The sequence below is a fragment of the Thermobia domestica genome, chromosome 7 (genome assembly GCF_964235325.1).
Source record: "Thermobia domestica chromosome 7, izTheDome1.hap1.1, whole genome shotgun sequence".
In the NCBI taxonomy this organism is placed as follows: domain Eukaryota; kingdom Metazoa; phylum Arthropoda; class Insecta; order Zygentoma; family Lepismatidae; genus Thermobia; species Thermobia domestica.
Window position 1 is genome coordinate 26,896,498 of NC_137460.1, and position 72,089 is coordinate 26,968,586.

Sequence of the window (72,089 nt, forward strand, 5' to 3'; positions counted from 1 at the left end):
ATCAGTATCCATATCTCCTTTGGCTATTAAGGCATAATCGTGGAACGCTAAACTCAAGCAAACAAACAAACAATACTTACTCCCCCTCCACTCTTTATTCTACATGATATCTGGTCCCGGGTTCGATCCCAGTCCTCGCCAAGTGGACTTTGTGGTGAACAAACACCGTGTGCGTGGGATTCCTCGGGGTTCTCCCGTTTCCTTCCACTTTCTTCATTCCACCATTTCATTCATTCCTCATCATCACTGTCTCCTCTAGCCTAACCGGCATAAACGTGGGACGTAAAACTGAAAGATTTCATTTCACTTTTCTACATGACATCTCTCCATTTGTCGATACAGCCCCCTTAGTACTATGAAACTCTCTTCTTCCATGGTGAAATGGAAAAAGATTATGTAATTGCCGCTACTTCACAAGAATATAAACCAAAAAAGTCAGTAGAAAACACATAAAATTTACTTTTTGAGGCTCGTTTTGGCGCCCCTCTGACTCTGGCGCCCCGGGCATTTCCCCCTAGTTGCCCGGCCCTTTGTCCACCCGTGAAAGTACGGACGCATAACTAAGGCTGCGGAAGAGAGGTTAACCTTCATGTTATGCCACTGGTTTGACGTGTTTGAAATGTTCAGTAACTGATCGGATAGTGAAATAATTTCGACGGTTACTGATATTTAAAGTTTAGCTAAGACAAAGTTACCTAACCAAATACATTTTATATCGCGATGTCACCATTTGATTTTTCCCCACATAAAAAAAGAGAAAAACAATAGTAATAAAAACCCTTACTCATATTGGGCTCGAACTAACAACCTAATTCGTACAGACTAGTTGCTCTGACTAACTGAGTTTCGATTTCTTACGCGAAAGAAGTCTGTTATATTACGAGGCATGCTTTTCATTATGATCGAGCTGTTAATTTATTCTTTCGATTGGTAATTTCCACTGTTTGCTTTATCTATATAAATAAATGTATAGATTCATATATTAAGAGTCTTTGGGTAATGTGTCTAATAATTTCGCGCGACAAATATACTTGCTTGAATGTATTGTATGGTATGATTTGCCCTGATGATTTGTCACCAAAGGGTAGCTATAAACGAAAGTTCAGCATGAATTTCTGTGGAGTTCTGTTCAGTATCACGGTTCTCTGCCAAGCACGTTGTTCTTAGGAGGAATATTTTTACAAACCTAACCTTTTGATAGAGCGCAATGGTAGAGAACCAAAGGGAAGAAATTCTTGCCCTTGTTAAGGTGGGGTACCAGCATGTGCAATAGAAATGTCGCGTCTGCTTGAAGTGTTACTTTATCGAAAATAACTCGTTTTCCTATATATATTCGAAGTTTCTGAAAGTTTCAAAATGAGGAAACGTCACTGACAAATAAGGACGCATTTAGGCGTGGATTCAGGGTGTCCGGACCCCTCTGAAATCCCAACTTTTCTGTAAATTTAACCTAATTTTGGGGGTTATTTTTAAAAATTTTATTATAATTTATCCTAATATTGAAGTCGGGCCCCCCAAATAGCTTTGGACCGCTCCCTAAATAAATTCCTGCATACGTGCCTGCTGACAATATATTTACAATATATTCGTTAAATAATAAAGTAAAATAACTAAATTAGGAGCAAAAACTTCAACATGGGCTAACGTTTGTCCACTGCCAATAATGTTAGATGGGATATTAATAGCAAAAACTATCAATGCTGAACCTTGGAACTTCATCCCGAACAGCAAGCATATTTTCGAAATACTTAATCGTTAAATCACTTTTTGAATATTATTTTTAATCTTTTTTAACGAAAGAAGTGTTATAATTTTTTTTTTTAAATAATAAAAGTAACTCTCCTTAGGCAGGGTTTCAACCCACGCCAAAACCAATTTTCCTTACTAGCATATTCCCCCAACTCACTCGGCTACGAGAGCCGATAGCATGTGGCGTTTATTTAGGTCATGACTCGTGATGTCACCAACATGATCACGATATGGACGCCATTATTTTTCCTACATTGCAGAGTCCCCCGAGATTTGATCATTGTCTACTCGGACTGAAATTATCATTTGGAACAAACACTTTAATATTAAGCCAAAAATTCCCTTAAAATAGACAAAAGTTTCAGTTTTAAGAATTTTAATATTTTTGGCTTTTCCCATAAGGGGGTCATAGCCTTTACACCGAAGAGCCCCCCGAGATTTGATCACTGATCACTCGGGCTGAAATTCTAATTTGCAACCAGGACTTTAATATGAAGCCAAAAATTAAACTTTTACATCTATTTGAACTAAGTGGGTTCCGGTTCACCCCACTATTATGTTTAGTTTAGTTAAGTGGTAATTTGTGACAGCTTCACATCATCAAAAGAATCTTTCACTTCATCGTCCCCCCAGGAATCCGTGCTGGGTCCGTCACTAGAATCAATAGACACTTTTCCTATTCTTTTTGTCACCCTTGGTTGTGTACGGGCTCCCTCGAACAAATAAAGAAGCGGTAATATTACAATAAAGGTGCACTATATATTAGGTATTACTTTAGTTACCTATCCCTAACCGCACAGGGCCATCTTCGGAAGAATAAAAAATGCTACGTGATATTCCAATCATGAAGGTAGAGAGAATGCTATAAATATATTTCTTATTCATTTTATCTGCCCTGCTTATCAGAAATTACTTTCTGTTGGGAGGGTACTGAAATGAGAGGGGCAAAATAAAACGTCGTACCGCCTCCCACATGGCTACTCAAATTATTACTAAAGAAAGCATTTTAAACTAAGATGTTTAAGGTTACTACATTATGTAAGGATGACTTATTATTATTATATGAATGTCTTTGGACCACCGAAATTGTGTAAGACAAACCATGGTATGTAGAGATTTAAGATGGGTGGTCATAGGGGAGGAAAAACCAGGATTTTTCTCTATCTGACTCTCTAACGTAAAGATCAGTATATGTGCTGAAGATAAGAAGCATCATCAATTTACAATAGCTTGCTTTTACGTAGAATATTAGTTACTTTAGTTCTTCTCCTTCGGACTACTTACCTCATGTGGTAAATTCAGAACAATTTCAGGGGGGCGCGGTGGCTTAGTAGTAGAGCGTTCACCTCCGGTGCTTGGGGTTCCTGCTTCGATCCCAGCTCGCGCCGTGTGGACTTTGTGGTGGACAAACACTGTGCTCCTGGGTTTCTCGGGGTTCTCCCGTTTTCTCCCACTTTCTTCATTCCACCATTTCACTCATCTCTCATCATCACCGTTTCCTTTGGCCTAACCGGCGTAACCGTGTGACGTAAAACTTAATGATTTCATTTTCATTTTTTCAAAACAATTTCAATTCAAAACAAATACATTGTAAAACTTTTCCGTAATTAAACATCTAGTTAAAATTAAACATTTAATAAGGAAATCTGTTATTAAAATGTCCAAAAAAGTAGATAGAAGACTATTTAGTGATAAACATTGTGAAACTTTATAAAATTCTCGAAATTAGAATTAACATTTACTGGAAAACATTCGTTATGCACCAGCGAGCATATTGTGAGCAGTGAGCACAGGGAAAATAATTACGAAACTGTTTGCAAACAAAAATTAGGGACACTAATGCAAGTGCAACAACGACATTTTTTTCTGTTTTTTTTTGTATAGTCATGAGTTTTACACATATGTTACAATTTGATTCTTTCCCACATAAAAAATAAATAAAATAACCATAGTAATAAAAATAACCATACTACATCTATGGGGTTGGAACCAGCTATCTGCGGCATACAGACTCGTTGTTTTAACTGACTGACGTGCTTGTTTTCTTGCGTGAACTGAACCTGTTCTACGGTAAAGACGATTTTTCATTACGATCGTGCTACCAATTCGTCCTTTTCCATAGGTAATTTCAACTATTTGCTCTATCTATACGTAAATACTTGGAATAGATTCATATATTTGGAGTTTGCAGAAAATGCATGTAATAAGACATATTAGAAATGTTTCGTTAAAAGTTTCGTTTGTAGATTTTATCCACATTTCTCTTAATGACATAGATCGCTGCTTCGTGTTGAACTGCAGAATTCCCTCGCGTTCTTGAAAATTTCCCACTTTAGCAGAGTTGGTAATTCTCGTAATTTCGGTCGATTTAATGTTTTTGCTTCTAATTTATTTATTTTAAGCTAATATCTAACACAAATATTAAAAACGGGTTTGTTATTAACCTGTCCTGCTGGGGAAACCTTCCGAAATTTCGAACATATAAAGAAAACGGATATATTTTCAAACTACTTCAAAATAAAGAGACGCGTCATTTATTTTGCTCATAGTAGTACGTCACCTTATTATACCAGGAAAGACGAATAGAAATATTCGCATTATATCGCATAGTTTGACTCCAGCACAAGCCCAGCGACGTGTGGATGCGTGTCGTTAGCTGCTACAAAACTCTTGTGATGATCGTTTTTTACCGGTACCACCTAATTGTGACCTCACATGTAAAAGGGATTTTCTACCGCAATCTAAACATGAAAAACAAGTGATTATACCCTGATAAGCTATCAGAAGCAGTAGCCAAACGTGCAAAGTTTGAGCACAAGGTAGTGTCGTGAGTATGGCGGAACTGTAAAGGAGTAATCTATAATGAATTTGTTCCAAATGGTCGTGGAATTACAGCTGAGCTTTGCTCTGAACATTTCCAACCAAATAATAAGGTACTTTATCACAGAAACATCCAACTTTGTTCAAGTGTAGATGAGTTCAGCTGTAGTGCTCCATCACATGTGGCACTATCAACGCTATTAAAAATACAGGAACTTTATGGTGCGGAACTTTTACCTCACTCAGCTTAAAATCTCGATCTTGCTTTTAGCGACTATCACCTTTTCAGGTTCATGTCTCACTTCCTGCATGGTAGAACGTTTAGAAATCAAGAGGATGTGGAACCCGAGGTCCAGGAGTTCTTTTTCTCCAAACCAAAAGCCTGGTATTATACTTTGAGACAAAGTTCGGATGTTCGGAAGCTAAACACCAATGAACATAATGGACCTTCTTTTGAAGATTAATGGACTTTGTATGTATTTCTCAATAAAGAATGTGCTATGCGTGTTTGTTCTAAAATGAATATAAGAAAGATATTTAACTAGGACTCGATTTTGATTTTAAAAATGGAAAAGCAATGGGGAACTTACAGGCTATCGAGGGAGGAGACCAAAAGGTAAATTGAAATTAGATGAATCCATTGCTATCAGACACGATGGAACTAAAGAAATAATGTTTTTATTGAGACATGTGTTGTAATGGGAAACCACTTTTTGTACCTCTTCATCACAGAAGGATGCCGTCTGTTATGATAGCCGAGTCTGCATCGATTCTTTCCCATCTTCATCGAAATGTTTGCCACCAAGGAAATTTCTTTTAATGAAGAAACAGATGGAAGTCGCTTGATGCCAGATTAGGGGTGGTCGAATTGTTCCTAATCAAATGATGCGGGGTTTGTTTGTTTATTTGTGCCCTCGCTATTTTCGTGAACCAATACAATTCTACGCGAGTGCTTTTCACGCATTTTGTTCTGTATTACATGATGCAGTTTGCATAACATCCCATAGTACGTGTCCTTGATTATTTCATTCATGGGTAAGAATTCAACGACCAAAACGTCTTGTCTGCTCCGCGTATATAATCTTACGGGTGATCATTGTTTGCAAGAATTTTTGTTTCAGTTGGGAATGTAGAGTGCTTCCACTCCATGGATTGCAGCTTTGAATCAGGAATGATATATGACACCTCCATGTTTCGTCAACTGAAACGGCATGTGTTGAAAACCAATAACCACCTTCCTAAGCATATCGTTTGAAAAAAAGTCAAAGCAGTGCTGAATCGTTTGATTCTGTGTTCCGAAAAAAAAGAGCATCGATTGTGCGAACAATTTCAAAAATTCTAAGGTGCTTTGCCACAATTGTGAAAAAAGACTGACCGAAAATTATGAAGAATCAAGGGTAAAGAACGTTAATGAGAACTATCTGAACTCATGATTTTTTTTCCCCTCGACTATACATACCAAATTATCCGTGGTCACAGACTGTCGATCACTCTGCGGTTCATGCTGTATACTATCACAACCTTAATTAAACTTCCTGACAGACTCTCTCACCATCCCCTGTACCTATCATATTTCGCCATGCACCTCAGAAAGTTGACGATGAACATCTGCCACTGTGACGTTTAGTATTTTCAAACCTCACAGTCAGTGTATCGTTCTATAGTCTTGACCATTTTCTCACATTTTCAAACACAAGAAGCAAACACGTGAGTGTCTTTAAAGCAACATCTGATTTGCCAGTAGATGGAAGTCACTGCACATACTCCGAATCACAAACGCAGCGCCAAAGCGGAAATATTTTGAAACGGTAGTGTTAAAACGTGCCTCGTACATTTAATATAAGCTATTAGAATTCGTTAATCTTCATTTTATTAAATTGTATAGTTTATTTTATTCACATCTTCTATACTTATGTAAGCTTCTCAACTGTAGTGTACAGGAGGGCGGCGGTGGCTCAGTGGTAGAGCGTTCACCTCTAGTGCGTGAGGTCCCTAGCTCGCGCCAAATGGACTTTGTGGTGGACAAACACGGTATGCGTGGGTTTTCTCGGAGTTCTTCCGTTTCCTCCCACTTTCTTCATTCTACCATTGCATTCATTTCACATCATTACTGTCTCCTTTAGTCTAGCCGGCATAATCGTGACACGTAAAACTGAAACTGTTGATAGTGTGCACAGTGGTGTAACTAAAGTTTTGGGGGCCACCCCGCATGGAGTGGGGCCCCTTCTCTACGTCCCACTTCACGATTTGGGGGCCCCCTAATGGCTTGGGCTGCCCCCGCAATGCGGGAGCTGCGGAGCCCTTATTTACGCCTCTGAGTGTACAGGCCACTTCAATTTTTTTGAGCTAATGTCCAATAGAAGAGGACCACCCTGCCTTCAGGATCACTCATAATCCGCGGACCACAGTTTGAGAAACGCTGATCTAGAGTGTGAAAATGTTAACACTCTTTACCTCCAATGTCTTTTCTCTTGGATGTAGCTGGCAACATTTATCGCATAATCTCCGAGTCATTGTGCATATGCATCTTAACAATGCATGTAGCTATTACCTTGTTCACCTACGTCCTTCATTCGCATAATTCATCATTGTCTTTTCGCCATGGATCACGTGGCTTTTCGTTTCCAATGATTACACAGAGACAGTGGGCATAAGAAAGAAAAAAAAAACCTTGATGTTCTTTCTGCTGATTTAATAGACATAACGTTTCATTACCTTTCGCATAATGAGAGTCTTTTGTCTGTTCATTTACCTCGTAATGAAGGTGACATCTCTTGCTTTATTTTTTCTTATCAACAGTGGAAAAATTAAATATTGAAGGATTAAATATTGAAGAACTTTTAAGGATTTCTTGCAACAAAATATAGTTATTTGTCACATTCAGATTGAGAATATCCCAGCATAAATATAGTAGAATTACAAACTAAACCAACTTTCCTTACGAGCAGTAAAACTGTCAAACGTTCGTTAGGGCCAAGTGCAGACTACCGATGAGTCAAATTTGTCCACTATTAGAAAAGGTTAGCCACGTGGTATAGTCATTAGGAGGTCCACAGAAGACTGGCTTGCTTTTTCCTTTAATAGTGTCACCAGTAGGTTGTGTGGTTCAAGGGGAAAAAGTGGGTTTTGTTTTGGTGCGAACTATATTATACAATTTACATGTCTTTGACAATCCTCATCTCTTAAAAAGAAATCTTCGTACATTAACGGATTTCCATTTCGCACCTAACCCCCTGGGATGAAGTATAGAACAGTGTTTTACAACCTTTTTTGTCTGGCGATACTCTTCACTCCACACCCAAGACATACGTACTTAGGTTAGGTTAGCATTAAGCACTGTTGCTGCTGCGTTGACTGGTACAGTCCGTCTCAAAATTAATGTTCACTTTCCATTAAAGGCTTCATAGTAGAAATTAAATATGTCGAATAAAGTCTAGACTTTGTAGGCCTTCTGGCTGGAATAACATTTATTTTTATGCTCTAAAATTTCGCGACATATTCCATGTTGCTGTATGACACACCACAGTGTATCGACACATCTGTTGTGAAAACCTGTTGCAGTATTAAGGGTCTTCACTACAGCGAAATTAAACTACCGCTAATTTTAGAGTTTTTCTGTAATATCTTCAAAACAAATAAAAAATATTCGAAAAGCAGAAACGTGGTGAACTAGACAATACGATTTTTCACGTCATAACTTTACCACAACTCATCTATCTGCTTTTGGTGTGCCGCTATTACAGAACCCGCAAAAAATGCTAAATCTATCAACAGTTGCAAATCGAAAGCAGATAGATGAGTTGTTATTAAGGTATCACATGGAAAATAATAATGTCTACTTCACTACGTTTTTGCTTTTCAAGTATTTTTATTTGTTTTGAAGATATTACAGAAAACAATTAAAATTAGCGGTAGTTTAATTTTGCTGTAGTAAAGACCCTTCAATATTCTGCCTGTCGGGAGATCCTGGAAGTAATAGGAGAGTTTTTTTTTCCCTCATTGACTTCGGGTCTGGAAATATTTCTTCCACATTTTCCTGATCTTCAGGTTTCTCTTTTAACTCTTAATATTTTGTTCTACATTTTAAATAATTAGCTAATTGTGTTCTTCATCCTATTCCTCACTTTCCTTCCATTTTTCTTTCCATAGTATCATGAAGAAGGCAATTTATTCGCAAGTTGTATTTAATTCAATTGGACTCCCTGTGAAAAGTACTAGTTAAAAGAGTCCTCTTCTCTCCTATTCGGTTCAAAACATCTGCGTTTGCTACTTTCACCGTCCATTTTATTTTCTTCATATTCCTCCAACACCACATTTTGAAGATCTTTAAATATTTTTTTTTTCTCTAACATTCGAAATACACAAATCTCCGATCAATACAATTCAAAATTGAAATGAAGTCTTTCAGTTTTAACTTCCCGCGATTAGCGATGCGCACGAGACAAGATTTGTGGCTGTCTCGTCTCGAAAATGTGCTGTAAAAGTGATGTCTCGACTCGAAAAATGTATATTTCACTATTGGAAGAGCCGTGTCTCGACTTGAATTTTGTCAGGAAAATCCTGTCTCGACTTGTCTCGTGCACATCCCTATTCTCGATTATATCTCTTAGGCTAAGGGAGACGGATGATTAAGGGAAGTGAATGATAATGGAAGAAATGCTGGAATGAGAAAGTGGGAGGAAACGGAAGTATCCCCGAGAAAATCCATAGACATGATGTCGTCCACCACAAATTTATTTCGTCGGGCATCGAACCAGGGACCCCACATACTAGAGGTAAGCGCCATCGTGAGCCATCATGACCTCTCTTCCGAGCCTCCTTCCTTCAGTTAAAATTATCAGATAATTCTTGAACAAATTTCGGTCGATATGAGTGTAATTTTAAAATATGTTTCATGTGTTTGCGCAAAGTTGACCGGAATATACCAAATTCCGTGGGACCATTTGCAAGTTGACTTTATTCGTTATCTTTCCACTGACCCCACTACTTCTCTGCATTGCTCCTCTCTTCTTAATGCTCTGTCACCTAGTAGTTTAGCCTTAACACTACCGGTAGAAACCAGTTTATATTCCCAACACAAAATTGTTCTATTTGGAGACAGCTCTCGTCCGAATCGTAGCTGGAAATCCATAAGCACCTGCTCCAACGATTTTCCATTTCTGGGCCTCTCGTGATCTCAAATGCTTGTGACGCTGCGTTCTTCAATGGTATAATCACCTGTTTTAGCCATTGATTATTCCTAAAATAAGAAAGAAAAATACATTGTAATCCCGTCACATACAGTATATTTATAGTTTTTATAACTACATTTATTTTATACTTAAGGGGGGTGACGGAACTTTCCGCCTGCCCTGTAGTTTATCATCCAATGGTTATGCACCAAGTCTAAAAGTGACAGTGACAATATGGATGGTAACGATTAAACGAATAATGTGGGAGGAAACGGAAGAACTCCAAGAAAATCCACGAATACGGCGTTTGGCCACATGACTCGGGCCCTTATTGAACAAGAAATCCATTCACCAGAAGTGTAAAGTCTACCACTAAGCCAGCGCTGCCCACAACAATATTTCTGATTATTTGGTTGGTAGAAAATGGAATTTTTGGTTTTCTATATTATTTTGTATTAGTTATGTGAAAATATTTATTTATTTATTTATTTATTTATTTATTTATTTATTTATTCATTCATTTATCGACACAACAGGCATTACTGGCCAATTACAGTGTCTACATATAATAGAGTACATAATTTTAAAATTGATACAATTAAAATTGATTAATACATAATTACATACAAAATCTTGAATTAAAATAATAGTTTACTTGATTTTTTTAAAACAAAATACGCAGTATTAGGGGTCTATTCTTTAGTACAACTTTTCAGAACTATTAAATATATCTACATCTTTACAATCCTTACCGAACTTATTGTATGTAGCACAAATCCTACATGTAGCTGACATATGCAGTGCATTTGTACCTGCCTTCCTGCAGTAGAACAGGCCACTATTTCCCTTGCGTGTTTTGAAGGTTGCAACCTGTATCATTATCTTTGTAAGATTATTTTGAAATATAATATTTAAGCTTTTATATTAATAATAATATAATTTTAATTTAACACACTGGAAAGTTTTAATTTTGTTTAAAATATCTTCATCACCTTTGTCCGATTTGTTCTACAGGGTGGCCCATAATTCTGTGTATACTGCTTCAAAGACTACTGTAAAGAAAGTAGCAACACAACTTCAACATAAAATTGAGCATATTCTCATGCCTTTCCCAACAAGAATTTTAATCTCTCTTCTCCACGGAGACGTCCATGCAGACGACGAACAACGTTGTCACAAGCAACTTCACAGACCCGTACTGATATCCTGTTGAACTCTTCTATAATAATTTCCCGTAGTGCGGCCAAACTGTGTATGTGATGTTGATGCACTTTATCATTTGAAATACCCCCATAATAAAAAAAGTCAGGTGGTTTCAAATCTGGAGATAGAACTGGCCACTCCACAGAATACAAACGCACACAACGTATACGCTGTTCCAGAGACAACCATACCGTCATCCTGTCTAGCATACACTAACAGTTCTAAAGCCTGTGACAAACATCTTGGCAATTCAGCTAAACGAATAAAACGCAAGCTCTGGCGCGATGTTGCCGAGTGGTAAGGGGTGTGACTATGGCTAAGCAGACGAACTACAGCGTGATGGGGTGGCAGAGGATAGATGTGGATCTGTACAAAATAAACGTGGCAATACCGCTGGACTCTCATTTGCTAGCAGCATTTAAAGGGAATTTGGAGCGCCGCCTTCAAATACCAAGATGTTTGTCACGCCGTTTAGGTCCAATGACCGTTATCTCCACTCTCAGGCTATACAGTGTTGCCATATCGAAAGTTTTTGTCCAGAATTACAAACACTACAAGCAGTCAAACATCATATACATAATTAAGGGCTACCCTGTATATACTTTATGCAATGGAAGTGAAATATATATACATTACATAAAGATATAATCAGTAATGTAATGCTAGAATTTTTGGTGGGAATACGCTAGACCATTTTTTTAAAAAAAGATAGCGTATTCTCACCTTTCTGCGCTAGTTCTTTCTTAAATATAAGGTAAGTATGCGCGAGACTATAAAAATACTAGGTTTGTATGCTGTATAGGTCTCATTACATCCCTCGATATAATAAATCTCACAGATTCATACGACTATGTACTCTAATGTCATGTTATACTCCATTAAATAAAGATGAATATTGTCAAGGGAACGAGAGCGATTCCAACGTTCTGTCAGTAATCAAAAGATTGACGAATTTGTACCCATTAGCAAAAACACGTTTTAGTTCTTTTTTTTTTTTTTTTTTTTTTTGTATCTGCTGAATATGACTTCAACAGGATATGACAAAGATAATTAAAAACGCATTTAAGTAATTCTAAGGATGTTAAGAGTGCTTTAAAAGACATCTAACAGATAATGAAGGGCGCCATGTTTGATCTTTATGTGTTGTACAGCTGTATAGAAGAAAATCACTTCTTGTTTTTTTTTTAAAGAATTAAAAAAAGAGAATTTTTCTTTAATTGTAACTGAAACTAATATATCACTTTTTTTGGGGGGCAAGTGGTTCACATTTAAAAAAAAAGAAAGTAAGAATGAAAATAATAGACGACAAAAAATGGTTGACGTGTGTGCATTGCAATAAAAATTATATTCGAGAAAACCACAGACATATTTGTACTTTGCCCTTACGGTAGAAGGTAAGAGCAAAACCAGAAACATGGCTGCTGGGTCGTAAATTAACTGCATGTGGACATTTCAGGTGGGAGAGAATTAGGCGGCAGATGAAGGCGATGACTTCACAGGTGGTCGGTCCACCCTCCAAATACAAATCTTTCTACAGATACTTTTCCTAATGTACTTTTTGGTGGTGCCAAATTGTAGCACTCCTTTATTTCTTTATTTTTTTTTTTCATAGTCTATGTCAACTCCCAAACAAACGTCATCCATTTTTTACTTTCTTTTTTTCATTTTTTTTCTGTCTTCATCCATCCATAAGTTTCTGTATTCTATCCCTGTATTTTGTGTGGATGAATTCTTCTGTGAAAGAAAAACTGTCCGCAAAAGAAGGTAATCGCCAAGGGAAACCAGTGCTGCTTCATCAAGACAACAGCAGCGGCTTTTGCAGACATGTTTATTGTTTTACTTTTTTTTTCAGCCTTGTGACTATCACGTCAACACGGGAGGTCCCGTAAGTGATCTCTGGTAAAATATATATATATATATATATATATATATATATATATATATATTTCTTCAAGTGGAGGACACACTCAATACAACCAACTACTTTTCTTTTATACCACTGTGTTGTCAATTGATAAATGTTACCATTTGTTGTTGATTGGCTGAATTGATAGCCCGGACTTTTTTTAAGTACCTAATACATTTTAATCTATACCACAGTATAAAAATACAAGTGACCCACACATAATTGTCCAAGCCATAGTACTATGGGTAGAAACATGAAATTTGGAGGGTTTTTTTTTTTTTTTTTTTGTCACGAAAGTAAAATATAAGAAAGGATTTCTTGAAATAAGTATCCCAATGAGATTAAAGGGGAATTCATTTTTTTTTTCTTTTTCAAGGATAGTGTATCTCATGAATACCTGAAGTTAGAAAGATAAAACATGTCATATAAACTTGGACTGCTTCGATGCAAAGTGACTTAACTAAAAAAAAAAAAAAAAAGCGTTAATTTACTCCTAGGCCTATAGATGACTCTTTTACAAAAATGATGTTTATGCATATTTAGTATTAGGGCAAAAAAGATAATAGTCCGGTACCTTATGATAACAAATATTGTGGCCAAACTAGTGTAAACTTGTTTTCTTTATGCCATTAAAAATATAATAAGTGAGGAAGCCATAGTTTATGGAAGTGTACTTTTAATTTTTGCGAAATGAATAAGTATTAAGGAAACACAAAGTTTAAAAGGAACAAAAATATTTTAGTTTATGGAAATAATTATCGTAGTAAGTTTTGGTTGTTATTAAAATAGTTTTAAACGAACTGGGACTGCAATATTTAATTGTGTGTTGCACTTTTTAAACTATGAAACTATGTAAACAGTAAACTATGAAACTATAATCTACATAGTTGTGGGTTTTGATTTCCAAAATAACAGAAATAGAATATCAATTAATTCATAAGATATTGAGTTTTAAATTTCGCTCCTGGAATATTTCAATTTTGGAGCTAGGCCACATGGCAACTTCTATTGTCTTGTTTTAATTACCATTAACGGTGTTATCAATAGGTGCACCGGACATCAAATTCCTGTGTGCTAAGAGTGTGTTGATTTGAATCATTTATTTGAAAAATTGTAATTTAATGACAAATAACGTTCGCCGCCCATTTGCAATTTGTGGTCAATCAAGATGTCGATTTGCCTGAATTATTGATAAATATATTAACAATAAAATTAGATATAAAATGAAATTGAGTTATGATTAGGAATAGCGAATGTTTCGAAATTGAGAAAATATCAATTGGGAAAGGATTAGGATTTAGATTTCTGGGCTTTCGGCATCTAAGACCATTTAGCCCGTTACATACATGAGGGATGACGTCACTCGGCGAGCACACAATCCGGGGAGAGGGAAGGAAGCGGCCTATGACCTATAAGTTAGGTACCACCTTGGCATTTGCCTGGTGTGAACGTGAAAAACCCAGGAAAAGTCATTCAGGATGGCTGACCTGAGAAAGCTTTTTACACTTTTTGGAACGAGTATCCCCACCGGGAATCGAATTCGGGACCGCTCACACCGAAGGTGAGAGCATTAATGACTACGTTGCGCGGGGCCACAAAATCGAGAAAGGAGTTCTAGTAGTGAGAGAGGGTCAGTTGCCGAGATGGTCAGGCCAGAAAAGTTGGAGAAAAGTGAAAAATTTGTAAGAAAAAATAAAATGAAAAGGATATAGTTATGTGTACGTGTGTTAGTGAATAAATGAGAACATGCATGTGCACACAGCAAAAAATGAGATGCTGAAACAAAACAAAATGACTGCATCTTCTTGGTGTTACTTGTGTGTCAATTCAACACCAAGCACATCACCTTCAGAGCATATCAGAAATACCTCGTTACTGCCTGTGAATATTTCCATTGCTTTTTATTGTTTGTATACGAAAAGATTTGTGAAATATACTTCGCATTTATGACAAGTAACTAATAATGTTCTATGTTTTGTGTCACCGGTCACAATAATATTGTTGTAAACCTGCGAATCGTCTCACAACAGTTACATAGGCAACAGTTCAGTCATCTTCTGTTCATACGTTCTAAGACACAAGAATAACAGATAAAGAAAATAGATGGAAGCACTGCTTTCTTGGTATAAGTGCCAAATATATTTCGCAAAGCTTTGCTCATATTAAACGATAAATATCAATGCAAATATTCCCAGGTAGTCACGAGTTAAATCTAATATGCTCGGAAGGCGATGTGGTTGGTGCTGAATTAACACACAAATAACACGCTAAAGTGGTAGTCATTTTGTGTTGTTTCAAGACCTCATTTTTTACAGTGTAGTGTTAAAGTGTGAGATATTTCGCTTAACCCCTTTTCTCCAAGCAGCACCACACAAACCTAATGTTTACACTTCCGCTCTCACTGCCGACCTCTACTTGGCATCCAAGCGGTCCACTTCTCATTAAAATTAATTGAATTCGTCTGTATAGGTTACTGATGTTCACCATTCCTTTTTAGCATCGAGTAGGCTGTATGAGACGTAGACTTAATATCTATATTTTAAGGTTTATTCCGAATCACCGTAATGCATTGGATATTTAGTGCTCTCCCACCGGAATCGAACTTGAAACCACGTGCATTAAACGTATATATGCTAGCCACTAGATCCGTGGGGAGAGCTCATTTAAATTTGTATTCCCGTATTTTTGAAAAAAATCACTTTAAAGGAAAAGGAGGGAAATTCCTGTAAGGTTTTCTCGACATTCAAATCGACAATGTCTGATGTAGCACGTGAAAATGACTGAACCATTTGAAATAATTTTTAGAACATAGTCAGCACTTAGATCAAGCCGGGTTTTAATAATGTTACTCTCATTAAAATATGTATCCTAAGACAAAGAGGATGTAAAGTTTATGCTAAAAAAAGAGTGTCTTACGAACTCCTTAAATTAGTTAGATGAATCAATCCATTCTAAGTGATCAAGCATGTGTTGCTCGACCATGTCCAAAAATCCTAATTCTTTTAATGAACATTTATACTATATCAGAGTACTTCAAAACTACGATCATTGGATTTTAAGAACATCTCGCAGCGACGCAGTGGCAGCCGCCAGTTAACGTTTTCTCGACTTCAGGCGTTTATGTTGTTTTGAATATCTTAGCATGTATTTGTCCTAGGAAATTGAAAATTGCTGGGCGCCTCCAACTTGTGCAGAGCTAAAACTTTGATCTCTTAACATTTTTGCCTAAAACCACTTGAAAAAGGTGAAATCAGGGCCTGCAGTAGTAACATTTTTGGACATTGAAGACATGTTTGGGAAGAGAAACAACTGACGTAGAGGTCTGAATTTGTGTGTGCACGTAGTACGCACTCATAAGTTTATACACAAAAATTTGCAGACTTGTAGCTGCTCCCAAAGGCCTGAAAAAAAAAAAAAATGTAAAATTGGGGAGTTATGCCAATTCGGCATATTTCACTGTCTAATATCTCCAATGAGCCTGGATAAAAAAAAAATCTGAAATTTTGGGAATAGTTACTCTTTTAGTATATCATAACACACTCAACAGCATGTTTTGTGTTTTTGAGCAGAAGGGGGGCAAACTATAAAGGCATGACGTCATACTCTAGGAGGTGTTTTGTTCACAAATTCAACTGGAAACTCGTTGTTGTGAAGTAAAATAGAATGAATGGTTAGTCCAGTCACTGTATAAACACTGATTGAGGAATGTAGATCAAACAAAAGGATAACAGTCTCCTACATGAGTTGACACTTAAAAAAAACAAGAATAATCATGATTGAATATCATTGATATAACAAACAGCAAGAGCAATGAGTACTTGCGGACTTTTTGCCAAATGTGCATTTTTGACTTTTCTTGCATTCTGCTGATAGCGGTATTCTTCAACAGTGTTGCTGTGGGGGATAAGACAGTGAGTCAGAACTAGAAGAAAGAAACGAGCTTGAGAGCATTGACTGGACTAACCATTCATCCTACAGGTCTGCAAATTTTTGCGTATAAACTTATGAGCCCGTAGTACATAAAATTCTACTTCTAAAGAGATGAAATATCAATTTCTTTTTAAAAAAAAGCAATTTCCAATTTTGTATTCATAAAATGAACAACTTGAGGAAACGTTTCTATCGTATAAAATTCATTTTTGAGCAGTTAGCACTTTAGTCCGCTTGGGATTTTACCAATATACTTTGATGGAAATGTGGTATATCCTAACTGCAGAAAGATGTTTAAATTTTCGAAAAATAAAGGATGGCTGCAGCACCTGAAATACATTTTTGAACGCAGCACTTCAGTCATGCTGGGTTTTTCTATTTTTCACTTTGATTCAAACACACATTTCATGTGAGGAGAGGGTTTAAATATACCTTTCGAATGTGTTCCATAAACCTATTATTTCTGTGCAACAAACGGGCATTTCAGCTAATTTTAAATAAGTTGTTGAAACAAACACAATAATCTCTCATTGCAATTTTAGCTTATATAAATTATTTCAATGGTGTTCTGTTTTAAAGATGCATAGATTTGTAAAATTTACAAAATAAATATGGAAGGTAATTTCACTAGAGCAAGAAATTAGAAATAATTATATGTAAGAATCTAATATCTGATACCCCTATTAATGTTCTAAAAGTTAATATGCCCTGAGTAGGTTAGATAGACTTCTCACTTTTTAGTGGCCACCTAGCACAGGTTGGTTCGTGATTTTACACTATATTCGTTTACGCAAATACCCACTTTCACTAACGTGTCTGCTCTCTACTCAGGCGGGCTCATCAACTTCGCTCTGCTCTGATTCGGTTAGATAAACTTGCTGCTTATAATCGGACACCTAGCACAGATTGGTTGGTATTGTAGTCTTTATTACCGTATTTCTTCGAATGTAGCACCTTTTTGTCAGCTTTTAGACGTCCAAAATTCAGGTGCGCCTTAGATTCGATGGCGTCTTGGATTCGATGTAGGCCTATATACTGCAATATACATATTTATTCATTGCACGTAGGTTAAAACATAGAATCTGCTGCAGTCTTTAATCCTGGTAGTTACAACTAATTTGGTTAAAATTTGTTGTATTACAGCAATGACAGACTGCACAAAGATGGTAATCGCTCACGAACAACGAATATTTCGTTTTACTGATAAGAAAATGCTTATCGAAATAGGAATGTATTTGTACATTATTTCTGCGCCTTACCTTGTTAGATACAAAGCTTTTTTAAAAATGAGTTTAAATGAGGTGAAATTTCAGGTGCACCTTAGATTCGATGGCGCCTTATATTCAAAGAAATACGGTATATATTTCTTCATATTGGATTTCAATTTGTAAAGCAGTTGGAGTCAGTTTGTTAGTGAATGAAATTCAAAGTAAGAAAATTATTACTAAAAATATATATATATTTTAGATATACGTGCTAGTAAAGTTATTTTTCGCCTTATCAAAGAATTCAATTGAAGGTTTTGTAAGATCTCCTGGAATAACTCCAGAAAGAAAAGATCACCATGTCTCACTACTTCTCATTCCATTGCCATGCATATTTTCGTTTGTCATTTATTTTTATGGCTGTTGGCAACGTTATCTTCGTCGTCTTCTTCTTTTAGTTTATGTAACGCAAGCCTTTGTTGGCAAAGATTATATTCGCCACACGCAAAAAAGCAATACGTTATTAAGTAGGGTTTCTTTTTAGAGATTTTATTTTGTCTGCAAGATTAAAGCGACTGTACAAACAATAATATTTGCAAGAGTTAATTGCTTGGATCTGCATTCTGCAATAAAAAGGAGCTTTAACAAGTTACATATGCTATCCAGCCTTTGTTTGTCCTTACGTCTACAACTTATCACAATATAGTTTATAGAAAAATAATACTAATACTTTTTCTTAATTCATAAATTATTTTTTGACATCTATAATCACATTTACTCATTGAGGAAGTTGACTATAATCAAATGTTATGTTCAGTAAGTTAATTCGCATAATAAAAGAAACCGGTTTTCGAAGTATTTTTGGTGTTTTCTGTAATTTCACTCTGGATACATGTAGGCCGGTAGGCAGTCCAAAAATGTAGGGGGGGGGGCGGAGGAAGTTAGGAGGGGCCCGATCCAACTATATTATAGTTCATCACCATATTATAATTCATTTGCAAGCCTACCATGAAAATCTTAGGGGGCCTACCATGAAAATATTCCAAAACATTTTGTTTAAACTTGCATTGCTTATGGACATGTTGCTGTATATATCATACACCACTGCAGTATTCTCAGGATAAAACAATAAAATTTGATACGCCGAGATTGTGCTATTTTGCATCTTGATTTTTTGAAAGTGATTTAATTCTGTGTTAAATCGTTGAGACTACTTTTCATGCAAGGAGATCAATATGGCTTCTCATAGACAGTATTTGGTAGATTTATTTCAGAAAATTTTCCTCGACTGACAAAATTTTCCCTAGTTTGTTGTGTGTCCAATTTTTATGAAAGAAGTTATAAGATTAATTTAGCTCTATTAAGGATACTGCCAACCACATTTACTTTATTCATTTGGTTTATGCTTCTATTTTTAAAAAAATCCTTCATTTTTGTTCACAAAAAATACACACAAATTCACCAAGCCAACAAGGTGCAACTTATGCTACTTGGAATACACACAGAGAGACACAAACTATTGCTATTTTTATTTGTTTATTTCTGAAGAATAAAGAAAAATTTAAGTGTACATTGGTCACTCAGTCAGCGCTAGAATTTCTCTGGATTTTCACAGTTTATTGAAAAATTCCCTTTTTCGTTAAATTTACCTAGAAAATTTCCCGAAGTTAGGGGAGGGTCAATCCATCTGAAGTGATCCAAAGATAGCGAAAATGGTTGTTCGATCCTCTCCGAAATTTATAGAAATTGGAGTGTGATGAACCTTGTGTATGAGAAGGTCACGTTGTCGTATGTATGTACAAGTGTACGAAAACTACAGTTGCTCAGGACATACGTATCAGACGAACACCAAACCAAAACGAAAGTTTAGAGGAGAGACTGAGGTACACGGAGAGTATATACAGGGCTGCAAACCAATACATGAAATTACTAGAAAAAGTACAAAAAATTACACTTTTGAAGGGGCTGTATTTTGGAATGGCTTAAAGTGGAGTGGGGGTGCATTTGAAGTGCTGAATACTATTGCATGTAAAGAGTCTGCAGAAATATCTACACCTATGATACTATTGGTACCATAGATTTATGGGGGTCTGAAAGTTGAAGTTTCTGATTTTGAAGCCAGGCCTAATATATCAGGAGGGCAAAGTGCTAAAATTGCAACTTAGGACAAACTATTGGGGAAAAAAATCATGACATATTATATGGAGAAAAAAGTGAGGACATGATAAAGACGCGAAGAAAGCACGCGGGTAACAATGGTCTTAGCCCGGAAAAATTTAAATCTTCTGATATGTTTCATGTTAGATCTCAAAAACTACGCATGGTTCAGCAAGTAAATCCGTTTTTGCTTGTGTTCAGTTGTGCAAAAGCTTGCGAGTGGCGTTTGTTCCGTCTCTATAGCTCCATGATCATTGTCACGTGTATATGGTAAAGGTGTTAGTTCCCCGTTGCATCCACGACACTCATCGTCGAACTGGACTGTGGTATTAAGGCACTTAATGTATCAGCGAAGTATCATTGAAATCCAATCCGTTAAGGAAGTTAATGTGTTCACAAGGTTGCGTTACATCTATCTATCCTATCCTGCTGAAAATGACGTATTTGAGGAAAACATCTAAAATGATTGTTCTTTTCCTTCTCTTCTATAGCATTACAGCAATAGCTTTTAGTAGCTGTAATTACAAGTTCTAAGAATTATACAATTTAAACAGTGTTGCAAACTTAAGCAATGTTCATTTTTCCGGAACGCTTTGAGATATCGAAGTGCTGTGAACGGCAAAATAATTTACACATCCATTACAAACCATACAAGTAACTAGATATTATACTTACCTGTGCATTTTTTTTTTCAAAATATTGCCTTTCAAAAAAGTTAAAATTTTCAAGCACTGATAACTTGTTCCTATTCATCATTCGAAACAAGTGATACTATGACCATGATGTTATTGACCTTCTCAACACAAGGTTCGTCATACTCATTTTTTATTTATTTATTTATTTTACAATTTTCGGAGATGGTAGAGCAACCACCTCTGGCCCACTTCGTATGGATTGACCCGCAAGTTTCCCTCACATTATGAACACTGCTTATAGAGGTTACATCAATATCCATTCCGTCATATTGTTTTTTTAAATTAATTTATCTCTGTGTTAAATCGCTGACAATATTTCTCACGCAAGCAGACCAATATTGCATGTTGTAACATTACCGTACAGGTGTGTCAAGTTAACCAATTAATGCCTCGTAAAATTATAATCAAAATTGATTTCATATTAGACATTAGTTTTTGTTTACTTTTTTCATCACATATTTCATTCCTTTTAATAGAGAATCGTAATTAATTTCTGTTAAGTGTTTTGTTATTATTTTCTGTTTTTTCTTTGAGTTTCTATTTTCTGCTCTTAATGTGTTTTTGAATTCAGTTCAAGGAAGCACCCACGGGGAGGTCCACCAAGTCCGGACACCCCAAACAAATTTCGTAGCTCGATATACATTTTGTACACACTCTTAATAAAACTATACTTGTTTGACAGAGAATAGTTGATGTAACATTAAGATCTTTAATTAAATGAATTATACCGAATTCGGAACCGAACTACGCGGAAACCAAGCACGTATGTTAAACTTTTGACATTATCTTAGATGTATCTCGGTGGAAAGTGTATATTTAATTTGACCACCAAGTTTGGTGTTAATTTTGAGAGTGACTTAATGAATTTTTCAAGCATCCTCTAGAAAAAAATTAATAAAACATACGTTACTTCTACATTACTGTTGGATTTCAGGAAATGAAACTATATAATGTTATGTTCTTTTCTTACTACGTTTAAATTATATTTTTTATCTGTATTCCCTTTTTTCTTCTTCTCTTCCCTTTTCTCTCTGTCTCGCTTCTATACTCTGTCAAACAGATAAACATTCGTTTCAAATTTCATTGTGTGTGTGTTTAAGTTTCTCCCTATATCAATCTTGTTTCGTCTCGCTTTTATTCTTTCATTTTATTGACACTAATACATATTTATTTTAAGATTAGAATCGCTCTCATGTTGTTTGTTGATATTAGTTGATTTGAGTTGATTTTGAATTTAACGTCCCTTAAACGAGGAGTGAGAGGGGGTATATCATGGGGGGAGTGACACGATGATGAAATAAGGTGTATATTGGGTGGCCAAGCTGCACGGCGTTAGCTGTCGCATTTCTTTTATGAGAAGTGTACCACTCGTATGCTTGAGTTTTGGATAATACTTATTCACCATACATACGTATTTTTCAACATTTTCAACGATTTCACTCAGGAAATACTACTGGCAACACAGAATTTCAGGCAAACTCTTTGCTCAATATTTTTTATTCATTGTAAAATTCGTAAGACACACTTGAGGTCGACTAACAAAACTAACAGATGAAACAAACTAGTTGACCGATTGCGCTCATATTACACATCACAACTAGACATAGTGCTGCCATCTTACAGTAGAAAAATATTTTTTTGACGCTATCTTTTTAAATGAGAAATTACGGATACTTTTTTTTTTTTTTGACAATGTATACATAATTATAGTATTAAGACTGCCGTTGAGTAGTTTTACGGTCTAGCTCTGAAGACTATTATTAGATCCTCATGAAATGTATATGGAATTACATTAGAAAGACACTCTTTGAAACAAAGAAGTATCATTTCGCATCTATGTGGGATTAATGCGTCACCATGTCCCAAATATATGCAAACGATGGAATTCAAAACTTCTTTTGAAATCGGTAAAAAAAAAAAAAAAAAAAAAACTTGTTCCCTTAAAAATTTCATGGATGCAACCTGCGCCCTAAAACCCGTCTGTGGGCCACCGCTGAACAAGTTAAAACTCTTCAACTGTTCATGATTCATCCTTTGCCTATTAAATAGTGCTTTCACCGTTCACTTCAAGTTTTGCCCTGGCAACACTAGAATCAAATATTCTCTACGCTACTCTTGCTCCATCTTATACTGACAACCATAACAGATTTTATGTCGTTACTAATGGCTCTCTCATCACATTGAGGCTAGTTTTTTTTTTTTTTTTTATGTCCAAATGTAATTTTGAAGGTTAGTTCAATACACGAACCATACGTAGGTACTTGCGTCGTATCTTTTTCGAGGTAGCTATAAAGAAATAGAGGTTATTCTTAATGCAACGAAATGTCCTTGGTTTGGAAAAAACAAAGTATCTTGAACTTTTACTCTCTGTTCATGTAAGAGCGAAATTTTCATTTTGTTTTAAAGATTTATTATTATTAATATTATTACTCATAAGCGCACGAAAGTGGTTCAATGGCCTTATATGGTTAATGTTGTGCACAAGCAATGCATGCATGACGAACTCACCCATACGAGTCAATCACTTTTATAGTTAATGGCGCCATGCACAGCAAAATATTTTCTGCCTTATGCAGAGTTGTTTTGACGTACGATTAACGTCATACTAAAGACCTGACTACTGCAGGAAACATATGTTAGTCGCACTTTTTAGTATGGCACTAATCACGCGTCAGAACGACTCTGCATAAGGCCCATTGTGTTTAACTCGGGGTTTTACCATCTTGTCCTTGACCGATTTGAACATGAAATCTCTCAGTTTAACGTCCCACGATTACACCTCTTAAGCTAAGGAAAATAGATTATTAAGACACATGAATAATAATGGAACGATTGGAGGGATGAAAATATGGGAGGAAACGGGCATACCCCGAGAAAAACCACCATTACGATGTTGTCCACCACAAACTTACTTGTCCGGGGATCGAACAGGGACCTCACGTACCAGAGGTAAGCAATCTACCACTGAGCCACCGAGCCCCCTTTCACCGATTTGAGCCACAATCAATCAACGCATGTAATTCCTACGCTTGGACACCATTTCTAACGAAAATTATTATTATTATTATTATTATTATTATTATTATTATTATTATTATTATTATTATTATTATTATTATTATTATTATTATTATTATTATTATTATAGTGGGTGAAGAGTTGAGAATCCCTCGTTTTGTGAACAATTCGATTCACCAGCAGGTTTTGTGAGCAATTTTTCCATCGGATTATCGAATTATTTAAGGATAAGAACGCACACATGCTTGCATCCAGCACGCCAAGTGGTATTTTTGCGTGTTTACTGTAAACACTATTTGCCAAGTTTCTATGTTTACAAACTACTTTTTCTTTTTTCCAGTTTTTTTTTAGCCTCTCATACTATTTTGTTACTTATTCGTATTCAAAAACGAAAATGTTATGTTCACTCCATAATCTTCATCATAGATTTTTAAAAAGAAAATCTATGATATTATTCATCATAGATTCTATGATTAGAACTAATTATTTTTATTTACATTAATTTCAATCGGAGAAATAATGTCGTTTTACGAACAGTGTTTAGAATGGACTAAGTTCGCAACTCAAAAAGTCTGCTGCAGTTTGGTCAATCTGTGGGGATAGCGGATTCGACTTTCAAAGACAGTGATAGAAAATCAATTTTCCAATTGGTGACTTAGCATAAAATTAGCGACTTTTTAGTGCTACGAATCATGCACGTACCCAAAGAATTTTATTTCGCGAGGACTCAAAACTTTTGGGGGATTCAAAATTCAATATGAAGATAAATTATGTTAACATTTCTAAAAATTAGCCCTAAAATTACAGAAAATTCGGGATTCGTAGCACTAATTTTCCTCATTGACAACACTGCAGCAGACTTGAGGAAAATTCCAAAGTCTCCTCAAGTCTGCTGCAGTGTTGTCAATGAGGAAAATTAGTGCTACGAATCCCGAATTTTCTGTAATTTTCCTCAAGTCTGCTGAACTGCAGCAGACTTGAGGACCACTCCCACAAGGAAAATTACAGAAAATTCGGGAAAAATCAAAGCTAATTCGGGATTTGTGGGAGCGGCCCAAATCCCTAGGACTCAGCCCCTGCTTCAAATAACTTGTCCTTGTCATCAAGCACAATTCGTTTGAATTAGCTTTGATTTTTTCTTTTTTCGTTTTTTTAAAAATCAGCACAAACCATGACAAAGTAGCAAGCACAAAATGCGACCACCGCGCTTTCTTTTATGTTACCCTTTACCCTCTAGTAGAAAATGAAATCTTTAAGTTTTACGTCCCATGATTATGCCTTGTATGCTAAAGAAGACGCTGATGAGAAATGAATGAAATGGTAGAATGAAGTGAGAGAAAACAGGAAAATCCGAGAAAACCCACACCCACGGTGCTTGTCCACTACAAAGTTTAACTGGCGTTAACTGTAACCTAATCATGGACACCATGCATCAGAGGTGAACCCTCTACCACTTTTTTTTTTTTTTTAAGTTAACTGATTCACAGAATGTGCCCAGGCTCATAGCCAGCCCAAAAATGTAGGAGGGGCCCGGTAGAAGTTAGGGGGCCCGATCCAATCATATTATAGTTCATTTGCAAGCCTATCGTGAAAATTTTAGGAAGGACCAGTCAAAATTTAGGAGGGACAGCCTCCCTAGATACGAGCCTGAACGTGCCTCATTAACTTTCTTAAGTCCTTATAACTAGGTATTTGCTTTTTTACTCGCTTAGCTTGTTTTTCTATTAACCTAGAACAACAGGGACACAAACACAGAAACTTCGAGGACAGTTAAAATTCCAAAGGCTCTCCTACCGGGAATCAAACCTGGGACCCGTACACTAAAGGCGTACGTGCTAGCCATTAGACCAGCGGGGAGGGCACCTTTGAGGCACCGCTGCCCTACTCTCTAACGGAGAACTATTTCAACCTCTTTCAATAGCCTTTCATTTGCACAGTTTTCGTTGAGAGGCATAATAAAACAGCATAAATAGGAAACTATAGAACCGTAAGTTAAAGTGAAGTGAGGGTTGGATTTCTTTCCGCTTTGTGAATTTTTGTGCATTAAAAAATAAAAAAATTGAAAACACTAAAATAAAAATTCAATCTCACCCAAGCAAATACTTATTATTAGTAATCTGTGTTACAGTTTCGGTAACATATCATTGCCTTTATCAGAGAAGTCTCATAATTGACATACTGATGACGTTGTAACACATACAATAATTAGAAGCATTTTCTTTCGTCAAATTTTATTTTCAGTTAAATTTACGAAACTAGAGTGAGGAGAATTTGTAAAAATTGTGTAAAATAATTAATTTATAGTGTTAATTGTGTCAAAAATATAGCTCCAATTTTTTCTAGCAACTTTTAATCCCAAATTAGAGTCGCGTCTTTTCTGATTTAGCGACTTATTGTGGGAACGTTTTGACGACATTGGTCCACTGTATTTGCAAAAGTTACTCTAAAGAATATGAGGTTCATTTAAAAAAAAAAGTGCACACTATGGCAACCCTGCGGAATGGATGATGAAATCGAGGTAAACATTTCGTCAGTTGAAGCTGAGGTCTTGAGTCAGCAGGTCTTGTGCTTGTGCGCTTTCTAGTGAACACAGTGTGGCTGTGACAAGTGTTGGAGGTGGCAGGTGTCTGGAGTAATGTGTCTATTGTAGATCAGAGGCCGTACATGAAGATTTAAAACTTTACATGGTGAAAAACTCACAGAAATTCACACTGCCTTATGTAAAGTTTATGATGAGACAACAGTGGACGGTAGTACAGTTTCTCGTTGGGCTACTCGTGTCCGTGGTGGTCGTGTGAGCATAAAGGATAATGCAAGACCAGGAAGGCCGAAATCATCAACCAATGAAAGAAGTTTGCAACTTTGTAGCAGATTCACGTGAACAAAATCACCGTGTGACATGTGAGTAACTTTCTGACATCACAGAGACTCCATCTGTATTAGTGTGACAGTTGCATCATTACCATTTTTATTTAATTTTTAAATAAATCTTTTAAACCCAATTTTGCGTATAATTATGAACATTAGTGCATATAATTTTCATTTTCATTTTTGTTTGTTTAAAGAGCCAAAGAACATTCTCTTTATTTTCCCTTACTATCCGAGAAGTAACATGTTTTATTTTTTTCTGTATACCTGTCCGCGCGGCGAGGACAGTTGAAAGACCCTTCCATTGTCTCTCAATACCACTGCCTAAGCCACACACGTAGAACACAGCAGAGTTCCCGGCGTGAACGCAAGAAAGAAGAACAAAACAGCTTTTAGCATCTTTTTGTGAAATTGAGAAAAATAATAAAGTCCTAACACGTTGAATAGAATCCAAGTAGAAATATAATCTCTGCGAATTTGTCAAAATCACAGCATAGACCATATGTCGCCACTCAGAACCAAGATAAAATTTTAACATAGAACTGTGAAATGGTCCAAAACCACGCACGAGACGACTAGGTGCCAAATCAACTCTCATAAAAATTTTCGATATAACATGTGAAATTTGAAGGAAGCACGTACGTTAGAGAAACGACGCCCGAAAACCGTAAATAGGCGGAGACCAAGAGAATCAAAATTTAGGACACCAAAATAAGTTAACGAATAAGAGAGCAGAGACGAAATCGAAGACACCGTTAGAGGCGTATCCAAAAAGATCGGCCGGCTAAAAAAATTCAAAACTCCAAGTCGGTGGTAAAATAATTCTTCACCGGGAAACAGCGTACCACCGCAACACAAAAACATACCCGGAACTTACACACACACTACATTCATAATCAAAAGTTAAGTTCACAATAACAATGTGCGGCTAAACTTACCGAAGCCGAGTGTACGAAATTACAATCTTTCCTTAGCATAGTAACCTACACATTGATCTTCTTCAAAATATATTTATATATGTAAACATATATATATATAAACTTTGTAACGCTGCTAATATATATATATATATAGATCGCGAAACGCCTACAAACATTGTTTTTGAGTGACAGAGTTTCGTACTTATAAACATAATCACGGGCTATTACAGACAATTAGAATAACCTACATACGCACCGAAAGCACTTGAACTAGTTTTAATCATACATAATCAGTTTTGAAGTATTATACACAATGCTTAAAAACAATAAACACTGTTTATCCGTGTAACACTACACTTTTAACACCGAGAGTGATGTTGGTGCAGTGTGACGTCTGAAAGTGCTTTTAGTGAGAGTGCATCCTATCAGAAATGGACCAACAGAAGCCCCACCTTGATGGATCAGGAGACGCCCAAGAGCGACGCCCCTTCCAGTTTGAGAGGAGGACGCAGCGGGAATCGAAGAGAGGAACTCCGAATCCAGGACACTTCGCACGAAAGAAGGAAGCCAGTAAACGCAGGGACATCTGTATGTGTGTGTTGAGCTTAGTGGTGAGCTTGGTGGTGAGAGCAGTGTGTACGACGAAAGGTAGGACCCATCCAAATTATTTTTTTGTTGATTCCAAAAGGGAAATTTTCGTCATTGAATAAAATGCAAGACGTTCGCGATATAAAGTCGGAACTATTTGAAAACTGTTAATGTATTTACACCGCGTGGAGAAAAGATTTTCCAACTCGAACTGTAATTGCTAAACAATTAGATTTTTTTCCTTTCTTTTTGAGCAAGGCTTATTAAAATAGAGATATTTTTTTTAATGATACTTATATATAGATATTCTGTGACTTTAGTGAATATGTCGTTGTTTTTATTAAGGAGATAGTAGTTTAGGCCATTACTCTATTTGTCACTTAGATTTTTTTGATAACATATAAAGAAAGTTAATTTAAAAGTAGATCGAATGACAGGTTGTAGACCTTTAACGATGAAAGAAGTATTTCCTTTAACATATGGAAATTTGTATGAAGTAAAAATGCATCATCTGCGCTATGTACATGTAATATGAGAACTTTAAGATAATTTTGAACAAGACATAATAGATATTCCTAGAAAATATATTCAAGACATTGCTTTAATTGTCCAGAGATTATAGTGTTTGTAAAGTAATTTTGCATAGAAGTGAACGTACTAAATGAGTCTATTTCGATCTATATACTAGTAAAACTCTAATAAATAATATTGTAATGAGTCATCAAAAATATGTTACGTAAGAGAGCTAAAGGATTAATTAGTAACTATGATGTATATGCGACTAGTCTCGCAATTAATCATTTTCTTGGTTGGAGATACGTAATCCATAAATAAAGCGGAACCGACATTAGTACAGTCAGGTAGAATACGGATGAAAAATACGAAGTAGGCTAAGTAAAGCCGCAATTATTACGTCAGTCTGATCCTCTAACAATCGAGCGATCAGACGTTTATGCGCATAAACTAGACGAACAAACTAGAGGAATACATGAAAATGTCCGGCCGTATACCAATCCTATTAATGATAAAGAGAAAAATCACGAAAAACTCAATATATTCAGATTAGAAATCTCGAGAGACGTCTTGACATTTATTATTTATATTCATGTGTTATTTGATTTTTTATGTATGTATGCATGTATTTACTTATGATTTTACATATATATATATATATATCGATATATGTTTGTGTCTATTAATTTTCTACTTGTGTTAATATGAGTATATATATGTAGCCTTTATGCATAACAAAATGGTAATGCTACGCTCATTGATTTTATGTATTTGATAGTGTATGCTTGTTAGGTAAATGTCAAAGTGCATATTTAGTGCACTTATTCTCATTCTCAGTTATTAATTTAAATAATTAGAAATGGTTAGCAGTCAGGCAGTAGGTTTATTTAACTCCTTTGGATCATTCTATGTTTCTTTCATACTTCCTACAAATCTCAAATCAAAGTCATGACTTGTTTCTCAATTTATTTTATTTTAGTTCAAGTTACTTCAACTCATTTCCACTTACTTCAACTAATTTAACTTATTTTAAATCATTTCAATACTTAGTTTTCACCCGAATAAAATATAGGTTGTTATATTCAAAATTCCGTCCAGCTATGTAATATCTTAATCTCGTAAGTATTAAAAAGGTTATGGTCAAAACAAATCAGCTAATCAACGTAAACTATATACTTAGCATATGATGTCAAATAATTAGGTATTTTTCAAATGCAAAATTGTAATTTAACCAGTTTGGTATGATATCTATGTAAATCAGGAAAGCTCTATATAGCATGTAAACAATGTAAGATTGCATCTAGCACTGGTTATAAACATCAATTCCTCAGTTTGTTTATTTGTGTCAGGTTAATGATAACAATTCATTCACTACATAGTTCAAGAAAGAAAGCCCCGAGGTAATTTACTTAAATTGATTTCTTTTTGTGTTAAGGCCTTATGCCTTATTCTGAACATTTGTTGTCAGAAAACCCAAAATTCAATATTAACCTTCAGCTTGCTTAATTTTTTTAGAAAACATTCTTGTTGTTGTTTTCGTTTGCTCATTAAAACTTTTATTACATTGTTAATCAAATTCGTAAGCTTTTTCTTTCATAAACAAGTTGTATCCCAAACCTCAAGCATATCATTGGTTTCCAAAGGATCTGTTAGGCAAATTAGGCAATATTAGCATTTCTCGACTATAGTGGGGATTAGACTGATTTTCAGAATTTTCAACTAAATTCTAAATTCTAGATATTCGTTTATTTTCTGGTTTTATTCTTCTTACTACTATTATTATTCAGTCCACTTGGAAAGTGAGAGTCAGTCTAGTTCGTTCACACAAACCAAACATTAGAGCAAAATTCTCTTTCAGCGTTGCAGCACGTGAATTCAGGATACGTATGCGAATAATATCAAGTTTCATTTGCTTACACGGTTTTAGAGGGATCTTGTTTCCCTAAAGCCCTGGGACACCGCGGGGAGATAGGATTTCCTAACCGTGAGATCAATCCTTATCGAGTCACAAACCATTTTAGTTCGAGGAACGGAGACTTTAACGGTGGTGCAAGGGAATAAATAGGGACAGACGGAATATGAACCCAAAACCCGCCATCTCAATTTTTTTTTTCTTTTTTTATTATTAGAAAACCTGGCGCTACAAGCGATCACCACCGGGATCTTTCTCTTTTCATTTTTCAAATTTTACATTAGTATCCCGAATTCTGACAAATGATTTACAAAAGAGAAAATTTTCTGCCTTATGAGTCTCCTACTTCTTGACTGCGAATAGAAACAGCTGGACAACGGTGCTGAAACGAAGATTCAACGTTGAAGGTGAGGACTTTTTGCGTCGAGTTATTGCTATTGATGAAACGTGGATCATAGACTTTGAACCGGATTTGAAGTCACAATCCGACGAGTGGACAGCTCCATCTTCTCCAAGACAAAATAGTGTTGCCGATCTCAATCAAAAGTTAAGCAAATGATGTTTTTTTTGGGGGGGGGGGGCTTATAATCATCAAGGTATTATCATAACGGATAGTGTTCCATGTGGAAGAAGTGTCACAGCGTCATATTGTTGTGAATTTACTGTGAAACTGCGCAGAAAAATGCACAAAATCCGACCGCCTGAGCGTACAAAGCTTCGTAAATACAGTTGGGAAATGTCACCTCATGCTCTCTACAATCCAAACATGAATCCACCTGAATATGACCTGTTCCCAAAGTTGAAACAACGCATGCGTGGACTTCGGTTTCCATGTCTGGAAGAGCTTTCTGCAACTGTTACCCAAACCATTCGACAGCTTCACAAAGATGGCGTCCTTGCTACCTGAACATTGGGATTCCGTCATTGGCAAGTAGAGAGATTATACTAAAGGCCTGTAAAGAGATCCTCAGCAAACAATAAACATGTAACCCACAAAATAAATAAATAAAAATAAAAAATAAAATAAATAGTATGCATTATTTATGAAATGACCCTCGTATGAAGAAGCTTCATCTAACTTGAAAAGTTAGATATATCAGTATGGCCTTTATAATAAATTGACATAAATGACTTAAATCACCTGTGAAATCATGCGAATGTTATCTGTAGCCAAGACTAGCGGCGCAAATCTGTCTTCAACATTTGAGGGGACTTGTAAGACCGGTTTTTTTTTTTTTTTTTTTTTTTTTTTTTTTTTTTTTTGCGATGTCCAAAATACTTATGAAGTTGAAAAACAATGTTGTGGAGGAGCTGAGGAGTCTTCAACGTTGAGAGGCGGGCAGATTTGAGGCTTATTCTGGAGGACATCAATTCATCTCGCGTTCCTTTGTAGCAATCGGACAAAAATTCATCAAATTTCTCTCCAAAAACACATTTCAAATTGGATTATTGGGGAGGACAGTCCCCCTCAATTCTAAGATTGGAGGGGACATGATCCCCTCATCCCCCCGGGATTTGCGCCAGTGGCCAAGACAAAAGGATTTTGTGATAATGTTAGCTGTGTTTTAACGTCCACCGCCAAGAATTCTTTCTTTCCATCCCACTGTAATTCTATTCATGCTATATAACCCTACTATAATCTCTTACGTTGGGCCCTCTTATGTGGCAGGTGTGGATGCCATTGTATTTAAAAAGATGTGATTCCGAAAAAAGCATTAAGAGAATTTAAAATGCTGGGTGTGTTCCTCTTCTATGTAAAAGAAACGAAAGAAAATTTTAAAGGACCAACAATGATCGAAGGAAAGTCGTCGTAATAAAACCATTCATTCCTTTGTTCACAGCCTTCAAGGATTTAGAAGAGATTTCAACAGGTGAATTTCATGTCACAGCACCTGCAGTTGGGCTCAACCAAACCACCTACCAACATCAGAAACAACACGTGCAGAAAGGAGTTTGTTTATAAATATTAAATTAAGACGTCTCTGTTACGTTTATAGTAGTTGGTACCATTAATAAAGCGTAATAACCTAAGACTTCAAGTATGGCTGTTGCATAAGCGTATGGTATATACAACCATTTTGCCATGATGGCCAATTTAGCTCTTGAGTGTTACATAACCAATGATGAGGGAGCTTCGACACTCACACTGACATTATTGCATTAATATTATCTGTACGTGTTGGAACGACAGTGCTTTATCTTAATAATCACTCGCCCATTATGTACAGTGATTAAGATAGTATTAATAGATGCATAATTTAATTTAGGATTGTTAACAATGTTTAATTGATTAGATTGTAATAAATCGGGTCCTATTGCTCTAAGTGTAGTGAAAGCCTTGGACAAGTACTCGAGTTTCTTTCAGATTATTATTATTATTATTATTATTATTATTATTATTATTATTATTATTATTATTATTATTATTATTATTATTATTACTATAACTTCTACCGGGCTTTCATAACCACCTAGTTACGAAAGGGCATTCATTTTACAGGTGTAGCCAGAAAGTGTCCTTAAAAGGAAAATAGATACAGGGTGGCCACAAAGTCCCGTTACTCCTAAAAATAAGTAACACAGAACTAAGTCACGTGAACAACAATGCTTTCGAGAAGTTTTATTGAGATAGGAAACCGCTCAGTCTGTCAACCGTCATTATCATGACAAAGGATAATACGCTACCAGGTTCTGTGCGACATTTTGCGCAGCATTACAGGTGTAACTTGAATGAAAGCTTGTTTCACACCTTCTGTCAGTTCGGCAGTGGTAACGTAACGGTTTTGTGCAACGATGTCCCTTACGAACCCCCATAACGCATTATCATATCTAGTGAGGTCTGGGCTTCGTGGTAGCCAGGCAAGTGGTGCGGGAAGTTCCGGATTACCACGACCAATCCAACACCCAGGAAAGACTTCCGTAAGATATTCGCGCATGACGAGGGCATAATGGGCAGATGGCCCATCATGCTGAAACCAACATGTCTCTTTATTCCATGCTTCTCCAAGAGAGGAACAAACCAAATCTGCAACATGTCCAACTATCGGTGGTGAATCACAACACTGTCGAAAAGAACGGCCCAAACACGTGTCTGCTGTCCATGCCTGTCCATATCATCATATGCGGAGGATTCTGTTCATAAAGGTGTGGATTGTTCATAAAGGCGTGGATTGTTCTAAGACGAAACCACCACATTGCGTGCGCGAGAATTCCTGTAAATTGCACTTGCACACTCATCGGTAAAGATTACTTTGCCGCGTTTTGGTATTGTGTCGAACGTTTGAAGGAGTGTCGCACATCCCTCCACTCTCCGATCCATGTTTGCGTCCGATAATTCTTGCACGGGGGTAGGTCGATATGGGTGCAGACCTAAGTCTTGCTTCATGCTTTTGCATAGTCGCCCGGGGCATAGATGGGAAAACTTACATTAGCATTTATCAAGGGATAAGGGGACTTCGTGGCCACCCTTTGGGTAGTACATCTTTTGATATAAAGTATATCAGAAAACTATTTCCGTGAAAGATTACAGAAATTATACATTGTTCATTACTTAGTATATCATGAAATATATCACGTGAAGCTCTGGTCATGGCTAAAATTAAAAATGAATACAAATTTTTAATGTCAACTAATTAGGTATTTATGATATTCGTGTAAGGCAACATGGACGCTAAAAGGTACAGTATATTTCTATTTATCTGTACGCAAGATTTTCAAGCGGCTGTTAAACCTTTGCGAAGTTATTGTTCTTAGCAAATGAAAAGTTTGTGAAATTGCAGAAATTTGTTTCTTATAAATATCTTTTCATACAAAGTTTTGAACATTACCTGTAAATCTTCGAAAATGCGTGCCAAAACTACATCAGGACCACATATTTATAAGGATCAAATTTCTGTAAGCGACAGAATTAAATACAAAGTAATACAGCTGTATATTAAGTTTACAAGTGTAGGGTTACTAGTGTAAAATCATTACAAGATGACTCTATTAGATGCTAGTTTGCACAGGCGGTGTATTTATACACAGTGTACAGAAGCTGCATTTTATGTTTACAAGTGGAATATTACTAGTTTAAAAACCATGACAAGTGCTACTGAAAATCGTATCATTGTCAAAACCCACCTTTCCACTAAATTCGCTTACGCGCATACCAACCATCACTGACGCGCCTGCTCCCTTCGGATGCACCTCGCGTTCATCTACTTCACCCTGCCATGGCTCGGTTAAATAGCATTTGTGCTTTTTAGTAACTACCTAACACAGGCTGGTTTATGTTTTTTGCACAGTAGTTTTTATGCTATGCATCCGGATGCCGTATTTATACCCAAATAGGAAAAGGGTTGTAATTTTTCAACAATTACTTATGATGCCGCCCCCTGGAATTTTATCTATGCCGAGTGCGCCCAGCGCAAATCTTTTAGGGGACAATAAGAAGGAAATTAGTGAAATAATTATATTTTTGGTGCAGTTTTACTATACGGGTCAATAGATTATAAAATGCACGGAAAAATATGGGGAAGTCTCTAGTTTGCCCATTTTATGTCGAGAAAAGAATCCGACGAACCCCTGCGGGACTTCTAACCCGTTCCTACTCCTACTGCTACCCCTCTTTCTACTACTACTTATACTATGGATCCGTATAGTGAAACTGCACGATATTTTTCAACAATTCTTTCTAGTGGTGTGCCAAAAATAAACCTGCACGTAAATTATATTGAGAGTTGCGTATTTCTAGTATACGAGGGTGTAAAATGATTCACTTATTTAAAATTTCCCCTGGCAATGCACTTCTCGTCTTGTGGATAAGACTAGTCCGGACCCCAGTGGATGTGCTCCTTTGTTTTTAGTCACTTAGCCAGTGATGAAAATTTTCCGGAAATTTTTGAAACAAAAAATTTTCCAGGAAATTTTCCGATTTATAAAACATACTCTACTTATTCCTACATCGTTTTTTAGCCGTGATGTGAGGTGGAAAATTTTCTTCTATATTTTTCCGGAAAATTTTCCGTTCTTAACAAATATCAGAGATCAAGTAACAGTTCCTCAGTATTCACAAAATTAATTGAAATCATGTATAGGAATGTTAAAATTTGAAAGATCGTTTAACGAATCTGAAAATTTTCAATTTTCAGTACAATGTAGGAACAAGTGAAACAATTTTTCATGAATCGAAATATTTTCTGTCTTGTATGGAAAAATTGAAGATCTTTTTATGAGACGGAAAATTTTCATCATTTTGAAGCAAAAAGTAAAACAACTTTTTGTGAATCGGAAAGTTTTATTGCTCTGTAGAAACAAATGAAAGGAATTTTCATGAATCGGAAAATTTTCATCACGATGTAGAAACAAGTGAAAAAACTTTTCATAATCCGGTCAATTTTGGATATTATGTACAGTGATATTAAGTGGAAAATTTTTCACTATATTTAACAGCACATTCAGGTATAAAATTCAATTCCTGTAGAGAAAAGTTAGACAGCAACAAATTATCATTTTCCAGTTAGCTTTCGGAAACCAGAAAATTTTCTAGGAAGTAAAAATATACAGTCTCTCTCCTCTCTCTCTCTCTCTCTATGTGTGTGTATATGTGTGTGTAAAGTGCAGGGAACATACATCGAGTTCGTAGAGAACAAATATCCCGTTCCAATATTTAAAATGTAATAAGAAATTGAAAAGAAACCTTTGTGAATTTATCAATTTCAGAAACAGAAAATGCCACTATTTTTTTTGCATGTAGGAAAGCTTATGTAATGAAATAACTACATAAAAGTTCCTTATGAAGATTATTTTTGTAACAGAAAATAATCTTCATAATCTTCAGAAAATGATTTTATTGACTTTAACACTCGTAAGTCATAATTTCAATACTGGAATTTTGTATAATCAACATCTTAGAGCAGATACTTGTATTGTAAAACTATCATTATTATGTTTAGAAATAATGACGATTCGATAGAACAAGTATATATATATATATATATATATATATATATATATATATATATATATATATATATATATATATATATGAAATATGTTTTTTATTTTGTAAATTAAAATGAAATTACTTGCTTTTAGAACGCAGCGCTAATAGTGCTGCTTTTTATGTTTCTTTTATTATTTTATTGGAAGAACAACTACACAAATCAGCTTCCTTATTAGTTATATTTCACTTTCTCTTCTGAATGAATATATGAATAAATAAATGTTTATTTCCCGAAAATGGTCAGTATTTGTTTTCATGAGTTATTTAAACTCGAATTTTAGGTAGTCAAAAATTTACAGTAGGCACTTTATATTATATCGACTTATTTATAAATGTTACAGTAAGTAAATTTAGAAAAGTAAATTTAGCTATAACAAAACCGTCTTCTGCGTATTAAACTGGCGAAACCTAATATTGTAAGATCAGAGGTGGATTCTAAGAGAAGAACGCATTGAAGTTTTTGAAGCATTCTTGAAATGAAGAATCGTTTGATTTTCACTTCATGAAACTTTTTAAGGCAATATTTATTAGGAATAAATTTTACGGCTAAACAACGATGTAGGAATAAGTGGAGTATGTTTTTATGAATCGGAAAATATTCATGACTTTTAATAAATTGAAATTTTAAATAATAGAATGGGATATTTGTACTCTACGAACTCAATGTATGTTCTCTGCACTTTGCATACACACACACACACACACACACACACAGAGAGAGAGAGAGAGAGAGAGAGAGAGAGGAGTTGAATTGGTTTGATTTTGAGTTTAACGTCCCTTTCAGCAGCGAGGCTATATGAGACGGGACCAACTGATTAACGTGGAATCCGAACTACATAAGCTCCTGCTGGGAATCGAATCCAGGTCTTCCAAGAGAGAGAGAGAGAAACACTGTGTAAAATTTTACTTCCCAACTTGAAATATTAGAAAATTTTCCGGTTCCCGAAAGCTAATTGGAAAATTATAATTTGTTGCTGACTAACTTTCCTCTACAGAAATTCAATTTTGTAGCTGAATATGCAGTTAAATATAGTGGAAAATTTTCCACCTAACATCACTATACATAATATCCAAAATTGTCCGGCTTATGAAAAGTTTTTTCCACTTGTTTCTACATCGTGATGAAAATTTTCCGATCTATGAAAATTCCTTTCACTTGTTTCTTCTGAGCAATAACACTTTCCGATTCACAAAAAGTTGTTTTACTTTTTGCTTCAAAATAATGAAAGTTTTCCGACTCATAAAAAAGTTCTTCAATTTTTTCATATAAGACAGAAAATATTTCTATTCATGAAAAACTGTTTAACTTGTTCCTACATAGTACTGAAAATTGTCTGAGCCATGAAAATTTTCAGATTCTTTAAACAATCTTACACTTTTTAACATTACATGAATTCAACCAATTTTATGATTGCGTAGGAATTGTTAATTGATTCCTGATATTTTCTTAGAACGGAACATTTTCCGGAAAAATATAGCGGAAAATTTTCCGAAATGGAAAATTTTCCACCTCACATCACTACACTTAGCTACGATGAGGAACGACAGGGACAAACGTACTCCCTTATTTCAATTCTCTTGTGGTCACTTCTTTACATTTGTTATTCCTGTCAGAGAACATTTGAGACATTAATATTCAAATGAAAATCTTCTACTTGGCTACGCTTCAGCTGCCATGGGGGAAGTTACACTCACAGTCCACTCACGTCGTGACATTAGTTAGCATTGACTATACCTAGATCATTTTAATCTTCTCTATATTAAGTCATGTGTCCCCGTTCTCAAGCTTAACACAGTCCTGTGTTGTCTTTAACTCTCAACTGCATTACACGAAAGGTCGAACAGCGGAAGAAATGAAAGATATTTTCCAACCAAAAGAAGGTCACGTCATTCAAGTTTGTTCTTTTTCTTCTAATTATAAAACATTCATTAAGTACTCATTAGTTCTATCTCTTGCAGAATATATGCATCACTTTCAAACCAGAGAACTAATTCAGTTTTCGTTAAGCGTAGATCGCCTTCTTTTCTGTTCAAAATCAACCAAAACTTGGGATTGAGTATAGCCCGCAGTGATTTTTAACGAATCATAGTGATTCTAACGATTCATATTAGTTCATAATGAATCGGAATCGCATGTTACAAAGATTTAAGCTGTAAATCTTGTGGTCAGGAAGCTTTAGTATAAGTAGTAATAGTAGTAGTGGTAGTAGTAGTAGGAATAGGTTAGAAGACCCGCAGGGATTGGTTGGCTTCTGTTCTCGATATAAGTAGTAGTAGTAGTGGTGGTAGTGAGTCTTCCAGGTCCGGTGACAAAGAACTGGGGGGGGGGTAGCGGTGGCTCAGTGGTAGAGCGTTCACCTCTGGTACTTGGGGTCCCGGGTTCGATCCCAGCCCCCGCCAAATGAACCTTGTGGTGGACAAGCACCACGTCCGTGGGTTTTCTCGGGGTTCTCCCGTTTCCTTCCACTTTCTTGATTTCACCATTTCATTCATTACTCATCCTCACCGTCTCCTTAAGCCTAACCGGCATATCCGTGAGACGTAAAACTCAAAGATTTCATTTCATTTTTCAAAGAACTGGGGGGAGCGGGCTATACACAAGCCAAAACTTGTATTGATTCACGAAAAACAATTAATGAAATTAATGGACTTGCCATAAACATTTTAGTGACTACTTTTTGGATATTTTCACTTGAGAAGCATCGTGGCATAAGAAATGTTTTTTTCTTTTTCTTTTCTTTTCTTTTTTTTACAGTTATTATAGACCTTGATGGGAGAAACACAAAATGTAATATGTAGAAAAATTTGATCCGATTTTCGGAACTTAAAATAATATAAATTTTACGTTCATTTCATTGTCACTTATCTGAAGTTCCGAAAGTCGGATTGCAAAATTTCTTATACCGTTTTGTTCCTCTCATCGAGATCTGTAATAATTATGAAAAATATTTGTGATGCCTCAATGCTTCTCCCCAACCCAAAATTATTGTTTTCGTAATATATATATATATATATATATATATATATATATATATATATATATATATATATATATATATATATATACGTATTACGGAAACAATAATTTTGACTTTAATGCCTAGGAATTTATTTCTGACTAGCAGAATTCCTGTTCTTCGCACGGGGAGAATACGCTTTATTTTGGAGAGATAAGAATTTGGATTTAAGCTGCATCGGAAGTGTTACTGTTCGTTTCAGCGACCTCGAAAACAATGGACACGACACTAATATCGATCATTTTCAATCATTTTTTATACATCTTCACCTCACCCAAGTTGCGGGGCTGAGTTTGAATTTAAGTGCCATTGTTCATTTCAGCGATCCCGAAAACTATGGATTCGACACTAATATCGATCATTTTCGATTATTTGTTTATATATCCCCCTCCCCAAGTTAAGGGGTTGAATTTGGAGTTAAACATCATCGAAGGTTTCATATCTCAGCAACCCCGAAAATTATGGATTCGCCACTAATATCGGTCAATTTCAATCATTTTTTATATATCTCCCCCCCCCCCAAGTTGCACCGTCAAAGTGAAATGATGAAAACCATCCCATACCCAAACCTCATGTATGTGGAAAATTTGATCGAGATTGGTCTCGTAGTTCAAGAGTTATTAAGTTTTATTTATTTTTATATATCCCTCCCCCTCCTCTACATTGTACCGTCGAAGTGAAATGATAAAAAACATCTCAGGCCCGAACCTCATCTATATTGAAAATTTAATGTAGATCGCTCGGGTAGTTCAAAAGGTATGAAGTCAGAAACATAGTCACATGCATTTATGTAGAAGGTAGATTTTTAGTAGACAAATTGTTTCGTGACTTTAAAATACAGAGATTTAATGCTAATTAAATTAATAATTATAGGATATTACTTATTGTTATTTTCGATAAAAAAAACAATACTACTTCAAATGCATTTTAATTATTTATTAAACAAATTACATAAAAAATTACAAAATAATAAATATAAAAATTATAAATTTTAGCAATTTACGCCTGTCATGGAGGAAAAACCTTCATGCATAAACTTCTTATGTGTTGCTTCTTAGCATAATTAATAAAGTACTTACAGGAAAATTTGTTGGTATAGGCTAAAGTCCATACTGCCAAGGTTCCAATTATAATCGTCAACTAACTATGTTGTTCTAATTAACAAACCAACTGTTAAATAACTAACCAAATAACTGCCCCTTTGTTTACCATTTGTTTACTTTAAATACCCCTGTTTTTGGCTTTTCACCTGTATACGTTCCTTATTTTGTTTTTGTAATTCAACATTTTCACTTTCATTTTTAAATTTTACTTCCTTAAAAATGCGTTTACGAAACTTCAGCCTGTTTATTTTTAATTTTAAAAATTACAAAATGGATTCCCTCTCGGCCACGAGCCGATTTAAAAATTTACAAGATTTCTCCTAAGACACTAACTACGTACAAGAACTATCTCCGGGCTAGAAATGTCCTTCAAGTTGATGACAAACATACTAAAAAGAAAGTTAATTGACAAAATTTAGAAACAACAATCACCTGTTCGCATTCCTATTCGTTTAACGCTGAGATGTCACCTCATATGTCAAGCAACCTAGAAGAATGAGGCATGATTTTCAAATATGAAAGTAAATTTGTTTACAGTCTCCGTCATGTTAATTCAGAATCTTATTTCATGTTACAAGTTATTGATTTAGTGCTAAATGCCCCGGGACGATACAAAGTTTCCTTGTTGGACTATCGTTTGAGGAAGTTGGCATCAAGAATTTGAAATGTATTTCGGATTATATTGTAAGGATACCCACGTCACAACAAAAACTCATGTCAATACAACACGTGTTATTGGTTACAAATAATAAAGCAAAGAAAAAAGTAAACACGGAAAACACCCGAGGAAGCCAAAAAGAGACGAACCTCACAAAGAAACTCAAAGAAAACAAATAAAAGCGCAACCACCGAAAAACCTGGCATCAGTCAACCAACTAATCGCAACCTATCCTAAACCGTGGAAGCTACTATAAAGCGAAAGCGTTATCCTAGTCACAACTAAAACCTAAAGGCTGCTATGAAGCTAAGGAATCGCCTTAATCCGAGAAAGCCTATGCTAATTTTACCCTTAAAAGGCCCAAGGGGTGCCTCTGAGGCTCCCTGCTGCATATACAAGCTACCTGAACTCACCGCGACCATTTGTATTTTCCATCATTAATAGGAAAGGCTAGTCACTACTTTGCTATGAAATCATTTGTCAATGGTAATAAAAAATAAATAGTATCAAATAATTAGAAAAGTACATACTTCAATAGGAGCCTCAGAGGCACCCCTTGGGCCATTACGTTAGTATAAAGAAAATAATGCTATTTTTTCTGAGGTAAAGTAAAAAAAAAATGCTTACGAAACGTAATCAGAGGGTGTATTTCAAAGAGATAGAAGAATTCTAGAGCGCAGGACACGAAACGAAATATCTATTAAGAATAATGGCATTAAAAGTTGACCAGAGTGCCTCCGAGGCACCCCTTGGGCTGTCTCGGGTTAAACAGCACCATACCTCGTAAAGGCTACTATAAGCTAAGGTTTCCTAAAACCAAATCCTTAAAAACTCTAAAAGCTGCTATAAAACAAAGGGGTTACCCGTACAAAACATTATAACCTACAAACTTGAATCATTATAAAAAACTTTATTATTACAACCTTTATAAACACAAAAAAATAATTTTATAATAAAATTAGTAATATATATATATATATATATATATATATATATATATATATATATATATATATATATATATATATCAATCCATCATTAACTCTACCCATAAACACTACATGGTTCAGTATATCATTCTCTTAGGATCTTTATTTGATTTGGAAGTGAAATTACTTCATTAATTTGAAGCAAATTTTCAATTTTCTTTCATATAAAAGGAACTATGAACCTATAACATATTGTGAGTAATGTAATTCGTTTATTCTCAAACATTATTGTGCAGTTATTGTGTGCCTAATCGTCTATATAACGTTATAATATTGTTTCAAGTATTATTATTATTTTTTAGATTATATATTTTTTGAAATATGTGAAACATTGTATTGATACAGAAATAAAATACAAAATTCATTGATTTTAAAATGTAAACAATAAGTAGATTGAAGTATTAATTATTTTTCAGCTTCAATTGTTTTAGATAGTATGAATTGTATAAAGTTATCCTATTATCCAAATGGTATTTTCTTGATATTTATTTTGTGGTTATGCTAGTGAAATATTCTTTAATTTCGATTTACAATTTAGCACAGGCAAATTCAGACTCAAGACAACAACTAATGAATATTGAACTAATGATTTTTTTTATTTATTATTTAAAAAATAACTCTTTATTGACCAATTCAGTGATACAGTTGACTTGGTCAAGGGCTGCAACTTATTTTTATAACCCATTAGTGATTGAGAAGATAAGATCGTACGATAAATACTTCCGACCATAAAAGATAATATTTGGTACTAATAACATCAATAAAAATGCATAATTGTACTTAGGAACGAATACTCAATTTGTCGTGCTGCATTAAAATAGGTGCAGGGGTAGTTTTGACGCACCACAGTTTGGAAGATTTACAGGTAAAATTCAATACTTTGCATGAAAAGACATGTTTGTAAGGAACAAATTTCTACAGGCGACAGAATATAAAGTAATACAGCTGTATTTTAGGTTTACAAGTGTAGGAAATCTTTAAGTTTAACGTCCCACGGTTATTCCGGTTAGGCTAAAGGAGACGGTGATAATGAGAAAGGAGTGAAATGGTGGAATGAAGAAAGTGGGAGGAAACGGGAGAACCCCGAGAAAACCCGCGAGCACGGTGTTTGTCCACCACAAAGTCCACCCTTCGCGAGCTGGGATCGAACCTGGGACCCCAAGCACCGGAGGGAAACGCTCTACCACTGAGCCACCGCGCCCCCTTTACAAGTGTAGGGTTACTAGTATAAAGTCATTGCAAATGCTGTATTACGGATAAAATAAGTGAGTGCACATAAAACATGGCTCTATTAGATGCTAGTTTGCACCAGCGGCATATTTCTACATAGTGTACAGAACCTGTATTTTATGTTTATAAGTGGAGCATTACTAGTATGAAACCACGACAAGTCTTATTGAAAGTCGTATCATTGCCAAAACCCACTACCTCGTATGCCCGCATACCCACCATTGCTTACGCGCATACTCCCTCAGGTAGCAACACGTGCGGGCCCACCAAGTTTGCCCCTGCTCTGACTCGGTTAGATAGCATTCTTGCTTGTAGTGGCTTCCTAGCACAGGTTGGTTTGTGTTTTTTGCACTATACTTTTTATGCTACTTGTCCGAAACCCGTATTTATACCTAAATCATATAGACTTGTAAATTTTCAAAAATTTACTTCTGGTGGCCCCTTGAAATTTATCTACGCCAAATGAAATATTTTCATGTCGCAGGGTGGAAACCTTTTAGGGGAGAATAAGAAGGAAAGTAATGAAGGAATTATAATTCTTCAACAGTTCTTTTTAGTGGTGCACCAAAAGTAAATCTGTACGTTAAAAGATATACATTTTTTAAAATTCCAATGTAGGCATGTCCGAAGAAACATTTCATTATTTTGAAGATAAGTGCATTTATTATCTATATATTCGTCTTTTCTTCTAGCAATGGTTCTCTGAAGGAACGTGCCAAACAAAAGGTCAAAGTACCCGTAGCGAGCAGTTAATTAATTCAAAATTGAATCAAACATTGCATGCTTTTGCTTGGGAGAAAGAAACAAAATAAATAATAACACATGGATACTATTATTATAGTAGTTTACTACATTCCTAAATATATTTTAAAAACGAAAACATTTCACTTAATTATACACGTCTTTTGCCTACTGTGCTTTTTCGTTTTCTCAGTAACTTTTGGTAGTTGTAAACAAGAAGCTATGCATTCGTTCAACAAGAAAATCGGTTACGAATAGATATAATGAAGTCGACAAAATGTTCACCTATAATTTACGCGTCTCAAAATGTCACGATCTCCTCTCTTTGGTTGCTCAATTTTAAGAAGAATCTTCAACAAGATGGACGATCATCTCTACTTCCAGTTTCAAAACTGGAATTATCTTACGTCTTGTGTTGTCTTCTTTGTGGTGATGACCTCAAGTTAAAAAAAAAAAAAGCAAAACGACAAAAATTTCCTCAAACTACATCTTGACAAATGACAACATGGGACAAGATGACATCTTGTTTGAGAGGGAAAAAATAAGTTTCTTTACCTGACAAGTTTTCGGTATAAAAAAAAGAAGAAGAAGTTTTTTTTCCCTTATTTTTATGTTGAATTCGACCTATTTGACATGAGAAGAAGATTTGCTTTGCGTGACTAAACCAATTAGCAGAAAAAGCTCCCTTTGGGAGGGAGGAAAAAAAATATAGTACCAGTGTTTTCGTGTTTTACCAATTTATTCTCTCGAAGCTGCTGTCTTCTTGTTAAACAAAGACGATCTTCCACTTACGAAAGAAGTTGCTTTTTTTTTTCTTTTTTGAAGTAAAAAGTGGGGATAACAAAATGACAAATTTAGCAGAAAAATAACAACACCATCTTCCAACTAATCCACCATTTTATAACTTTTGCTGCTTTCAAATAAACAAGTCCTTTCTTTAATCTCTCTCTCTCTCTCAACTCCCAGGCCAAATCACTTAAGCTAGAAACTTAAAAGTTTGACAGTTTATAGGATTTGAAATGTCAGATACCACTAAGGAAGATTTTTTTCCCGAAATTCTACGTGTAAGGCAAGGGAGAATGGGAGTGACAATTATTGTAGTAAAATGTTCTTATCTCCAAATCTCTGAAGAGTAAAAACATTATATTTTGTATATGGACTTTCATACGTGTTACATAAAGTGTGAAAAAGTGCATGAGTAGAGCGGGACTCGAGCCCAGGATCTTCGGGATACTATGACGATGCGGTAACCACTACGCTACCAAGTCTGATCCCACAGCAGCTATACTCTAGAACTCGGCGTTCTTTCACTCAGATCACATGGCTTGTCCCACAACTACGTGTTGTACTTGGACAATCCAGTATTCACAATTAGCTACATGTTTCAGCGTTTTTTTTTTTTTTTCGTATTTTCCCTAGAAGGCAAGAAAAAGATGTGATCTATCAGCTCTGGGAGAGAATGATAGAAGCAAGATTGAGGAAAGAGATCGAAATGGGAGAGAACCAATTCGATTTCATGTAAACTGTAAGTATATAAACTGTAAGTATTCTTTCTTATTTCAGGTATAAACAATGGCTGATACAAACGATTATATCATTGAAGAATGGATCATCATAAGCCTTTGAGTTCACGAGAGGCCCAGAACGGGAAAACCGTTAGAACAGATGCGTATGAATTTCTATCTGCGATTTGGACGAGTCCCCTCCAAAGATAATACTCTTGCACTGGGAAAAGAAACTGTTTTCTACCGGCAGTGGTAAGGATAAATCACAAAATAATATACCATTAACAAGAGAGGAACAATACAGAGAAGTCATAGCGTCAGTGGAAAGATCACGAATGACCTCAACTCGTAAACAGTCTACGGAACTTGATATACTCTGGTCAACTCTGAGTAAACACATGAAACATGACTTTTTTTTATGGGCCTGGTAACCAATATCGATATCTTGATATGCTAAGAAACCGGTTCATTCCCCTTTTGGGAACCTGAGGGTTTATGGAGACATGTTTGTTTCACCAAGATGAAACACCTATTCATTTTTACTAATAAGGTATTACCAGGACGCTGAATTTGCCACGGATCGCCTTCACTGCCAGATTTACTTGACTGGTCACCTCGAAGTCCGGACTTAAAGATCTGTGACAATTCGCTCTTGGGATCCATAAAGAATACTACTACAGCACAACGTTATGCTACGATTGGTGAATTGAAAGGATCTGTGAGACTTACTTTCAGACGGGTTAGTCCATTCATGCTGAGAAGAATGTCCCACACAACCTCGCAACGTATTATTTGGTGTTCGGAGGACATATGGAGCCCATACTGATGTGTTAGACATTTAGACATTAAAGCAACGTGTGTCCATTAAACACAAAACTCAATCAATAGTGTGTAATACATCTATAGTTATAATTGAAGTTTGCATAGTTTGAATATTTAGTACTTCAAGGGGGAGAAAGGGTGACGGAACTTTGTGTTCACCCTGTAAAATATTCTTCTGTCCTTTTTCATAGAAATAGGTTTCTCTTGTTTTAAGATGAGTCTTGATTATATATGATAAAGATTTTAGTCTTTATATTACAGATGCTTTATAATATGACGAATTGTGAAAGAACTAAATGAATATATTAAAAAGCTTCTCAAATAAATAAAAATCGAACTACACTAAATCTACGCAACCTTTCACGTCATCGTTGAAGTCTGAAAGTATTCTTTCTAGTAACCTCTATCTTGGAATTCTAAATAGTCATTCTTTTTATAATAATCATTCTAAATAGTCATTATATTCCAGAGAACGTATTTGTCATTGTATTTGCAAGTGCAATAAGAAAATTAATTATTTCTTATCAAATTTCTTAGATGTATATGACAATGACAATGATATGAATTTGCAATATTCAGATGCTATTTTTATTATCGCAAAAGTGATGATAACCATTCCCTCTTCACATTGACAAATTATTTTTTTTTTTTTTTAACAAAATATATTTTTGTTTGATGTGAGCGTATGAATGACTAAGGTTGTTTGTGTAAAAAAAAAAAAATTACATTAATCATATGATTGATTATGAATACTTTTTGTGACAATGTTTTGTTATTTCTCGTGATTGATTTATCATATGTTCAATATTCGACTAATTTTATTGACGTAAATAATATTTCGAGATTTGTTCATTAGTTATTTCCATGTAATAAATATTAATGTATCAAGTTATGAGAGATAAACAAATATCTTACAAGGAGTCTTACGGAAGTGTCACTCACCGATTTGAATGAAACTTTGCATACTTGTAGACATCGAAAAATAATCGACACGTATTTTTTTTTTCGGCAATGGTGAAGATTTAAGGATAGAAACCACCCTTTGAACGTTAGTGGTGGTCTCCAAGCATAGACAGAAAACAACCATTTAATATAGAAGAAACCATACTGTCAGGGGCGTTTTAGAACAGCTGATTCTGAATCTGACGTCAAAATTATAAAATTCAAAATGGCTTATCCAATATAGTGATTACGATTACAAAGTGCCTTCTGGTTTGAAATTCTCTGCAGTTAGCCAGTAACAATTATAGTTGGCAGGGGTTACTACGAGAGGGTTGCAGACCGATCTGAAATTCCTTTCTGTTGATTTGAAACCCCTTTATTTTAACGGAATGCTTAATTAGAGTGAGTCTCTGCACCTCTCCGTATTCGGGATGCTTATGTATAGTGAGTCCCCTCGCCTCTTACTATGAATTTCACATAGACCTATCCTCAATTGTTATAATTATGAATTTATTGAGAAAACGCTTCACAGTAATGATATTTCATTTTTTAAAAAATGTTGGCATAACTATGCATAATAAACATTGTTTACACCAGCTCACCTTATTACAACAATAACTGTGACAAATTGCAAAATGCAGCACAATCTTCTTCCAAATAAGTGTTTTTGTATCACGCATATCTAATAAGATTTGCAAATCTTGGAGAAGAAAACTGATTTTGAATCAGTGATTTGAATCTAAATTATATTATTACGGAGATGTAAATTTATGTTATAGTTGTAGAGTATAATATTAATAAAATGTTGCAAGAAGTTTTTCCACGGCCTAAAAACGAATACATCAAGAGGCTGAATCCTACCAGTTGTTAGTGCCGAATAGTTTCTATTTTGAGGTTCTCTTTTGTTCGTAAAATAGATTGAGAATTTGATTACTTGTGACCTCTCCACGAATCAAATAACAAAATGGACTTTGCATTAGACGCTAGGAGAAAAACCTCTTGAAACCATGATCTCACAAGACCTGATGTTAGTTTTCCCGAGTTTGATGCTTTCCCAAGGATATTTTAGATTAAAAGAGGTTATCTTGGACTAAAGGGCCAAGTGTTCCATTCTTTTCCTGCAAAATAATTAACAGAAAACCATTTTCAGAAATTAAATGCTGCATCGTGTAGCTGAGAGTCATAGATTTATTGACTGTGCCACACTTTCTACGCTTTGTGTCTCTGTAAACGCTATAGTGAGAGATGCAGAGACTTATTTTAACCAAATATTTCAGTTTTACGTCCGACAGTTGTGCTGGTTATACTTAAGGAGACGGTGATTATGAGAAATGAATGAAATGGTGGAATGGAGAAAGTGGGAAGAAATAGGAGAACCCCGAGAAAACTCCTATTATTTGCACGAGCACGGTGTTTGTCCACCACAAAGTCCACACGGCGAGAGCTGGGATCGAGCCAGGGACCTCAAGCACCGCAGGTGAACGCTCTACCACTGAACCACCGCGCCCCCTCACTTTAATCAAGTATTCCATTAAAATGAGTACAGAAAGGGGTTCCAAATTGGTCTGCAACCTCCTCGCAGTAATCTCTGCCAACTATAATTGTTCCTGGCTAACTGCAGAGAATTTCAAATCAGAAGACATTTCATAATTGTAATCACTATATTGGGTCCGCCATTTTGAATTTTGTAATTTTGACGTCAGATTCTGAAACAACTGTCCTAAAATGTCCCTGGCAGTATATTTTCTTCTCAATTAAATGGTTGTTTTCGGTCTATGCTTAGGGACCAGACCTAACGATCAAAGGGTGGTTTCCACCCTTAAATCTTCACCATTGCCGAAACACAAAAATACGTGTCGATTATTTTTCAATGTTCTATAAGTGTGCAAAGTTTCATTCAAATCGGTGAGTGACACTTCCGTAAGTTTCTTTGTTAGTTTTGTCTTTCTTTAATTTTTCTTTTTTCTTTCTCTTTCATTTTTTCTTTATCTTTTCTTTCTTTCTTTTTTTGAGGAAATCAAAAGTTTCAAATATCTTTCAACCACATATTATTCTAATGTCAAGGAGGAACCAAGACTCCTTGGCCCTATTTCACAAAGCTATTAGTCTTACAAGTCGTAAAATATGAAACACTAGAATAAAAGCCATTTCTAAAATATTAATGCGAATACCTCTAATTTGTCATGGTTTTATGGTGTGCAATTGTAAAAAGTAATAGTAGTAGTATAGTAGTGTATGTGTGATTTTAAATAATAATAATAATGTGATTTTTAAAAGTTTCGCACTAGTATTACAGGTTTATTAGTTTTGAGAAATAGGCCCCTGGAGTTCTTGTTGTTTAAATGAAATGATTTTTTTTTAAGTTTAACGTCCCACAATTATGTTCTCCTAGGCTCAAGGACGCTGATGATTAATGACAGTGAATGATTATGATTTTTTTTTGTGCTATCAATGGAGATAAAAGAGAAAGTTTGTACATATTTTGGATGTCCTAGGAATAAAACAATTTTTTTTTTAGATAAGCGTCCCACTTTTTTTTTTTTTTTTTTTTTTTTTTTTTTTACATTGCAAGCAAAGTGAGAGACGATTGATAAGAGCACGTGCGGATGCTGAAATAATTGGTGAAATGGAGAGGGTAGATAGAAAAATAACTAGATAATACTTTCGGACACGGTGTTTTTCACCATGAAATCACACACTTGGGGACGAATAAAAATCCTTTCGACACAGAGATGAGTGCTTTTTCATTGAAGCCCGAATACTGACCAAAACAAAATGTATAAAAAATATTATTTTAATTGTAAAAGGGAAACACGCCAGTCTGTGCGTCATACTAGCCTGGAATGTTATACAACCTGGCTTAACATATGTGTACTGCTGGTTGTAGAAAGGAAAGGGGCTCAATGAAAAACATGCTTATAATAAACGGCACGTCTCAATGCGTCACGCTAATAGTAAGAAGTCACTTAATAGATGTGACTTGTTACGTGCGCAATCATTTACCTAGCTGGCGTTAATAGGTGTTCCTGTCAGTGGGATTGTTGTGTATAGAGGCGCTTTGCGAGAGAAGTCATACTGGTTAAAATTAAGGTTTCATCACTTGAAACTAACGAAATAAAGATGATATAAGATACTGGTTCTTGTACATAGTAATTAATCTGTTTAAAAAAATTTCTAGTTTCAAGAAAAAAAAACGTATTTTCCGATGAGACTTCCCTCGCAAACCATTTTTGGTAAACAGTATAACCAAGTCCTTGAATAATTACATTAAAATATATAAAATGGCATTTGAAGTGTCTGAAGGGAGAACTCAATTAATCTATTTATTAAATTAAATGCTAGGTTTATATGTTTGTCTCCAAAGAAAAGTTTATATGTTTGTCTCCAATCTTTTTGACAATGAAATCTCGAAAAACAGAAGTGGTAGAAACGTGCCGTTTTCGCTGTTCGATTCCAAATTTTCTGTAGATTGCCCAGTTCTAATTGAATATTTTTTTTAAAAAGTGGTCGTTATTTCTTTATTATATTTTTAGGGGTACACTGGAAGTATTGAAATTTTAAAAATAGTAAAGCATCATATCCTATGAATTATGCATACCAACACAACATAGTTGTATACATGGGATGTATACCTTTCAGGCGCGAAGAATAACCATTTATCCAGGCTAAGGTGAATCTTTATTGTTTGGAGTGTTTTGTCCAATGAACACCATATATCACTGACATTATAATTAATTGTATGTGTAATGAATTTGCTTATCACATACTGCATGCAAGAAGAAAAAAACATTGATCATACATGAATTAGAAACTCCAACCGCAAGTAGGATTAAATCTTCCAAGCGGTGAGAGATATTGAAAAAATAATTTTAAAAATCTTCCTTTTATGATATTCCTTGCAAATTTTTATCATTATGTCTTTCCCTTGTGTCTGTGCGCACGCACCTTTGGCGTGGGAGACTCGGGTTCGATTCTCGGCGGAAGCTCATATGGTTCGGATTCCACGTTAATCAGGAGGTCCACGTCTCGTATAGCCTCGCTGCTGAAGTGGACGCTAAACTAAAAACCACTCAACTTAACTCCCTTGTGTCTGTAAAGAGACATATACAGATGTTGTGAGGAATGACAAGGAGATTCATTCTCACATATGAATGATGCGCTGTGTAGAGAGCGCAGGTTCAGCTAGTAACAATAATAATAAAATAAATAATTTTGTTAAATGTAAGCACTTCGAGCTTTTAATTAATTACAATGTTAAGCCATGGCGGGTTGACTACGAGTACAGTACAAGTATATTTAAATCAGCGCATGTTGCAATTTCTTGGAAATATGCAAAATAAACCAGTGAACGCAAGAAGCGAATAAAATCGCTGAGAAGACAACAAATATGATGATAGCGTCTGCAGATCGACTAGCCTTGACTGGTGATCACTGCAAAAGTATTTAATATCGCATAGAGTAAGCAACAAGTCTTTTGTTGCATCAGAAAATGCAGCCTCAGCTATTGATTTTAGAGACTCATCACTGGAGATGCTTCAGAACTTGTTTGTACTTTGTTTTGCGAGTTTACATTATGCTAGGATCACGTCATCCAAAGATCAAAGGAAGATAATTTTTAAAAAAGTAAGCAAATACGTGTAGTGCGAGACGCTTTAGAATCGTCTTCAAATGCTGTACGATGAAGTAACTTCCAATATCATTATGATGGTATTTCTCAACAGTACTTTATCCAGTCTCCTGTATTTGGGGAGGGGAGGATCTAAAGTTCTAGGGGGCAGAAGACCATATTAACCTAAATGCTACATCTATAACTAACTAACTATATCTTATGGAACCCCGGAGGTTCAATGCTGCGTTCTCAAAAGCTCTCACTTGACTTCTGTCCTTGGCCAACTGGATCCAGTTTCTACTTTGTATTTCTACTTCTGCGAGATCCATTCTAATATTGTAGTCCCATCTGCACCTAGGTCTTCCTAATGGTCATTTTTCGATTGGACTTCCAGTTGAAACTTTAAAAGCGTTCCTACTATCCTGCATTCTGGCTACATGAACTGCCCACCTGAGTGAGCCTCGTAGACTTGATGAACTCAACAATGTTTTCTAAATGGTATACATTTCCTCGTTATTAAGTTTCTAGGGATGCGCATGAGTCGAGTCGAGTCGAGATTTAAGACTGTCTCGACTCGACAGTTTCTGTCTCGACTCATGCGCACTCGAAATTTGAGTCGAGACAAAATATACGAATTAAAATATACGCACAAATCAGCCAGAACATTATGACTACCTACCTAATTGTCAGTATGTCCACCTTTGGCACGGATAACAACGACGACACGTCTTAGTATGGACTCAATGGTCCTTGGTAAGTCGCTGGAGAGAGTTGGCACCACATGTGTACACACAGGTCACCTAATTCCCGTAAATTCCGGGGAGGGGGACGATGCTCTCTGACATCACGTTCAATCACATCCCAGATGTGCTCGATTGGGTTCAGATCCGGCGAATTGGGAGGTTAGCAAGCACATCACTTGGAACTCGCCCCTGTGTTCCTCGAACCACTCCATCACATTCCTGGCCTTGTGACATGGTGCATTATCTTGTCGAAAAATGGACCTGCCGTTGGGAAACATGATCGTCATGAGGGAGTGTCCGTAGTCTGCAAGCAGTGTGCGATGGTGCCTTGTTCTAGCTGATGGGCACTGACCTACTTATTTAACTGATTTTGGGTGGCGCATGAAGTGTTGCCCACGAGGGAGAAATAAATTCGAGACTAGACGAAATTTTACGAACCTTCGTGAGCAACACTCGTTCATCCAAATCTTAGATCTGAGACAGAACATTGTTTGAGTATTACACGATTCATAGTATTAAAAAAAAAAAAAAATGTAGATAAAGTGATTGTACGAAGACAATGAATAATATTTACCAACGTTTAAAGATACGAAAGTAATGGTCTTATATCATACCCTTCGTTGACCTCTCGTGACGTGGAAGAATTCTGATATCTTCTAGATGAAATTAAGAAAAACAAATAAACATATAAATTTTGTACATAAATTCGCAAAACCCAATCCAAAATCCAATTTATTGATAACATTTAATGATAAACAATAAATGGATCCCTTTCAAAAAAACGTTGACCACAGCACTTAGACCAGAGAGTAATACAGTGGTGCCCCCCCCTCATGTCCATGACGCACCCCCCTCAATTGCCTATCCGTAGGTGTTCTTCCATGAAAAAAAATCTTTTCGATTAATTTTTACACCCCCTCAAACATATTTATATAGATTTTACCCCCCAAATATTTCAATGACGCAGTTTGCGTCATAGCCCCCCCTTGTTGGCACCCCTGAGTAATAAATTCCATGTTTCTCTCTCTGATTTAACAGACTCGCTAGTCATGAAGGTATTAGTTTTCTAATTTTCCCGTTGTTTTACGTCAATATACTCTTTTTGGTCAACATACTCAACTAATATTTCTCTCGTTTTACGACCTGGAGCATCTCGAGCGCAGGGCTTGTGGCATTCTACTCGCGGGAGTCATCCACCAGTAAGAAAAATAAAAACTTCATCAAAATAAGGCGGGAAAAATACTTTACCTTTGTTCAGTTCCGTAAGATTTTCGTACGGCATAAAGTGGGAGCCACGTTAGTAGATGGATAAAAATGGATGGCGAGGAAACAAACAGGATATACGATACACAAAAAGAAAAGTAAAATAATAAACTTGTGAAATCGACAGTCATTATAAGATTTCTATCAGTAATGCCAGGTGATCCACAAAACAAGCAAAGCAACACCAGGAACACTATATAGTAGCGAAAATACAATCAAGATCTTTTGTTCAGATTACACTTGGTTGACGCAAGAAGCTTTTATGCACGTTAAATCTTGCTTGCCATACATATCAGTCAAGTAAGATTGTAATCTGACAGAAAAAACGAAAAAGATGAAGAAGAAAGTTTCATATAGGCCTATACACTGTGCTTTGATTATCTTTAAGTTTTGTGTGCAGGGTTATTGAATATGGCGAGTTTGCTGAACAAAGCAAGTTTTATTTTAATATTGTATTGAGCAAAAACTACGAAGAATCATTTTCTCATCTTATCTCGACATTGTATCTTGTGAATTTTCGAACATTTGCAATTGTCAAGGACACTGCAATATCACATTTACTGCATATGAAGCAAACAACTTTTTTTTTTCCTTATGCAAGGTAATAAAAAGTCAAAGTTAGAAGACAATGTCATAAGCCACTGTTAGCAGGTTAGAGACGATAGGTTTTTCAGGTCTTAAAAATAAAAGAAGCAGTGTTGGCAAATCAACAGAGTACGTAATGTCACGATCTTAAGAAAAGCAAGGACGTCTAGTGCATTGATTTAGTGCAAAAAGCTCTGCTGATTTCATTTACAAGTTAAAAGATTATTGTTTTGTTATTTGCATTTTGAACGGTAGCATAATGCATAATAAACAGGTTTCCTGTATGTTCTTGAAGTAGGACAAATTGTGAATAATGATTCCTTGCAAGAAAAGAAACGAAACTTATTTTCAGGATGCATACTTCAGAATATGGTTACACCCATTGCAGTAGCAAAATGTAAGCAGCGACCCAAATATGCGAATTGCCCGGTGCAAGGACTCACATTAGCGCCCCCTGACCAACCAAACCAAAACGCTACCCCAAATATTTGCCCAATTTTGCGCCCTTCCAATCCGGCGCCCGGGGCACAAGCCCCGTTTACCTCACTGAATTTAAGCGCCAAAAGTAAGCACGTTATCACCACTGAGCCATCGTGCTCTAGTAATGTTCATTAGTTTTGACCGTGGACACAGTGAGGGTATTTCCGATTGTTACCAAAGTGGATTCTACGTTTTTCGCAGTGCTACATTTCACCACCACTGGTGTAGTGAAAGCTTCCTCCAGAGAAATTTCTTTCTGAAATAATAGTCCTTGTCTCAAAATCCTATCAAAACAATCTAAAATGAACAAGGAAAAAACTTCACATGTGCAAAACAAGTAAACTGCACGGTGCTACTTACCTAAGGCTAATAACGGATATACGACCTACTGCTAGTTAAACTATGAAATACATACGGTATTATATCTTTTCTTCCTATCGATCGCCATAATAGTGAAAATTTCCTTAGAGGAAACAACTATTCAGTGGTGTCATTCAGCCAGTTTGACCGAAGTAGTTGTTTCTGCAGTTTATTTTCCTGCCAGAAACGCAATTTTTGCTTAGTGTTGACGCAAAACCGATATGAAACTGGGACCATGATGCTTACGTGTCTTGGCACTAACACAAGTGTCTCTGCTATGTTTTGATAGCCTGAAGAAAGATCTACGTATTTTAGTCGGCACCTAATTGGGAAATAACATGGCTTGAGTTTCAGATGAGAAATTTACTGTTACTTGCTATTGTTCTGAAAATGATTTTTTTTTAAAAAAAACGTTTAATGTCTTACTATTATGCTTTTTAGACTTAACTGGCCTTATGCAGAGTCATTTTGGTGCGTGATTAGTGTCATACTAAAGAGTTCGACTAACATATGTTTCCTGCAGTAGTCTGGCTTTTAGTATGCGGCTAATCATTCGTCAAAACGACTCTGCATAAGGCGCAAGGAGACGAATGTATAATGAAAGTGAATGATCTATGAAATTAAATTATTTGTGCTCTCCTACCAGAAACCGAACCCGAGACTACAAAGGAGCACGCTCTACGCATTATAGTAGAGCGGGAGGGGTTGCTATATTTCTGCCGTATCATTTACCAGCAGTGATATTTCTGAAACGATTCTAAGTTAACTCTTGCAGAATAGTAAGTTTTACTAGTACCTGTAATAATAATAATAATAATAATAATAATAATAATAATAATAATAATAATAATAATAATAATAATAATAGAGTTGTATATAATGGGCCACGGTGGCTCAGTGGTAAATCGTTCACATATTGTGCGTGGGATCCCTGGTTCGATCCCAGCTCGTTCCAAATGGGGTTTATGTGGGCAAACAACTTGTGCTCGGCTTTTCTTACGGTCCTCTTATGCTTTCTTCATTCCAACTATTTCAACCGGACGCCATCACTGGATGGTATGGATTGCTCGATTACTCTAGGACGAGAAGAGATAGGAAGGTGAAACAAGTAACATTCTATAGCTTAAACATCAGTGCATTAATGATAAACAGTTCTGAATGTTTGCAGTACTATTGGCCAAGTAATGAGCTCGGAGACATTCTACTTTATGAATGCTCCTCGTATATCAAGCTTAATCTTAAAAACACGTTTTTCTCTTTCATTAGGGGTGCCCATAGGTGGTTTTTAGGGCTTAGGTTGTGTCTATGAGAGTATTTGGGGGGACATAATTTTCCTTAGAAACTGGGGCGGATCCTGGGGGGGGGGCGATCGCGCCTCCCAGAAAAGGAAACTTTCTTATTTTGTATATAAATAAAAACCCATCCCAGAGTTTGGAACTCATAAAAGTAGCTCTAAGTAGCATTATTACAACCCACTGGCCCGCAGAAGTCTGTCCTGGATCCGCCCCTGCTTAGAAGTGAGACAAACAAATTGGGGAATGGTGAATTTGCTTGGAGAAAGGAACGTTTTGGGGCAGAATGGTAAATTTGGGATAGAACAATAGATTTAGGAGGAATAATCGTAAACTTGGAGAGTTGCACTCAAACTCTTGCGGACGGATGATAACCCCAATGTTCTTAGGTTTCCATAAGAAAATTTCCCTCCACTGACACAAAATTTTCCCTTTTCTTATCAAATTTTTACTAGTTTGTTGAGTGTCCAATTCTTATGACAAAAATTATATGATAATATTAATTTAGATATATTAAGGAAGTTCCAATCACATTTGTTTTATTCATTTGCTTTTTTTATCCTATTTTTTTTTTGTTTTCCTTAACTTTTTTTTTACAAAAAAATATACACAAATACACTCAGCCAATAATGATGCAAATTACACCTCGAACACATACAAACACACATACACACTATTGCTATTGTATCGGTTTTATTTCTGAAGAACAAAGAAAAAAAATTAAAGATTTATCTTGGTAAATCAATAGACGCGAGAATTTCCCTGAATGTTTACGTTTTATCGAAAAATTCCCCTTTTTGCTAAATTTTCCTGCGAAATTTCCCTAGATTTGGTAAATTTCCCTCAAACTACGAACGAACACTGGGTTACCTATGTGTCTACCATTACTTTTTTTTACACTTTTACTTTTGGCGCCATCTACACAGCTATTCTATCATACTTGAAACTTCCTTGTGGTGTATTTGGGTGGGGAAAAAAAAGAGAGAATTGTTTTGGTGAAAAAAAGAGAAAGGAAATAATCTAGCAGGTTTTTGTTGCTTTTGCGTTTAAACTTCAAATCCTGGTTTCATAGAATGTATGAGGTTAGTTTATCATAGTTGCCAACGCACACATGAAGCCAATTACGGTCAACATGCGTCCACAAAACACTTGTTTCTTCCTGTATGAATAAGCAACTGCTTAAATATGAATCAAAACACTTGCACACCTGCTTGTAAAAGTGAATTAATTTCAAAAATCAACTACTTTTACAGAAAGGAAATGTGATTCTTATCGCCGTGTATGACGTAAATAATTGATTCTCTGAATGTTTCTGAAATCAGTTATTTGTTATGTATTTTGAATTCCTTGTTTTTTAAGCTGTGTGTAGGTTTTCAAATATGCTAAGAATGTATTTGTTCTTTCAATGGTGGTTGTGGGAATAAAAGTGAGCAGTGTTTACCAGGTCGTGAAAAACAGGAAATGCATTTTCATTCGTCAGCATTGGCTACTCAATATATTTCTTCTAACTTCGTTTTCGTTATCAATGAACAATTGGACACGTTTACAGTATAAATTCTTAGTACAGTGTACTCTATTCAGTAATTCAAACAATTTGCATTGTTATTCATAACATTTTAAACATTAGTTCGTATGGTGTGGGCGCATATTTAAGCACAATGTTTTAAATATTGTGTTCACAACAATTGTTCTTCTTTTGTTTGTTAAACTCTTTAACTTATATTTGGCAGATATATAAGGGATGTTCCAACAATTCCTGCACTGAGATATGAAGGTAACCAAGAAAGTTATGTCGCTTTTTGTGGAGGTCTGTGTTCAATTGGCCTTCGCACCGTGAGTTGAGTGTGAATGGAGATAAGGCGAAGGTCAGTTCTTAGTGTGAGTATATTCAAATACTACCTGGTTGTGGCAGTTCAGTTACACCGTGAACTTGCGTAAGGACAGAGTGAACATGGGACCTCTACACAGCGTCATAAGGGCATCTATGTTGTACGAGTTCAAACTGGGGTCAAATGCCGCTGCAGCGGGGCGGAAGATATATCAGGCCTTTGGTGAGGGTATTGTGACTATGTGGACAGTGTAGCGGTGATTTAACAAGTTTAAGGACGGTGACGAAACACTCGAAGATGCACCACGTGCCGGAAGACCAACACATGTACGAAATGAATATCTTCAGGCAGCAATTGAGGCGAAAAGTGGCTAGACATATGAAGAACTGGGACTAGAATTCAGTGTAAGTGGAGAAACCATTCGGCAGCACCTCCATCAACTTGGGAAGCACTGCAAGTTGGGTCGATGTGTACTACATGATTTGACTCCGGGCCAAAAGGCAACGCAAGCATACACCTGTGTTTCTTTGCTTTCTCGTCTGAGGAAGGAGCCATTTCTAGATAGGGTGTTGACATGTGATGAGAAGTGGGTACTGTACGAAGCTCCACGGCGTCGTCATCATTCTTTAGCATCCCACGAACCGGTTCCAAAATAGCCGAAACCAGCACTGAGGTAGAAAAAGGTCCTCCTGTGTTTGGTGGACTGCTCGCGAAAAAACTTTCTTGGTTACCTTTATAAATATTCGAAGTCTCGAGTCAGGAGAATTCGTATGGATTTCCTTTTCGAAATAGCGTCCTTCACACTCTATACATCTTTTCCAGCGATGCAGTAGTTTTTCAGATTCGTATAGGTATTTTCTGAGAGTCGATGTAAGGCAATGAGGACGTGGCAGCTTTCACTTTCTGGTCTATTCTAAACTTCCTTCCGCGTAAGTCCTTCTTAATGTGTTAAAAAAAATGAAGAGTGCGAGGTTTGGACTCTATGGGAGATGGTCTAGAGACTTCACCAATTTTGTCCAAAATTTCCATAATCTGCCGCGCTACGTATGGCCTGCATTATTCTGCAGATGTAAGCACTCTTTAAAATTCAGTTTAGTTTTTTTTTTTTTTTTTCGAATTGCTCCCTTTGATTGCACTTGCAGAACGTTAGCATATTAATCTCCATTTACAATTTGATTTGCTGGAAAATAGTGCTGCAATACCATTTCATGGATTAAATAAAAATCAACGGTAAACATTTTTGAGAAACCAGAAACCCGACTTTTTTTTTTTTTACAGAGGCGATGTACCATACGCTGTGATTCCATACGCAGGATGGGTGTTGTAATTCGAGATAATAATGTCTGATCCAGGACTCGTCAATTGTGATTATTCTGTTCAAGAATTAAAGACACTGTTTCACTCATTGAAGAAATACCTAATGACATTGAGCGCGACAAAGCTTTTTTTTTTTTTTTTTCACTTACCGAACATTGCCACACACCTTGCACACAACAATATATTATTGGGTGTTTCTTAAAATTTTCGTGACATCTTGATACGAAAATAATCAATTTAACTGCCAATTCACGAATTGATGAATGTTTATCTTCTTTCAACAATGTTTCTGCTTTACAGATATTGATGGACTCTCAACTTCTTAGCTGATCCTTCACATTGCGTTTGTCTTCCTTAAAATGCTATCACTGGAATACGGCTGATTTACCCATTGCTTCTTCACCGTGCACTTCTTTGGTCAACTCAAGACATCTCCTGGCTACTTTTGCATGACTTCACATAAAATTTAATAACGATCCTTTGTATGATACCTAACAGTATGTCATATTCTCACCTATCATTGTAACGCACACTGCAGTTTTTCTTTTATAGCGAGTAAACAAACACAAGTGGACGACGTTGTCTTTAATTATTGACAAAGCACTGCACAGGCTATCTTCACAAGACCAGACTCTCTTAAGCTAGGTTGTCACTTAACAAGAATCTTGTAGTTGTCATTAAAAAAAATTGCAACCCCATCTTTCTATTTACTGTTTACACATTACAACTTTCTGATAGCAGGAAAGATATCTCCACCCATGTAGCACTGAAATCTAGTGGACAAACAGTGAACCTCCTCACTAAAAACGTGTATTTTGACGCGCTTCCCCTTCCGCTCCAAAAGAATCCGTTGTTTCGGAAACGGCAAAACTATTCTTTTTTTCTTTATGTCAGCGGAAGGGCGATAGCAGGTAGCAAACAAGGCCACCCAGAAAGTTGCACATGGTTTGACTCCTTCCAAGATGAAAGAAAAAAAAAAAAGTTGTTATGTTCCTTTCAACACTATGTTTACATGGAGAATTATTGTAGAGTTGCAAGATTCTTGTCATGACAGCCCACAAGATTCTCGTGAAGTGGTAACCTAGCTTTACACAGAATGGCCGCAGTGTTGCCAGTCCACTAACTTTCGGAATACCCCTCATATTTTGGACACAATACAGAAAAGAATTGCATGATTGTCCGTTTTGGATGAAGAAGAAACAAAAGAAAAGAATGTGATAGTTGACGAACAGATAATTTGAATTAGAAAAAAGATTTTTCTATCATATCTACATCTCAAAACAACTAGCATGAAACAGATAAAAAGGATTTTTAAATCATGCTCCTCAGCTTTTAGTTGAAAAATAGGAAAGGTTTGTTAATTAACCTTTCACAGTAAAAATGGAGTTGCAATTTTAAGCCTATATAAGGAGACCGAAATACAGAACAAACGTTTAGAACCTGGTATGGGAAGCAGAGACATAAAATTACTATGCACGTTGATTTCTACCAGTTCTGATTTTAAGACAAATGGAACATATTCTTGTGACGCTTGATTACAGAAAACCACTTCTCCCTTTCTATGACCGTATTTACTCGATTGTGATCAACGCTAAAACCAGAAGTGGCTGATTTTTGTCCTTTTATGGTTCAATAGTGTCTTAAGAAAGGAGATGGTAGGTATTTTTAGAACGTTAAATCCATTTTAAAAATCGCTTTTCCATCTCTTACTCTTTTTGGTCTATCAAGATCAATATTGAAACCGGAAGTTGTAGTGGATTCAATCACTTCCGGTTTTAGAAGAGAGTTAAGAAGAGACTCTTAATCGATTACAGGAAACCACTTCTCGCTATCTATCATCGTTTTCGCTCTATATTGAGCTGTTTATCTACTTAATGCTTTGTCGATATGATATCTGTTCTTGTTTATATCTATCTCTTTAGCAGTTTTTTTTGTCTTCTTTCATAACCTCAATTGAGATTCTATCAGCTACATACCTAGGTCCCAGTTATCTATATTACTAAGAAATGTCATTAGTAACTGATTTGTAACGTACTAATTTAAATATTTAAATAAACAAACGATGGAAGTGAAAGGTGATAATGTAAGCTGGTAGGTGAATCTCGGCCGTCTAATAATTATATTGAGAATTAGAGATGGGTGCGTGAATGAAAACTTCATCCATGACCCACGACCCATCTTCACCCACTCTGAATTACGACCCATAGTGACCCACTCTAACCCACCATCCACCATGACCTACTTAGACCCACAATCTACCATAATTCACTCTGACCCACCATGTACCAAAACTCATCGTCATGAACTTTGACCCATAATCTACACCCCCCTCCTCTACACTGAGTAAAGAGTTTACTTACACTTGTAATAAAACAAGGCTGTGAAATTATCACTAATCCCAGTTTGAATTTCTATGGTCAACTTCTCAAGCACCGCTCTGTTATAGTAGGCCTACCGGTGGATCTGACCTTTACGATATAAAATAGTAAAGTCTTTGTCATTGGCCAAATTATTCAATTTAATTGTCATATATAATTATTTCCTTGTTGAATTACGAACACTTTTCAGTGGAAAATAGGCTGAAAGTCACAAATCAAGGTAAAGTAGACCAACGAAAATAGTAATAATAATAATAATAATAATAATAATAATAATAATAATAATAATAATAATAATAATAATAATAATAATAATATAGTGTAAAATTAGACTGAACACTTCGTGAAACAAAACAGATGTTTATACAAACAAGAGATATTCATGCATACAACACGCGGCAATTAAACGACATTTACGTAGTACAACAAAATTACTCCAAGTACCAAAAAAAAAAGTTTATTTAAATTGTACGAGACTTTATAATATGTTACCATCACATTATAAAGAGGTAAATTTTAATACTCAAAACAAAATTCGTACTCTGTTACTTTCTAAAGCTTATTATTTAGTTCAGGAATTTGCAAATGATAACGATGTATGAATATGATGTAATGATATATAACAAATTTAACATGTGATGTTTGTTTATAATTTTGTACTACAAATGGTGTAATAAGTTGTAATTACAATTTGCATTTATATACATATGACAACTGTAGAACTTATAGGAGATACTCTCCATATTGTAAGTCAAAAGAGGCAAAATAAATAAATAAGTCCTATCACTATTGCCAGAAGTGCCAGAAGTCCTTTCTTCACTTAGCTATACTCATCTCAGGTAAGTAATTAGAAACAAATGAAAAAGAAAGTAAAATGCAGGCCTTGAAAGTAAAACGTAGACAAAGATGTGTTCATTCACCAGTGTTCAGAAGATGCTGTCTACTATGCGCTGAGCAGAGTGGGTTGGTAGATCGTGGGTCAGAGCGGGTAATGTTGATCGATGGAATAGAGTAGGTCACGTTCTGTTGACCCACAACCCACTCCATCTCTATTGAGAGTTTCATTTTTCCTTTCGATATTTTTTTTCTTCTACGGCTAGAATATATATATAAAAAAAGTTCATGGTGTTCAAAACCAACCAAGATAGTTATAATACGTACTTCAGACAATTTCCAAATTGATGCGTTTGCCACCAAAATAAATATTTATGTTTCGAATTGACGACGAGTTCTGCAACAAAACAACGCACCCGCCAATATTATCTATCGACAAAGAACAAACTGATTGTAAGAACCTTCAGGAGGTCCAAAGGTTCTGACACGAAGAAGATGATGATATTATTGAAAATGCTGGGGCAATAAAAAGAAGACGAAGATACGAGTAGGTAGCCTCGGGAAATGAAGTGCTTGTCATTACCATAAGGGCCTCAATTGCAGATACCAGATTCAAGAAGTTGAGGACGTTAATAATAAAAATGCCGTGCCGGTTCTCTTTTTTCTTTCTTTCTTTATCTCATTCCGTCCAGATTGTGTATCAATGCGGTAGCTAAGAGGAAATCCTTCGATTGTTTGACTGTGAGTGTGTGTGTGTGTTAAGGGATGCAAAGTACAGAAACGATTACCAAGAAAAACGCCAAGGCAATGAGCAGGCGGATAAAGAGAATGTAAAAGAAGAGAAAGATGCAGTTAGTGTAGAAGAGATAGTATCAAAGGACGAGCTGCAACATTCCGATGGCTCTCTTTGTCCCTCCCCTTCTTCCATGGTTCCTTTTTCGTTTCCAAGTACCACCGAACAATTCACATCGTCTTCTCATCCTCCATCTTCTTGTATAATCATGTTCTCGTGTCGACAAAAGAGAGAATGAAAACGTGCGAAAGCAACAATGGCTTTTTTTTTTAACGTAGACAAAATAAAGCTAAAAGAACTTGAAAAAAATTCTGGATCAAACACTCGAAATGTTTATGAATCAGAAGAAACAACGTTTGTCAACCAGAATTGTGGATGAAGTCATCAGCACTGATGTAATGGAGGGAATACGGGAATCTATGGTTTAATATTTTTCAAGTCAAGCGTATTTTCAGCAATGGCGGCTTCTGAGGGAAGTTCTGTCGGTCAAAATTTAAAGGGGTTTATTCAAAGTTCCATTGCCAAGGGCCCCAGAAGGTAGACGTTGACCAATAGATGTAATAGGAAGCACTCGTCTAGCCCTATCAAATCAAAAAGGACAGCTATCAAACGAAGACTTGGTTAGTGGATTCTTTAAAGGAACTTGAACTATACTAACCTATGCAAACAAATGTAAACATACTGCTTCCTAATTGGACAAGCTTCCCAATTAGTCAAAATGGAACCACAAGTGAAGAATAATCTCTCACGAGTTTCATGCTGTTCCTGAAGTTTCCTTCAAACAAATGGCATATCATATACAAGCTCTTCAAAGGTTATATACTACACATTGCTCGGCGTAAGCTCTAAACTGCGATAAACAAAGCCACGTGAAACTAAATCTCGCTGATTTGCTGTTGTCCTACCAACGCTTGTACTCCTTCGCAAAATAGTTCATATGATTTGATTATTACTTTTACTAGAAGCTTCATATAAAACTGCTATATTATTATAAATTACAAAAAAATATAATACGGATTATCTAAGCATGTGCAGTAATTATAGCGCCAACTTAACTGTGAACGGGTGTTCTGCTTTTAAAGTCTGAAAGATGGCTGGCATGAATCCCGCCCGGTTCCGCGAGTGTTGTGGTGAAACACCAAGGCAAACTTTTACTCAATAAGCAACAATTGTCTACCAGAGAAATTCAATTTTTTTTTTTTTTTTAATCTTTCGAGTTTTGTTTTTTTCTTTTCTGCTGCTGCTGTAAGTATCTGGACAACACGAGACAGTATTGTCAAAAATGCACGTTTATAATTTGCTCCTCCCCGTGGGGAGTGGGAGTGATACATAACTAGCCAATCGTATTTGTGACAAACGGAAGGCAGTGGCGGATCCAAGGGGTGGGCTATAGGGGCTATAGCCCCCCCCCCTTTGACACTCAGATATACACTGGATAAAATGGGCTTCAATCCTGCTTTACACTGGATAAAACGGCAAAACATGGTTCAGCACCTCCCTTGCTCATATCCTGGATCCGCCCCTGGATACAAATATCTTGTTTATCGGAGTTTAGAGCTTACGCTGAACAGGTATACGCTTCCTCTCTTCTACCTTTGCTTCTTTCGAGACATCTAGTTTTGAGCAAATGTTCGACCCATCAAGTATGAATATCTCAGCTTAGTACTATCCTCTATGGATGCTTCTCACATATGCTAAATGCGGTTGCATACTGATCTTTTTCCTAAATTGATTTCATTCCTAAAACCTTTCAGTTTCTCTCAATCACCAATGACCCCCTTACTTTTGCTGCCCTTTTTGGCCAACTTCCTGCGGCTTTAGAGTTAAAATGACAATACCTCTAGATAGGGCTTGACGACTACTTCCAATTACACCTATTGGTAGACGTCTACCCTTGGCAATGGAACTGTGAATAAACCCCTTAATCGGTATACGCTAAGGGACCAAAGCTTTATATACAGCTACAGAAAGCTCTATGCAAGAATTAACTCAGATAAACTTTCTTCCATTAGGTTGTAGCGATAAGAGTTAAAACTTTTCGGATGAGGCTCCTCTCAAGGAAACGATACTGACTCACTCACTCTGAATTTAGTGAGGGTATACGCTAAAAGATAGAGTATATTCTCAACCTATTTGCTCTGTGTTCAAAGTTTATTTGTTACAGCTAAATTCTTAACTGTACCATTGATTATAAGTAAGAATTCATCAAAGGGGTTCCTATAAAAACTTTATAAAGAAAGAAAACACATTAGGTGACTCCAACAAAAGCACTAAAATCCAGAAAATACATTTTTAAAGCCTGTACTAAGCTAAACAAATTAATACTTCATAAAATCACCATCCAAACTGAATTTATATTATGAATTAATTTATTTAGCTTGGCATAACCATCATTTTTATTTAACAATTGTGCATATTATTTTATGCGAACCTTTTATTTTTCGTCTGCTGATAGAAAATGCAATTTTAATGATCGTTCACAAAGAGCTAATATTATAAGCACCCCGAAAAAAATATTACGAAGCGTGGCCATGCTAGGGGCCTTGTCGAAAGTGGCTTGGCATAACAATATGATTGTAGATACGGCAAATGTGAGTATTGTATATTATTTGTGATAGTATGCGGCTGGTAAGACGTGCATGCTGATGTGGTATCATTTCATTACAGGTTGAACTATGGAGTTAAGAAGGTAGTGACCAAGTAGCAAAACGGATCCATAATCTTCGGACATGAACATGGGCATACTCTGCGCGAGGTGGCACAGTTCGTTGGCGTGTCCTAATCCACTGTCATGCAGAGTCGAAGACGTCTGGGAGAAATCAATCCTCTTGGAGCAACAGGGGCAGGAAATTCATCACTTCCGAGCGCGACCGTAGATGTCAGGAGAGATTAGCGACCTCTAAACAGTTCCAAACCCGGCAGGAACTGCTGCAGGAGTATAATGCAGGATCCAGTCGTCAAGTCTCTGACGAATCCATATGTTAGCAACGGAAATACATGTATGTACGGAGCATGTTATCCATATGCTACATATGTACTACCTTTTTCGCTTAGATAATACACCATGCTGCTGCAGGATGTCTGACATCTAACAGTCTTCCGCATATTACATGTGTCTAACAAGGAACCCCTTGAATGCGAGGTCGGAAGTGGAATCTCTAGTAAGGCTTATTTGAAAGTGTAGTGTAAACAATGATGACAGGGAAAATATTAGCTGCTAATGACTCACCATGCATCAGGAGGGCGACAGAAAATTCGTGTCCGAAAGGTGCAGAGATGAACCCTTTATGGGATGTATTTACAAAATGGACATCGTCGACATTCACGAAGTGTTTCAAACAAACCATTAACTTGCACCATGAATACCGAATGGAGAATGACGCGCCATAGTGATCACAAATGTTCGCACTATCAAGATCGAAGGCGGACTTCTTGGGAGTTACAAACCGTTCGGAGCGTTCGGCTATATATCCACTCTTAAAGAATGCATATAGAATTATGTTGGTGTAACGGGTGCCATCATATTCCATCAGTTCTTATCTCCCTGTTATACCAACATAATTCTGTATGCATTCCTTAAAAGTAGATACCTAGCTGAACGTCCAGAACGGTTTGTAACTCCCAAGAAGTCCGCCTTTGATCTTGATGGTGCGAACATTTGTGATCACTATGGCGCGTCATTCTTCATTCGGTGTTCATGGTGCAAGTTAATGGTTTGTTTTGAACACTTATTGAATGTCGACGATGTCCATTTTGTGAAATATAATACATACATCCCATAGGAAGTTGATCTTTGTACCTCGCGGACATGAATTTTCTGTCGCCCTCCAGATGCACATGCTGAGTCATTAGAAGCTAATATTTTTTCCTGTCATCATTGTTCACACTACACTTCAAAATTAGACTTACTAGAGATTGCACTCCCGACCTCGCACTCAAGGGGTTATTTGTGTGTTACATACGTCAGCTATATGTTATATACAGGGTGTTAATGAACTATACCGACAAACTTTAAGAGGTGATTCCTCACATCAAAATAAGAGAAATGGTGCATATGGACCTATGGTGAAAAGTGCATAGTTTCAGAGCTAGGGCTGTCCAAAATCTTGAAAAAGACAAATTTCAAGAGACCCTATTTCGAATCCGAGAGATTGTGGATGGTGGTCCTTATCAGCGTAAAGGAAGTCACGCATACGCAATCCAAAAGTGCATATTTCATTAATGTTCAATGGGTATACGGATTATTCCCTGCAGGGTGAAATTCCCAGACATACCATCAACCGATTTTTGAGATACGCTCTGGTTTTATGATTGGTCCAAAGTAGGCAAATGATAAGCGTTGATAGCAGGGAAGACGGAATCCTTTGGCGCGATGTTGGAAGTGTTGAGAATTGTCAGCAGCATGGTTTCTCGTACTCAGGAAAACGCATGATGCGATGTTTTCTTTCACGCTTATAAGTGAAGAAAACGTGAAATATACCGTGACGAAATACATATCATCACACGTTATTCCGAACACAAAGAAACATGGAACTGCCGGTTCTTAACCCTTCCGCCTTCCCTTCGAAGCATTGGATGTCCATTGTTGTCAGGGCTTACCTCCTGCCTACTTTGGATCCTTTTTGAAATCAGGGTATATCTGAAAACTCTATTGACAACATCTGAGAATTAGACCCTGTAGGGTATACCCTCTACATCTATTGTAGGGAATACTCTCTACATCTATTGACAATTGATAAAATATGCACTTTTGGATTGTATATGCCAGACTTCCTTTACGCTGATAGGAACGACCATCCACAGTTTCTGGAATTCGAAATAGAGCCTATTGAAATTTAGCTTTTTCGCGATTTTGGACAGCCCTAACTCTGAAACTATGCACTTTTCGCCATAGGTCCATGAACTTTTCCCCTCATTTTGATGTGAATAATCAACTCTTACAGTTTGTCGGCATATACTAGCAGACATAGATAAAGATACTTCTTTCCTCAAAACTCTCTTTGCTGATCATGGCGACATTTGTTAGAGATTTATGATCCCTGTTACTTACTTATCAACGTTGCCACATCTCTCTGTTGTCCCTTTCTTTTATCTTCCATTCATTGCTTTTTTTAAAAAGAAAAATACTGAATTTTGTTTCTTTCGATAGGGTCTATACAAGTGTTATAGGAAGTATGGCAACATTGAAGAGAATGACAGCGGACGTGCTGCCCAAGATCAGCCGAGGGTTGTGTGTGTGTGTGGGGGGGAATGAGTAGTGGTTGGGGCAAGAGATCTCTAAGTTTGTCTGCAACAGTAGTTCATTAACACCCTGTACATCCATCTGTATGTGATATCCTTACCTCATATCTACAGTCCTTTCTTTCATACGCAAAATACGTATAGATGGAAGGTATTATACATTTTCAGTTATACGTACGTATATTGGTACGTTAAGTCCAAAAACTACAGGATTTACGCATGCAACCTACGTTTTTTATGTACGCCATATGCTTTTTTCTGTGTATGTGTAATGTATCAAACAACAACAACAAAAAAAAAAATCCTGTCACTTGTATCATCATTTATGTTAGTTTAACAAATGTTTGAAATGTCCTTCTGAATACTTACAGTCAAGAAAGGATGAGTGCTGGAAGTGTGAACTCCTTGTAATCCCGACTTTCCTGTAAATGTATTCTAATTTTAGGGTAGATTTTTAAATTTTTAAATGTAATTTATCTTCCTATTGAAGTTGGGTCCCCCCGAAATAAATTCCTGCTTACAAATATCCATAATTTAATTTAATCATTAAAAAAGCAAAGTAATTATGTAATTACTTGAAAGATGAAAAAGTAATATAATCATTAAAAAAGTAATATAATCATTAAAAAGCAAAGTAATATAATCATTAAAAAAGTAATTTAATCATTGATAAAAGCAAAATAATAATGTAATTACTTGAAAGATGAAAAGGTAATATAATTAATACTAACCTTGAAAGAACAATGTTTTTCACTTAACATGAAAAGAAGTTTCGTGTGGATGTAAAAACTGTAGATCCTGCTACAGTTGATGGTGAAAAATTGAAAAATTCGCGTAAAAAAAATTGTATGGGAAAAACAATTGCCACCTTATGGAATAGTGAGTATAAGGTAGGTAGGTAAATTATTAATCATTAGAATAAGTACCATGTTAAGTATGAAAAAGTGTCAGTCTTACACAGTAATCGCTAGTATTTAGAGTTTAATTGCCCTAATTGTAACTGAAAAGGCTACAATTTTCGCCTGTAAGGTAACAACGTACTATATGTACAGCCAAAAATACGATTTTCTTACACAGTATGGGTAATTGAAGTCTAAAAGTATGAGTACTCCAAATGTAATTAAAAAGACTTCTAAGGAAACAATGTATTGGTATACACCCAAAAGGTTCTTATGTGTTATTATCCGTAATTGAAGTCCAATTAAAAGTCTAAATACCCCAAGTACATGTAATGAGGTTTCAAGTGTGCTACAAAATCTACTCATTACAGTAACTGCGCGACAGTTACACGACACTTGCGTGACAAAAGACACACTTAAGTACCTATCTTCTTCTGCCACCAAAACATGCATGAATATACGAGGAATGAACAGGAAAAAAGGTTACAAAGCATAAAAACTTTTATGTTATTCATTGCAACTTGCGAAAATTTATTTGTAGATTAATAATATGTCTATCTTGGTGCAGGTTTGAAGACTTCGGGTTCTGATCATATATACACCCAAGAAGCGGGTATTAACAATGATGACTTGTCTGGAAAAATGATCAAAAGTTGAAGTGAGGTCAGTGGTGCGATTCCTTTAGGCTAAAAACACTGCACCTGCTGAAATTCATAGGCAGATTGTATAGGTGTCCGGGGAGGGTAAAAATTTCAAAGCAACGTGTAGGGAAGTGGTTTCGTGCCTTCGAAGAAAGACAAACAAATCTTGTTAATGACAACCCTGGACACAGCAGTAGATCCAGTAAACTTCAACCACTGACGTTACGCTTGGAACGACTAGATCATTCCTTCTACAGCCCTGACTTAGCCCCAGTGAGTTTCATCTTTTCCTTGTTCTAAAGCAAAAAATGGCTGGCATGTGATTATGTCAAAACTGCTGCCTCACGGTGGCTACGAGAACTTGACGCGTATTTCTATGTAAATGGTATAGAAAGCTTCATCTGCTGTTCACCTGTTGTGATAAGCGTAGGGATGCGCACGAGACAAGATTTGTAGGCTGTCTCGACTCGAAAGTGTGCCGTAAAAGTCCTGTCTCGTCTCGAAAAATATATATTTCTCTATTGGAAGAACCGTGTCTCGACTCGAATTTTGTCAGGAAAATCCTGTCTCGACTCGTCTCGTGCGCATCCCCAGATAAGCGGTGGAATAAAAAGTGTGATTACATCAAGAACTAGTGTTGAGTGCTCCTTATCATCAGCTGTGTTGATCTTCCAGTTGTCTCTTCTCACACATAATAGACTTTGTAACCTTTTTGGTCATCCCTCGCATATTTAAAATTAGTCTACACTTTACTGAATTATATATGAGCATATTGTGGATAAAATGTCCCCTCAGGTTCGGTTTTTTTCTTTGAGCTCCCTCGTGGCTAAGCGGTTAGCGTACGCGCCTTTGGCGTAGTATACCTAGGTTCGATTCCCGGCGGGAGATCATATGCTTCGGATTCCACGTTAATCAGTAGGTCCACGTCTAAAAAAGCCTCGCTGCTGAAAGGGACGCTAAACTAAAATCAACTCAACTCGTTTTTTCTATAGATCAAAAAATGGAAACTACACGGTTAATCGAAGTAGTTTCCACCTGCAACCACGTGCTTTTGCCATATCACCCAGACAATGATTGGATTCCTTGGCGATAGAAGTTTGATGGAAGAAATTCTCAGCCGCATGTTACACTACCCGTTCATCAGGAAAGGTGTTCCGTATTAAGAAGTGTTCGAGAT

At 36.1% G+C, this 72,089-nt stretch overlaps 1 long non-coding RNA gene across 1 annotated transcript; it reads right to left on the reverse strand.

The window, feature by feature from the left end:
* Positions 1 to 5,081: 5,081 nt before the first annotated feature.
* On the reverse strand, positions 5,082 to 40,844 carry LOC145689933 (uncharacterized). Its single transcript, XR_014132123.1, has 2 exons — positions 40,738 to 40,844; positions 5,082 to 9,808 (listed from the first exon to the last, which is right to left on the reverse strand). It is a non-coding gene; the product is annotated as an uncharacterized LOC145689933 (long non-coding RNA).
* Between the last annotated feature and the right edge of the window lie 31,245 nt (positions 40,845 to 72,089).